Here is a 71,785-nt window from a genome sequence, read left to right as displayed (position 1 = left end):
ACCGGTGCAAGGAGATAGCATGGGCTGCAGAATTGTCAGTGCAATAAGCAGCCTTAACTGCCTTTTGTGTTCCCATTGATACAGCGCTGAGCTGGCACCTGGGACACCAGGACCGTGTTTCAATTTTTTGTTTAGGCAAGAGAGTCCTCTGTGTTTTCTTTTTTCCACCTTTAAAATGACATCTCTTCTTTGTCACATCTTTGATGAGACGCTTGTGTAATAGAAATATGGTTTGGTTTGGTTTGTTTCCGAGCAAACTACAGCTATTCCAGGTAACTTTAGCTAGGGAGAAGTCTGTCAGTGTGAACTTTGCTGATTCTGGAATATGTGCTAAATGCCAGCACAATAAATGACCCTCTGGAAAAACCCCAAGTGCTGGTTTTGACTGCCAGAGAGAGAATGAAGTGTCTTCTGATAGCATGTCACAGGTTGGTCTCTGGGGAAGCACCACAAGCTAGTGCCTTGGGACAGTTCAGAGAAATCACGTGTGCCAAATAAGTTTCTTCCTAGCCCCTCTCCTTGGAAAGCCCCTTCAATTCAGCATTACGTGAACTTTATTTTTCAGAGCAATGCTTGCTTGTGGGTCTCATCTGTGCTTAATTTCAACATAGCCATTGCAAATATAATGCCTTTTGACTGATAAGTCACCCTAGTAATCATCTTACTCTAATGAGAAGTCCATACCACTCGGTGAAAGCCTCAATCACTTCTAATATGCTGTGTTACTGTCACTTATGCAAGACCAAGTGATGGAAAAAAAGAGTATTTTGTACTTGCATTAATGGAATTCGCTTGAAGCCAGACTTGGTACTCCTTAACATGCAGGGGAAAATCAATTCTGGAGAGAATTTTTGTATCACATAAAATGCCCCTCGTGTTATTCCAGTATTAAAAGTATAACCTAAACTCTTTTAGGATGGAACATTCTAAGCTGGAAGGAAAATACAAAAATAGACTAGGAGGAACCTGACGTGTTTAGCTGGGGAAAAGGTTGCAAACGCAAAAAGCTTTGGCTTCTCCTTTTCCATAGTTTTCAATCATTTTCAAACTTGTCAGCATGAATAATATAGTTGATTCTTGCTATGATTACGAAGCAGCTGCAGAATACATAACAAAGTTGAAAAACAGCGGAAAAACCATTTATCTATTTTGTTTTCAGTTGAGACACTCCTCCTAACTGCAGAAAAGTAACCAAGCTGACTATAATTCCATAAGCCACATCTGCTCAGCATATAGTCTAGGTTTTGAAAGGAATTTTAAAGAAATCTTACGAAACAAAAAAACCCCATAATGCTACTTACATGTTATAGTCAGATAAAACATCTTTTTATGTAGTCAAACGAAATATCCTTTTTGCAGCCCAGAACAGAAGTCCTAACTCTGAGGTTTTTTGTTCTGCATGTACCCATTTAGTCTCTCTTGCTGAGGACTTTAGTGATTAGTGGACTAAGTTTGCAGATAGAAGCTTCTCAGGAAATTACGAAGGTACATTTGGATGGGAGTCATCTAAGTTAGTCTAGATCCCCTTTACACACTATAACAGGTATTTCCAGGTGAAAGACTCATCGTCTTTTAATGTAGACATCTAAAGGTCAGATGGATCACACACGAAAGGTGCCTATTTCTCTTTTATCCATAAAAAGGGCATTAGGTGTCTAGTTTAAAGGAAGCCTTGTAGAAGGGCTGATAGGTGAGGTAATACATTATTCTATGAATTGGCAAAGGAGGAGGAAAGGTGTATTCCATTCTGACTGGCCCAGTTTTATTTTACTTTGAAGCAATTGCGATAGATGACTTCACTGGTGCTACAGGTTTTCACCTGATTTAGCAAGGAAATTAATCTTCTCTGGTCATTCCTTCTGTTTGCTTCTCTGTCTTGCTCTCTGTCCTGGGAAATTGTCTCTGGCCCACGCTAACTCCTAAACTGCGCCTGGAAATTGCTTAGGAGAGTTATAGTTTGCCTGGATCCAAGCCAGGCCAGTGCCTTGTTGACAATATAGATTAATTGAGTTCTACTGCCTTGTGCAGGTGTCTGTCACTGTTTAATTTGTTGCTGTAGCCTGGCAGAGACAGAGAGATGGATGGATAATTTCCAAACAGCAGCTGGGATCTAGCCACCCAGTTTTGGAGGGGAAGAGAAATTCACAATAGGACATGACCAGATCACACCAAAAGGCCTCCAGTCAGCAAAAAAGCCCTGCCACATGCAAAAACCACGTCAAGAACCAGCTAAACAATCCAATAATATCCAGTCAAAAGCAAGCAGAACATTCTCCATTTTGAGTGAGGCACCTTAGCCATCAAGTTCTGTTTATCGTGTTTGCAGGTTGGTCTTCAATCCTTGTGCCTGTAAAGAAATTTTTCCATAAATAAATCATGTGTAGTTTATTTTATCTGGTGTGGATGTTTTATTTTAAGTTATTTTAAGTCCATTAGGGATACATCAAAACTAAATAAAGGAACTTTTTATTGTTATTCATGTTCAGCCAACTGAATTGAGCCTGCAGCCAATAATATCAATGGAGTCGAGAGAGAAATTAGCTGACCAAATGTAGCAGGCAGACTGCATTGCCTAAATAAAAGTGTCGAGACATTTGAGATGCCCTGATTTATCTTCCCTGGTCTACAGATGCTCTTACAGAAGGGCTCATTTTCCTGTCGCACCTGTCATATCTGCCACCCCCCCCAGACGTCTCACATGCACTATGGCACCTCAGATGTTTAGGCAACTGAACCATGTCTGTAGTGGCTGATGAGCTTAATTACTCCCTAGGGCCTACCATCTATAACGAGAGCTTAGACATCTGCTGCACCTGTAGACACATGTGGTGCAGGTCTCTTAATCCGTAGCTCAATCTCAATTTAAGGACTTGAGTCAGTTCATAGATGGACTTCTAGCGCTATTTTAAATGCTCTGTGATATGGGGGACATCCTCACAGGGCTGGCCAATGTGACACAGTTAGAATACCTGCTCCTGCAGCAGCAGAACCAGTAGCATACCCTAGGGTTCCTCAAACAGCCCAAGGCACCCACCTGTGGGCAGGTAACTGGACTGAGCCTCATGTCTTCATCATAACCTGAACTCCACCAACAAAGCTGATTGCTTCCTGTCTGTACAACACGTATTTCAGTCTTACACACTCCACTGAAGGAAACTTCACAGAGATGGTAAATCATTAAAATCCTTCCATTAAGAAAATATACTTTCCTTCAGCTGTGGGTTACCCAGCAACTGACAATTTGGCACCGATACACTTATTTTTATGATTAACCTTGTTAAACCACAGGCATTTGCTTTCCCAAACAGCTGACCTTTTCCTACAACATTATTTTTGACAAGTGATGGCTCATTACTCTCTGTTAAACTGTCAGTATTTTAACGTTCAGTTTTCAAATTATTATTGAAGGTGGAGGCACCAATATCCTATATTAAGATTTCCTCACGCTTTCCGCAATAAAGTCTTGCTATGCTGGAACTTTCAAGCTGAAATTACCTTTGCCACATTTGTTTCACACTGATAATTTCTCAGAAAGGTTCAATAAAAAAATTCAGTCATTTCCAAGACGAATGTTAAGAAATATTTTGTGCATGTAAAATAACAACAAAAAAATACAATCAGTCATACACTACTGCTAAAAAGCTCTAGCATTTCTGTGCTTTGAAGCAGGAACTTGAAATCAAGCCACACATGTAACCCTGGGGACAACGTTGTGTCTTTGGCTGTTTTCATTATGTTCTCCCAAACGCGACACGGCTCTGAGCTCCTGGAAAAATCGGTTTACACATGCTCAGGAGAGACTTAGTTTGACAGCTATATTGTCCAGTGTGCTGGCACTGAGGTCCTCCCAGCACAGCTCCTTTTCCCACCATCCCTTGGATCATTAGGCACATCCACCCTGGGGTCACTGGGGCTGAGCAAGGCCTTCCCTGTAAAGATTTCTCTCGGAAGCTGCAGGTCACCAAAGTGCTGGTCAGTGATACAGAGATCAGAAGGAACTGCCGGAACCCCTACCATGCAAAGAAAGGTGCGAACTGAGCCAAATGAAGATTTCTGAAAAATGAGGATAAGACAGGGAGTGAAAAGGTTTAGGAGAGAAAGAACAGGGAAAGAGAACAGAAGGAAAGATGGGAATCTGGGGAATGCAAAAAGAAAACTGGCAGGTAGGAAAAAGGGACAGAAAACTGTAAAAGAATAGAAATAAGAATAGAGGGAAGAGCAGATTCTGCAATGTTTCTTGCAGAACATGGGCAAGAGGTGAAGGGAAGTGGATGGCTTGTGCATTTCAGCATGTATTTAAGACACAGGACCTCCAGGACTCCCTCCCTTCTAAGGAAACAACTGCGACGAGGACTGCATGACAGAAATATTTGGTATCATCTCTTGTTCCTCTCTCAAACTGCAACAAACCCCACAACCCACAATTTTTGGCTAATTGTTCAGATCACGCCAGGAAAAAAGATTTAGTCTTTAGTACGTTACTAGTTCTTTCTGCATACCTTCAAGAATGGCAACTTGAGTATCTAAGTGTGGCTTTATAAAAAGTGTGGCTACTTTTATAAAAGTGGCTTTGATTCAGAAGTTCTCAGATTGGTGTCCGTGCTGGCAGAGATTCTCTGTCTTTCACATCAGAAAGGCACAAGAGAACTGCTGGGAGAGAGAAAGAGCAAATTCAGTAGAATGGATCATGCTCAATTTGCCAGAGAAAGGGCCGTGTATTTCCAGGTTTTCCTGAGTTCTACCTTGGATATATTTGTCTCTTGACTTAGGGAAATGCTATGTATGGCAATAAATCAAACTCTGTTTCCCATTACCAAGACCTGCAAACACTTACATAATAGCACTGCACTATTCTTTTAAAGCAATGTGAAGAACGTGAAACACTTTGCAAAAAATAATGATCTACACAAACCTGCACAAAAACCAGGACTAGAAATCAAAATTCCTGGCTCCTATGCCCTAACTGTAAGACTGAATTTCTTCCCCAGTCTTACAGTTTCAACAAGTTCAAGGTGAACTTAATGACAAGGAGATTAGCTTGGGGCAGAAAGTATTGAAAAGAAGAGTGCACTGGGGACTTCGTGTGATTTTTTCAATCCCCAACTGCATCTCTCCGTGGGCGTTTGGTGTTAGAAGGCTCTGTCCCTAAGTGTTGCTCAGCTCTTTGTCAATGACTAGCTCCTCACTGATGTGTTTTCTTCTCTTCCCTCTGGAACAGACTTCAGTGAAGCTGTTTGCAAAAATAAAAAAAAAAAAAAGAAGAGTCAGTGGCAGTGTGAAAAAGAGAAAAACAACAACCCAGCAGGTTTTACAATAAAAGAAGACATTTAGTTAATAAGTCTTAGTTTGTTATTGCACCATCCTGGCTCTTAAAAAGCTCTCAGTTGTTGTAGCTCACAGTACTAATATAGCTGATATTTTGCTGACCAACCCTTCTAGAGATATTTTCCCTCTTTACACTAGCTGATAGATTAATGACTTCATTTCCAAATCATCCAGCCTGTTTCTATGCTTTTCCAGCTGGATTTGTATTCAGCTACCACTTTTCCTGGTCTAATTTACAGACCATAACTGCTCTTACATTATTTTCCTAGGAACAATTCTCTGACTCTCCCTGGTCTAAAAGTGATATTATCTTTTATCCCTGGGTTTTCAGGCTTTTTGCTCAACTAAGATATTTCCAGCTTGATTTTTTTTGTTACGTGCCAAACCCCCAAAGGTTTAGCTGAAATTACTAGCAGCAGTGGATGTCTATGGTCAGATGACAATCTGAAAGCATCTACAGATGAACATATTTGTCTTCAGGTTTTAAACAGTACATTGTAAAGCCTAGGAAAGGACTCGTATTACCATCTACCAGCACTTACAAATGACAGGTTCTGCCGGTATCTGAGTGACAATGACACACAGCCACTAACAGAAACGGAATCAGGAGCATGAAATACAAAGTGGCATGTGCAACTGCTGCAATAACAGCATTTATACAGCAGCAGCACTTAGAGGCTGTAATCAGACTGTGCTCCACTAAGCAAGGTACTATGCAAACAGATACAGAAGTAGAGGGCCACGTGTACTCTGCCTCATTTTAGTCTTGTAGCCAAAGCTTGCGTATTAGGAGTGTAATTTCATAGAAACATAGAACATAGAATCATAGAATTGTTTAGGTTGGAAAAGACCTTTAAGATCATCAACTCCAACTGTTAACCTAACCCTGCCAAGTCCACCACTAAACCATGTCCCGAAGCGCCTCATCCACACGTCTTTTAAATACCTCCAGGGATGGTGACTCAACCACCTCCCTGGGCAGCCTGTTCCAGTGTCTGACAACCCTTTCGGTGAAGAAATTTTTCCTAATATCCAATCTAAACCTCCCCTGGCACAACTTGAGGCCATTTCCTCTTGTCCTGTCGCTAGTCACTTGGGAGAAGAGACCAACACCCACCTCTCTGCAACCCCCTTTCAGGCAGTTGAAGAGAGTGGTAAGGTCTCCCCTGAGCCTCCTTTTCTCCAGCCTTAACAACCCCAGGTCCCTCAGCTGTGCCTCATACGACTTACAAGACACACCATACTATATGATACGTACAGAATAGAATACAAAATAAAATACATACAATATAAAAAATACATACAGTACAGACTACAATACAAAATATAAAATACAATGCAAACCGTAGGCTCTTCCATATTCAAAGACGCACTCTAAAAAGTGATTCAGTCTAGCAGATCTCTAGTATACCTCACCTCTGCTCTCACTGTAAAGCAATGGTTTTCAACGTTCTTCAGCTTGCAGAAACCTTAATGCGCCCTCTTGGATGTAGAGAGCCCTGGCTGGCAAACTGAAGCATACCAATATAAGACCTTAGGAAATTACTGTCACAGGCCCTTCCAACACACAGCACTAGATGCATGAGGAATAAAAACACTGCTCTAGGAGCAGCCTAGGGTGACTGCTCTCTCAAGTTATGCATTTCAGGTCAATACCTTATGTTAGTTGAGATAAATCTGGGCCACCATTCTAGCCCCAGAGATGTCAAAAATCCACACTTCAAATAATTACATTTTATTGGGGATACTTCAAGTTCTCATAGTGCCCGATATTTTCCATATTGTTTTTCAAAATTTATTATCTTCCATAAATACAAGATACATATTTGACTGTTAAACAGCGCAGACCAAGTTTCAGTACAAATCAACATCTGATTTTTATCTTGCAGACAGAAAGCTGGGTTGTTTTTTGTCAAAGTACATTTTTCAAAAATATAATATGTCTTGTACGTATTTTCCTGTTTCTGTCACTGCTGTCTAGGAAATCAAAGGAACATTCATTGGCCGACACACACACACACGCACTGATAATGGTAACTGAAGCTCATAAATAAAGACCTTTGGCTATTAATAATTAGTGGCAACTCCTCCAGTTAACAGCGGATCTGAATATGTCCTCTTTCTCTCAGATTTGTCACAGAGTTAGAAGGCAGAGGTGCAGGAATCACAGAGATTCCTTACAAGGTACTTTCCACAACTCCTTTTTTTCATGCTGAGGTGTGGGCACGAGCATCATCGCAGGCAGATTTCTATCACTCCACTGCAAGGTGAATTTGCAGAACATAGTTTTGTGCGATGGGCTTAGGAAGGCAGCTCCACCATTCCCCAGACTCACTTTCCATAGGCCAAATTTGTTCTTCAGCCATTGCACAATAACTTTATTTGCTGGATGACAGCATCAAGGAGGATTAGGCTGAGAGTTATAGCTTGTTGCTTTAAGAAAAAGAATGGAAATACTCACATTCAAGGAAAATACTTTTGTAAAGTTTGCACAGAGTTCTGTAGGATTTTTTTGTGGGGGAGACATTTTTCAAATAAGATTTTTTAGAAGTTTATGCTCTAAAAAGAAAGAATGGAAACAGAAATTAATCTCCTTCCAGTGAGACTATATGAGCAACTAAAACATTCCCAATTAAGTCCTTTTTTTTCCTCATTTTCTGCATTTCCTCAGACGCAGACCCAGGTTAGAAGAAACTCCAGCTGTCTGTGTTAACCCCTGTGCTTTTAAAATGTAAATTCAGAACTAGCTCAGGAAAAAAGATTCAGCAAATGGCTGAGACACAAATCATTACAGGAAATCAGTGTACACATTGCTAGGAATTGAGACGTGACTCACAGCCAAAAAAGAAATCCTATTCACAATGGATTTCTTGCAGTTTAGTCTCTTTAAAACAGCTGGGTTTTGTGCATTTTGAAAGTCACCTATGGAAATGGAATAACAAATGTGTGGAATATTACCTTTCCATTAGCTTTGATAATTAAAACTGAGATGATGTATTTTTCCTCCTTAATTTCTACTAGAAATCCAGATCTTTCCTGCCACCCCTTTCCATAAGAGTTGTTCTGGACCAGCCGAACAGGGACAAGATTGTTTTTGATCTCCCGTGCATTTTCAGGTTCTTTCATTGCAGAGACTTTCTCAGCACAGCCACGGAGCAAACCCGTGGCCGCAGAGCCCTCTCGTGGAGGGCTCTCGTGAATCACAGAATCACTAAGGTTGGAAAAGACCTGTAAGATCATCAAGTCCAACCACCAACCCAACACCACCATGCCCATTAAACCATGTCCCACAATGCCACGTCTACACGTTCCTTGAACACCTCCAGGGATGGTGACTCCACCACCTCCCTGGGCAGCCTCTTCCAATGTTTCACCACTCTCTCTGTAAAGAAATTTTTCCTAATATCCAGTCTAAACCTCCCCTGGTGCAACTTGAGGCCATTTCCTCTTGTCCTGTCACTTGTCACTTGGGAGAAGAGACCAACACCCACCTCTCTGCAACCTCCTTTCAGGTAATTGTAGAGAGCGATGAGGTCTCCCCTCAGCCTCCTCTTCTCCAGACGGAACAACCCCAGCTCCCTCAGCTGCTCCTCATCAGACTTTTGCTCCAGACCCCTCACCAGCTCCGTCGCCCTTCTCTGGACACGCTCCAGCACCTCAATGTCCTTCTTGTAGTGAGGGGCCCAAAACTCAACACAGGATTCGAGGTGCGGCCTCACCAGCGCCGAGTACAGGGGCACGATCCCCTCCCTGCTCTTGCTGGCCATACTATTTCTGATCCAGGCCAGGATGCCATTGGCCTTCTTGGCCACCTGGGCACACTGCTGGCTCATCTTCAGCCGGCTGTCGACCAACACCCCCAGGTCCTTTTCTGCGGGGCAGCTTTCCAGCCACTCGTCCCCAAGCCTGTAGCATTGCATGGGGTTGTTGTGACTAAAGTGTAGAACCCGGCACTTGGCCTTGTTGAACCTCATACAATTGGCCTGGGCCCATCGATCCAGCCTGTCCAGATCCCTCTGCAGAGCCCTCCTACCCTCCAGCAGATCAACACTCCCTCCCAACTTGGTGTCATCTGCAAACTTACTGAGGGAGAACTCAATCCCCTCATCCAGATCATCGATAAAGATATTAAACAAGACCGGCCCCAAAACTGAGCCCTGGGGGACTCCGCTTGTGACCGGTCGCCAACTGGATTTCACTCCATTCACCACAACTCTCTGGGCTCGGCCATCCAGCCAGTTTTTTACCCAGCGAAGAGTGTACCTGTCTAAACCACGGGCCGCCAGCTTCTCTAGGAGAATACTGTGGGGAACAGTGTCAAAGGCTTTACTAAAGTCCAGGCAAACAACATCCACAGCCTTTCCCTCCTCCACTAGGCGGATCACCTGGTCATAGAAGGAGATCAGGTTGGTCAAGCAGGACCTGCCTTTCATGAACCCATACCGGCTGGGCCTGATCCCTTGGTTATCCTGCACATGCCCTCTGAGCGCCCTCAAGATGAACCTCTCCATAATCTTCCCTGGCACCGAGGTCAGGCTGACAGGCCTGTAGTTCCCTGGATCCTCCTTCCGGCCCTTCTTGTAGATGGGCATCACGTTGGCAAGCCTCCAGTTGTCCGGGACCTCCCCCGTTAACCAGGACTGTTGATAAATGATGGAGAGTGGCTTGGCAAGCTCCTCTGCCAGCTCCCTCAGCACCCTTGGGTGGATGCCATCAGGCCCCATAGACTTATGAGTGTCCAGGTGGCATAGCAGGTCATTAACTGCTTCCTCCTGGATTGCAGGGAGTTTATTTTGCTCTCCATCCTTGTCTTCCAGCTCAGGGAGCTGAATACCCTGAGGATACCTGTTTTGGATATTGAAGACTGAGGCAAAGAAGTCATTAAGTACCTCAGCCTTCTCCTCATCCTTGGTCACAATGTTCCCTCCCGCATCCAGTAAAGGATGGAGATTCTCCTTGGCTCCCTTTTTGTTGTTAATGTATTTGATAAAACAGTTTTTGTTATCTCTTATGACCGTGGCCAGATTGAGCTCTAGCTGGGCTTTTGCCTTTCTAATTCCCTCTCTGCATCAGGCGGTTCTGGCTAGGAGGAGAATTTTTTGTTACTTCTTTTTGGATAGGAGGAACAAGAAGAAGGATATCCTATGGAGTGCTGTGGCAGGAAAAATCCAGGCAAGACACATCCTGCTCACCCCAGCATATGCTTCAGCCAGCTTGGAGTATCAACAAGTCTTCTTACCCCAAGAGCTGAAACACAGAAACCAATATTCCCCTCATCTTTACCTAATTTAATACTCCCAGTTAGGAGGGTTTTGACAAGCCAAGCTCCAGCCAAGAGGTTTTGCCACTTCTATTTGAAAATATAGCTATGCCATCTGCATTTCACAAACTGAACCAATGTCTCTACCTATAAAGGCAGGAGAAAGATGAGCATTTCAGTTATTCATTCTAACTGTCCTGGAATTTCATGTTATCTTCTGCTGAAAGGGGGCTGCAACCCTGGATTTAGGAAAAGACACCTTATTTTAAAAATAAAGGCTTCTAGAATAAAGGCTACCAGCATACTCGCATGTACAGGAAAATACTCTGCCTAGTATGCACCTGGCTAGCATTCACAGAAGGCAGAAAAGTATAGTAGACAAACTTAGAAATAGGCACATATTTAGCTTTGGATGGTACTGCCTTTCTCTATCCTCTTTTAAGCTTTCCAGCTGTTAACATTTCTGTGCATATAAAAGAAATTTTTGCAAACGATGACTGGCTCCGTGCCAAAGCTAGCAGGGATTTGGTTGAACTTTAACTGGATACAGAAGGTTACACCTTGTCCTTCCCGTTATCTAATATCCATGCATGTTTTGATCAGACCTAATCAAACATTGCTGTACGTTAAACGTGTAACACTTTTACTTTAATTCAACCCAAAGCAGTACTAAAGCGACCTACATACACAATGCTTGCCTGTTGATAAAAAAATAAATGGGTGCTGCTGCATGTATGCCAGGAAGCAAGGCACTGAAGTTAAGGCCTGTAATTAGGTCCTTACATGCTTTTTATGGTGGGAAGGAAGAAAATAGGAAATAGAGGAAACTCCTCTCATCGGAATGGCTAAACGTGCCATCCTCTTCTAGAGGCACCATTAACGACCGCAGAGCCTGTAAAATGAGAACTGGAAATGCTCTAGCAGCGTAGGGCCTGGGATCACAACCTGGGGGTGTGACAAAATATTGTGGAAGAGCAGCGCAGGCCAGCTGCTCCCTCCGGAGCAGGGCCCGGCAGTCAGCCCACAGGTCGGGGTCAGGGTCCATATCGGTGGGTCCATGGCCGGGCACAGTCAGCGCCGTGACACTGCAGGGCTCTAGCTCAGGCAGGAGCCAAACACAAAACTTACTGTTTGCGTAATTCAAATCTTAAGAGTCTAATCATTATTATCTGAGACCTAATTTTTCCCAAAAAGAAATAATAATTAATTAAAATTGTTTTACACACACTTAGTTTCCCCCATTTTCCTGGTGCTGTGCTCGCCCTTCCCCTGCTCCTCCTAAGGCAGGTAATTTCATTCTGGGGTTATGGGGGTTTGTTACAGCAAACTGTCCTTTGCCCAGAGGAAAGCTCCCTGCACATACAAATTTGCATGAGTTAAGTTTGGGAATATTTAACTTTTCTAGACATTTTATACCCATGTTTGCAGAAATTGTAATCCTTTAACCGAGCTGGTAAAGAAAAAACAGGACTAGGAATCTGAACCAGATCAAGATTAAGCCCTGTGAGCTTTGAAAATCAAGTTAGCATAGGCACCTGCATGATAATTTTCTGATCCAGCAAAACCATTTCATTTGCAATGTGCAACCACTATAGATGTAGGGAGCCATGTTATCACAAAAACCAGGAAAGAAGCAATGAGCTATGGCATATCCCCTCACTATGCCCTCACTAACATTGAAAATGGTTCACTTGGTGGGGAAAAGTGTGTGGTACTGATATGGACCTTAGAAGACTGGTCTTGTATCATAGGAGAGAGTCCAATTACAGTTCAGACAAAGCATAGACCCTGGAAGTACAATGTGCCACGAAAAGTATCAAATAGGCATGTTTCCAGTCTGTGGACCACAAGGTGGATACTTGCTTTAATGAACTGGGAATTACCTACCACGAATTAAAGACAGATTCTGTCACTCACAGCTTATGGACTGTTAAGTGTGGGGGGTGAACATGAATGTCCACTACTGCAGGAAGAAACCAGCAACATCAACATTGTATTCTTCCCAATGACGGACTCGAGGATTACAATTCAGGTGTTATCCTCCTCACAGTCAAAAACTTCTGACTTTAATACCCAGAGAAACAATGAAAGGGTGCGCATAACACCAAGAAAAAGTGATAGAAACTAACTGCATGCTTTACAGTTTTAATTGCATTACTGTTATTGAGATTTCTTCTCTGCAGAAGTAGGCTAAGCGCAATGATAGAATCATATAATCGTTTAGGTTGGAAAAGACCCTTAAGATCATCAAGTCCAACCGCAAACCTAACCCTGCCAAGTCCACCACTAAACCATGTCCCTAAGCGCCTTATCCATACCTCTTTTAAATACCTCCAGGGATGGTGACTCAACCACCTCCCTGGGCAGCCCATTCCAATGCCTGACAACCCTTTCAGTGAAAGAATCTTATTCTTTCCTTTTTTATTAATAATTAGATCTAAACTGATTTTTGAATTAGACTATTAAGATATCAGTTGTGCTAACAATAAATTCTTGCCTTGATATATACATATAAGGTGTATTGCTTCTTTGGCCATAAACAAGACTTTGAGCACACCACCAGCTATTGCAATGATCCATACTATGTGTACATATATACTATATATATAGTATGCGCATATATATATGTATATACACCCATTCCATTAGCAGAATCCCACCGTGATCAGGCAGCGAGCAGGAACAGGATCAGGCCATCTGTACCATTCATATTTGTGTGAGTACTTCGTGTTTTCTGTCCAAGTTTGTTTGTGTGGTTGACCATGTGTGTATATGTATATTCAGATTTGTATATATATGTGTACTGGATGTATGAACGCATGAGTGCCTTGCTACTGGCTGGATCAGGGAGCGTGGAGCTAACACTTTTCTCTCAGGCCTTGCATGAGGCATTTGCTGCGTACTTACCTTGTTATAAGGGACTGTAAGTTTTTGGCAGCATCTGAGAGCTCATTGGAGCAGCTGAGAACAATCTCTTCAAGGCAAATATGACCAATGTTACTCTCATTACTGGTTTACTTTTTATTTCAGTTTACCTTCCTTTGCTGTCTTTTCTCTCAACAGCTTCAGAGCACGGATAGTCGAGCAGTAAACAAAAAAGGAAAAACATCTATCACTCTGTAAGGTGGCCATCAGCACCTGGCTGGGATGAAGTTAACTTTCCTCATAGCAGCTGGCATGGTGCTGTGTTTTAGATTTGGAACTGAACAGTGTTAATAACAGACAAGGTGGTCATATGGTATAGAATGACCGTGTCGGTGATTTGGATCAAACTCCTCTGGGGAGCTGGGGGTCAGCTGTCCCGGCTGTGTTCCCTCCCAACCTCCTGCCCGCCCTCCATGGGGGGGCAAAGCGAGAAACAGTGAAGGCCTTGATGTTCAGCCAAAATACTGGTGCATTATCAATGCTGTTCTGGTCAGCAATACAAAATACAGCACCATACTGGCTGCTATGAAGAAAATTAACTCTATTGCAGCCAGATGCAGTACAATAATTTACTTCACTTTCCGTGAAAGCCTTTGGGCCTAATGACACAACGATTTTGGGTTCTCCTCAGTTTATAAGCTGAGTTGGCAAGAACCTGGCACAGAGGAGCAAGTAAGAGTGGTGCAAAGCAGTCTTTAAGCCCTGAGAAACCATTCCCTGATCAGGAACCCCATCCTTCTCTATGTCCTTCAGGAAAGCGGTACACTAATTTCTGAGCCCAGACTCCCACCAACACACTCTGAAGTCCACTCCTGAAGCCATCTCTGAGGGTTTGTCCATAACATCCATGGAAACAGCGGGCTGGGTAAGCTGCTCTGGAGATGCTTGCAGTTCGCCATCCTCACCCCACAAACATGTCCTCAGACCTGCTCTTTAACAGCCTCTCCCCTCCCCTGCATGCTCCCAGACCTCCACCTCCCCTCCTGAGAAGCAGGCCCGAAGGAAACACGGGTCTCCATGGCCAGACCACCACAAGCATCTCTCGTACTTCCGCGTGAGGAAGGACCGCCGGCGGGCACTGAGGGATCCCAGCCCTCCCCGCCTGCTGACGGGTTACCTCATGTTTTTATTTTGCTTAAAATGGGAATAGATTTTGCAGAGCTTTCGAAAACCCCTCCCTGCCCACGGCAGGCGTGTTCTGGTCCAGGAAATGGGTGAGTAAACTGATTTTTAAACCACTTAAAAGCGACCGCGCTGACACTCAAAGCACCACGCACAACCCACCAAGCCCGCGCAGCTTCCTCAGCGAGGCGGATTCTCCACCCCTCCTCAGGCCACGCCCCCTGCCGCTCCTTCCAATCAGGAGGCGGCAGCCGTGCACACACCCCCACCCATCTCCTCCCCGCTGCCCACTGGGAAACCGCGCGACGGGCAGCACCGTCCCACACCTCCGTGCGCACGCGCGCCAGGCCGGCGCATGCGCGACGCCGCTGCGGCCGCAAGTCTGGGGGTGTTTGATTGCAGTGCGGAGCCAGGCGGGTGCGGGCCGGAAGATGTCGGTGGAGCAGGGGAGGTTGGAGCCGGCGGACGAGAGCGGTGAGTGCCTGTTTTTCTGATACGGCCCCAACGGGGCTCCGACCGGCGGGGGCTGAGGGGCGCGAGGCTCGGGGGGGGGGGGGGGGGGGGGGGGGGGGGGGGGGGGGCTACCCCAGGTCCCGCGAGCGGGTCGGCGGGGCCGCTCTGGTGGCGGCCTGGGCGTGCGCATGCGCACTGGCCGGCGTGCGGGCACAGGCGCGGGGGGCCGGTGGCCGCGATTGCTTCAGGTATTTTGGAAATAGTAGTAATGGTCTCTTTTTCTGTCCTCAGAGTCGGATGTCTTTGAAGTTGTTCTCCCAATCACTGTCTTTGTGCTGAGCGATGATGATTTTCTCCAAGATGACGCTGAGGAGCAAGCAGCATCGATTCCGGAGTTGAAGAAGGAGGATGATCAGGAGGTGAACTTAAACAATAGCGTTTTCCTAAAAAGTAATGTGATAGCTTCAAATAACAGTAACAATTTAAGCATTTGGAAAGAAAACAAGACTGGTTCAAATAAGGATAATAGTGTGAAATACTCTGAAGAAAAATGTGTTGCTGAGAGAGTGTGTAACAGATCAAAATCATCTTTAAGTGATTGCTGTGATGCAGACAAGGATAAATATAGTCAAAATTATGTGTTGCCTACGTTGTCTTGCAAAACAGAGCTTACAGAGATAAATGAAACCAGTGACAGGAAAGAATGTGATGGTGATGATGCGTTTCAGATGATTCCTCCTGTCCTTTCCTCTGCTGGCAATGAGGGTAGAGATGAGACCATCAAGACAAGCAGACAGTTGACACTGGCAGCGGTATCCACACATGACGAGAAACTTGTCAGTGTTGCAAGTATTCTTTCAGATGGCAGTCAAGAGAAACAACCAGAAATCCACAAGGAGTTGGAGACAATCGTTGAAATGGAAGGTAAATTGTTAATAAGACTAGTGCAAGAGTTTGACAACTCTGGTAAATCTCAAGTTTTTGAAATAGGTAGGAAAGTGTATAGGAAAAATGCCAAACCCATTTATTTTAGAGTAAGCATTTCAGCATAGATTAATATCATATGCAGGAGAAGGAGAGTATTGGCTGGAGTATGCTTAGTTCTTTTACAGACTCCTGTGAGAAATAGTGAAAGTACAATGTATTGGTACTGTCTCGTTCTGCTGCAGTTTGCAAAAGGGCGGCCTTTCATTAGGGAAAAGTATCTGAAAATAAAAAAAAACAGAAGGAGCATCATACTTGTGAGAATGGAGCCCTAGCAAAGTTCAGGGACAGTACTTTCATAGGAATTCTGGCATAAAGCTTTTTTTAATTAAACTGGAGGGGATGCAGTGTTGTCCTGTGAAATTCAGAGCTTTGAGTGAAAAGAGGAAGTGGAAAGAAGGAGGCTTCTAACTAGAATTTCTTCTCTTAAAACATTATCTAAATGTTGGGGGGAGAAAGCATGAAGAGAGACATTAGGAAAGAAGTAGAGATAGGAAAATACTAAGGAAGCAAAAGAAGTGAAGAGCAAGCAAGTCGTTAGATAATTTGGGATTATTACTACCAACTACTCATGAGCATTGGTGATTATATGAAATGTCATGCATGTGACTTTTTATCCCCCTGTAGATCCTGATTCTTCAAAGCATGGAGACAATGAAACTAATAACAGAAAAAGAAAGAGAAGCAAATTTGAAGATGAAACTCTGAGTTCTCTCTTGGAACATGGCTTGAAAGAAGGACCGACATTTACTTATAATTGTTCTGCTCTGTTTCTTAATGGATGTTCTCCTACTTCAGAAGAATTGCTAAAAGATGTAGGGAAACCAGAAAGGAACGCTTCTATTTCTGATGAATCAAATACTACTGGAGAGCATATTTATAAGACATTAACGCCATTTCCTAAAAAAAGATATCGGCAACAAAAAGTTGTTTCTCCTCATGCAAACCCAAAAGAATTGCAAAGCCAGCAAGAAGGTTTAGCATGGCTCAGTAATAGTGTGACCATCAAACCTCTTTCTAAAGCATCTTGTTCTGTAAACAAGCATGAAAGATTGAATTTGAAGTGCAGGTTTTGTAGTTCTGTATATAAATGCAGTGCACATCTAAAAAAACATGTTTGTTCAGCTCATAAAGATAAGAAAATACATAAATGCTGCTTTTGTAAAAGAACCTTTTTCTTTTCTGTCAACCTTAAGAATCATCTTAAATTTCATAAGAAAATGACTAGGTTGCAAAAGACAAGAAAAAATAGAATAAATGCGAGAAAAGTTAGGCAGAGAAAATCTGAAGAAAGGAAGTCTGAGATCAAGAAAAAAGAAAGTAAATATGAGAAATTTTTCATCAAAATTGAAAGGGACTTTACACCTCTGGGTGCGCCAGTTAGTTTTTCCTGCAAAATTTGTTTCTTTGCTTCATCAAATCCTAGGATTTTTATTCATCACATCAAGGGACATAAAGAGAGACCACCTTACCAGTGTCCCCAGTGTGATTACTCCTGTATTAGCTTATCCCATCTGTTAAATCACATGTACTGGCATGCTGGCTATAAGCTGTACCAGTGCAGGTTTTGCACCTTTTTTTCATTATATTTTGCAAGCATGGTAAGGCATAGCTACGTACACACAGGGGCTAAACCATATTCCTGTGAGTTCTGCCAGTCAGCATTCACAAGCGCCACTGGGTTAAAGAGACACAGAAGATTGCATGCAGGCAAAGAAACATGCCAGGGGCAGCAGCTCGACTTCGTAAGTGGAAGAAAGAGAACTCGAAGACCTGTAAAGAATTATACATGTGATGAGTGTAACGTAGTGTTTTACAGTAGAGGACATCTCGGCTTTCATAAGAAATTTCATGAACAGTTTAAGGCTACTGCTAATGGTTATACAAATCAGAGCAATGAATATCATAAAAGCAAAATATGCAAAGCTGACAGTGATTACCAGGATCACGTTTCTCTGTCTCTTTCTGGTAAACAAAGTGATTGTCTCAGTGGGGGAATGCTGGCTTCAGAAGTAGACTTTGAGCAGGCAGGTGATGTGCAGGACAATAAGAAAATGTGCTCTGGAAAGAAATTCCCTGAAAACAGCCGTGGAAGCAGCAGCTTACCTATTATTAGGAATAGATCAGAAGTTCGTCTGAATTCGTACAAAACGAACACTGTCATTTGCAAAGAGGAACTTCTCTTCAAGTCAAAGACCTCTCATTCACAAGTTCAAGATGATGATGCATATCATAAATTTGTGGAAAACTTAAAGGATACATGGCCTTCCAATTTATCTGCATTCAAAACATACAGATGCCAACACTGCAGTTATGCTACCACTGTTCATAGCGACTTTAAGCTGCACTTAAAAATACATATAGATGAAAGACCATTTGTGTGTAAAGAATGCAATAAGACATTTAAAACATCAAACCATTTGCAGAAACACAGCCTTATTCACATAAGGAATGGATATGAGTTTGGCCATTGCCTCTATGTAGATAGCTGTTTAGAGAATCTTGAATTGCATCGTGAAATGCATGTAGGCATGTGTCCAGAAAGAGATGTTCCTTCCTCGGAAGGTTCAAACAGTGTCCATTCCTTCCTTGGTTCGGAAGTCTGTGGAGTACAGCGAGATGTCCAGAGGGGCAAAGCACGTGATTTGCTAGCACAAAGTCAGCCACGATTCTATCAGTGTGCAGAGTGCGAGTACGCTACTTACATTTTAAGCAACCTTGAATTACATGTAAGAACTCACACAGGTGAGAAACCTTACAGCTGCAGCGTTTGTCAGAAGAAGTTTCGTACTTCCAGCCACCTGAAAAGACACAGAGTCACGCATTTTAATACGGAGCATCTCAAGTGCAGGAACTGTGACTATTCAACAAACAAATGGTTGTCCTTGAAACAGCATCTGGCTTCACACTCTTGTGAGGAAAGCTCATCTACTGGCTGTCTCTACGAACAAAAGCAGCTACCTGTCAAAACGTACACATGTGAAGAGTGTGGCTATTCCACAGCCCACAATGGAAACTTGAAGCCACATTTGAGAATTCATACAGGGGAGAAGCCGTTCAAGTGCGGTCAGTGCGCTGTTGCTTTCCGCACATCTAGCCACCTGAAGCGCCACTTACTGACTCATTTGAAGTTGCACTGCAAAAGGTGTAGATTTTCTACAGTAGATAAATGTGCTTTCCAAAAGCATGTAAAAACACACAAAAAAATGTACAAGTGTGGAACGTGTAATGTGACGCTGCCTACCAAAAAACTTCTGGAAAAGCATAAGCAGCAACATAAGCTTGGAGTATAAGCTTGGGAATTGCAAGTTGGCACTTGGTTCTGGAGAGGTTTGCCTGTCCTGAATTTGTTCATTGCTTTACATTCCCTTGCTGTTCCCAGAATGATGGCTGGTAATGGGTGCATGCAGCGTTTTGGTCCAGAGAGTGAAACTCGGGGTACTGGTTTGCTCTGGGTTATTCTGAGAGCTTCACTTCTAGCACAGGCTGTGTTAAAGAAGATCTTGGAGACACTTTTTCATGCCCGAGTAACTTCTTAATACCATGAGGTCAGTTATGATTTGGCCAATGTTCATCAGTTTGAACAGTTATTCTGTGCCACTTATTTTCTTGTAAAAAATTAATAAAAAAAAATCTGTCTAACTGAAAGAATGTTTAAAGGGAGGGAAGGAAGTGGACATTGTATTGTATAGTAATAACTTTTCATTTAAAAATTGTCAATGTGTTTGGAGGCTTAATGCTACCTCCCCTCTGCTGAAAGTTGCATTTCCTACTCCCAGGTTTTCTTGCAATACTTGCAAGAGAAAAAAAAAATGGTATCTCACAAAATTACAGAAACAAAACATTGGTGCCATCACTGGATAATTGGGATATGAAAATGTTTTCTGTATGTGTGTATATATAAAAGGTTTATTAGGCAGTTATCTTGTCTGTACTTTTGATAGATAATTCTTTGAGTAGTCTGACAGAAATGGTAATGTTGTCCTTAATCGGATATTTTATGATACTGAGAATCCTTAAATTAATCTTCAAGTTTATGTAAGTGCCTAATGTTAATCTTGTATGAAATGCCTTCTCTTTTCTCAGGCTGGTAGTTACTGTGCTCTTCGTTTCTTAAAATAGGAAATATCATACTTTTCAAAGAACTTCTGTTAATTTAACCACTTGCTGATATATTGCAAATACTACTTAGTTACACTGAAAACCGTAGCAATATCTTGAACTGTAAAATTTGTTTTGTTGAAGAGCTTTACTGTGCATATAAAATACCCTATATAAGGACCACTTGTGCCAAACAGCAGTTGTTACCTGTTATGGTGAAGACAGACGGATGCTTCTTCCACTTTATATTAAAATCTAGGCAAATCTGTGCTTGTTTTATGGAGTTATGCCGTGCTCGAAACTCTGTGTGGACATCACTGACTGTAATATGCTCAGTGATAACAGCAGCGTTACCCTCTTGTATAAGGAAAAACAATGGCAAAGGGCTGGTGCAAATTGTCCCCTAACATTACAGTTCAGTCCATGAAACAGCAGAGTAAACCTATAGCTTAATTTAGATAATGGAAACATGAAACTACCAGTGCTTTTTTACTGCTCTCAAATGTATGCTTTTCTTTATAAATATAGATGATATCTTGCAGAGGCTTTCTGGTAACATCGGGCAGAGGTTGGAAAAGGTTGCCTAAGAGAGGTGGTGGAGTCTACCACTTTGGAGATACTCAGAAGTCATCTGGACATGGTCCTGGGCATCCAGCTGTGGGTGGCCCTGCTTGAGCAGGGGTTTGGATCAGATGACCTCCAGAAGCCCCGCAGCCATTCTGTGACTTGGAATGCAATTTTCGAAGAGTGAATTGAAACTCATGAATAGATGCATGTATTTAAGGCTAGATCAGCAAAGGTATTTAGGTGATCTAGTTCTTTGTAGTTGCAGTAAAATCAGACAAGTAAAATATATGTGACTGAACCCTGGTGGTTACAGATGTTTTTACTATAAGCTGGGAAGTCCTCATTTGGGAATGAGTGATTCAGATTGTAGAATGTTTGAGCTAACTTCCGAATACAGTTGTGAGAAAGAAGAATGTTATCCTGATGTGTATAATGTGTATAATGAAAAGCATTTCTGTGAAATATTAACACTTACACATGTGTGGAGGAATTTTTACCTGCATTACTGTACAATTCTGATTTATTTGAAGGAAAATTCAAAAGAACAGGTGCAAAGAGGAAACAAAAATGGTGAACAGAATTGTAAGCCTATGTATCAGATGAGACTAGGAAAGCTAAATCTGATAGAGAATAATTGTTTAAAAGTATGGTGAAGAAGGGAGTGCAATTTAAGGGGGATAAATTCATTGAAGGGGAATTTGTAAAATGAGTTTGTAAACAGCGTAAGTTTCTTTTAATTGTAAGAACGAACAACGGAAGAAATTTTCAGATGGTGCTTGATGAGTTTGTAAAAATATTCCAGGTCATTGCCTCCAATACAAATAAATAAAGTGTTTCATGACTCATGAGGTTCCGCTCTGTTCCTTATGCAATGCACTGCACTTTTGGGTATTGAAGTGATTCTCAGTCTGCCAAGTCAGAGAAATTTAAATGTAAAGGCATACTCATTTTAAAATAAGGACACGGGCTGTTCTTGATAATTTTTTTTGCTAGCTAAAAGTGTAATATTTTTTTATTCCTGCAGAGTTTTAACAATAATCAAAGCCTTGCCCGACTCATACTATGAAGTTTTCTATTTCAACCAAAAAAATTTGCTTAATTTTCTGTATGAACACATCTTGAATTTGGACAAAAGAGTAAAATGTGATAGGAAATCACACTAATGACAAACAACTTGAGGAAAAAGGTGTCATTTTATCTGCTATGCATCCAGTAAATAAGTAAATAAAAGTTAAACACAGGGTGAAGTAAATTGATGTAGGTGAATAAGGCCATGCTGCAATATAGTTAACCACCAACCAGATTTATCTACAATACAAGGAAGGAAATATGATGATTTTTCTTTTACTTAGAAAAAATAAGTGTGGAAAGCCCAGCAGTCGTTCTGAAATAGCAGAAACAGAGAAATTAAGAAAAGAAATTAAGTTAGGGTGACAAATGCAATGGCAGCTCAGTGCATTGGTACCCGGTTGGGAAGTTCAGAGCGGCAGGTAGCATTTGCGTTTCGGTAATGATGGTGGAAGAGGCATTGTAATAGCCTCTTCTTTCGCCTTCTTTTGCAAACATTGGTGACTATAATCCAGTAAAGAAACGACGCTCCTCCATGGCCTTCTTGATAAAGGCCAGTTTTGCTGCTGGACAATGTGGCACACGGGCAAGGCTTCAGCTGTGAGAAAAATTATTAATTCAGTCTCGTAGGTGCGAACATAAGTAGAAACGGTTGATTATCTGGCCTCTTTTAACTACTTACAGTTTAATCCAAAAATCGTGTCAGGTGATGACTCCTTAAACTCCATGGACCCAGTGCCAGGAAGGAGGAGGAGATGGCTGTCTCTGCCGGCGCTCTCCTTGGAGGGCGAAGCCATGTCTGAGCTAAACCCTTCTGGAGGGTTTGAAATCCTTCCCAACCCTCCTGTGGCAGGCAGCGTGATGCGGAGATCTCTGCGTGCAAAAGGTAAGATTTGATAGGTGTTAAAATCTGTATGTTACTATATGCTACTACTTCAATTCTCGTTTGGGCTCCGGCACGTTTTTTCTCCTGTGAATGTAACATTCACAGAATCACAGCAGTCACAGAATCACAGAATCACTGAGGTTGGAAAAGACCTGTAAGATCATCAAGTCCAACCATCAACCCAACACCACCATGCCCACTAAACCATGTCCCACAGTGCCTCGTCCACACGTTCCTTGGACACCTCCAGGGATGGTGACTCCACCACCTCCCTGGGCAGCTTATTCCAATGCTTCACCACTCTCTCAGGAAAGAAATTTTTCCTAATATCCAGCCTGAACCTCCCCTGGCACAACTTGAGGCCGTTTCCTCTTGTCCTGTCACTCGTCACTTGGGAGAAGAGACCAACACCCACCTCTCTGCAACCCCCTTTCAGGTAACTGTAGAGAGCGAACACTGGTGAAATCTGATTTTCTTCTGCTGTCCCCTTCCTTTCCCATATGTGTCCGTTGGGGAATTTGACACAACTTAATGAATAGTCAGTTAAACATTTACGAGCAGGCCCGGGCCCCTCCGCCGTGCGCACCTCCAGCCCATAGGTGGCACTAGCGCAAAGCACCTCCCCAAAACGCCCCGTCCAAGAAGGCGTAGCGCCACGGGGCGTAGCGCTGTGCAGCCTGCGCCTGCGCAGAGCAGCCAGCCTCCCCCCCCCCCCCGTTTCCCTCGTCCCTGTGCGTTTGCGCCGGGGGTGTCGCCCCTCCCCCGCGCGGCCGTGACAGTATCCCCCTGCGCCTGCGCAGAGAGTGCGCGCTTATACCGCGGAGAGCGCCTGCGCGGGGTCTGGGTCGGCCCCGCTGAGGCGAGCGGCGTTTCCTTCCTTTCACCGCTTTTTTTTCCTGCAGGAGTTCGAGCCCCTTCGCCGCCAAGATGCCGCGGATTATGATTAAAGGCGGTGTGTGGCGGAACACCGAGGTAAGAGTCTGCTTGCTTTAATCCCCCACCCCCAAGGGCTGGGGCCTCAGCAGCTGGGGGTGGGGGGGTGTCTTGCGCTAGTGCGCAGGCGCTGGTGGAGGGATTGCGGTGCGCATGCGCGGGGGTTCATGTAGAGGCGTGCCTTGTAACAGTGCGGAGGGGGGGTAGATCAGGATCTTTCTGGTCTCTCTGTAGCAGGGGTTGTAGAGGGTTAGGCGGCTGCAGGCGCTGTGGCGGGCTTGGTTCCTCAGCAGCCTGCACCTTTCTCCTCGTCCCCTGCCCTAGTGGGCGGAAGTCAAATCGGTGTTGTTTCTCCTGAAGGCTGTGTGTTGGGGAGGACAGGAAGCTCCGTCATGCGTGTGCCCTGTCCCTGCCCCCTAGAGAAGCCGTCCCCAAAGCAGCTGGAGGGGATGCTGTGGGCCGTGTTGTCCTCAGAGATGTCTCTTTTCTAGGCTGGAGTGTGTCTTATATTGCATAGGCAGGGTTCTTATTCTCTAGGGGTATGAGGCAGCTGGAATTTCTTGCCTTCGAAGACCCTTCCAAATGCAGAAAAGATGAAGATGGATATAGCCTTTTCATCTGCAGCCCAAAGTGTTTTGTATGCAGAAATCTATGTGCTGTTCAAAAAAGAACAAAAAACCCCCACCCTGTCTCCCGTTTTCACCATCATGTGCTTTCAGAACTGCAAGTGATTGTCAAAAGGAAAATAAGAACACAAGAAATCAAGGATGTCAGTTTTATTAGATAGCATGTTTAAAGCAAAATGAGGTACCTGACGCTGTTAAATCTAGAACTCTGCCACTGTATACTGGGGACACTAGGCATGTACATAGTTCCAAAAAGCAGTGAGAAAAATTAATGGAAGATAAAAGTACTGTGTGTTGCATGTGCTTTTAACCGCTTGTGACATACAAGCTATGTGCCAGGAGGCAGCTAAATTGAAGGTCAGCAGAGGACAGGAAGAACCACTGTATGCTTACCCTGTTCTTATGGTCTTCCATAATTGACTAATTTTGGTTACTGTTAAGAGAAACAGCAGTGGGTTAAATAGATCATTGTTTCACCTGTTTTTGTGTACCAGCGATGAAATGGCTCTCCTGCGTGCTATTTTTTTTTTAATTAACATTTTGATTTTACATATATAACATAAAAATTACAGAAAGTGAAACCAGTTGATATCAGGGCATTAGGAAAATGACCAATTACTTGCAAAAAAGCCTGCTAATGTAATCAGTATGGCTACTGCATGCCATATAACACCAAGTAAATCTTAAAAAACGAGAGGGTTTATCATTTATTTTTTAATGGAAGTTACATTAATTGTTTTCTGTAGCAGCTCAAGGCACAGCTCATCACCAGCTTACAGTTAAAGCTGCTGCGTGCTCTGAGAGATGTCTGTGCTAGACAGAGTATCTGTCCTTGATGACTAGCATCTGCATGGTACAGCTGAACAGATTCTTAACACAACTAGAAGTACTTACTGGATACAGAAGAGGAACATCTGTGGTTGTCAAGGCTGTAAGAATAGCTTTGATGCATTTAAAATACCACTTTCTGACCTGTGAGGAAACCAGAAATAATAAACCCATTTATTTGGGGGGCAGGGAGAGAGGGCTTGATGGATAGATTGACATACAATTGATAGGACTTCTAGGTTTTGATCAAATCTCAGCGTGCACTTTGGTATATATGAACAACCTGGCTCCCAAGCAGAGTCTGTTACATTTTTTTTTTCCCCAAAAAGTTTATAAGCTTTGGGATGAGCACTTTCAGATGTTACATTCTGAACATTAAAGTGATTTATTTTAAGAGTGACTTGTGAAAGAGAAACTTAGTATAAAGTTATTTTATTTTTGTGATACTTTTTTTTTAACAGCATATTCCATTGATAGGTAAATATTCCATTTGCATTAAAATATGCAAAAAGAAGATAATTTTATGGTATTATCTAAAACAAACCAGCCAGAGATGTCTACCAATTTTATTATATTTTTCCAAATGTTGTGTCATTACCAGACCTCTTTATTGCTATTCTTCAAGGAAGACATACAGAACATTCAAAAACTGTGCATTAGAGAGCACTGAAAGTAATTGTTTTGGAAGTTCTGTTGGGTCTGTGAAATAGGCCACATTAATTTTCATTTAATCTTTATTGATTTCATTGGCCTTTGAAATACAAATCCTCATTCATCTTGAGTATAAAATACGGAAAAGAAGCAGCAGTGCTGTGCTGTTTCCACTGGGTCAGCCTGTTAGATGAAATCCATCATCTTCTCCTCTGCTTGAGCTCAAACTTTCTGTTTTGTGATCCATAACAGTATTTTTTAAATTTTTTTTAAGGATGAAATTCTGAAAGCAGCTGTGATGAAATATGGCAAAAACCAGTGGTCTCGTATTGCTTCTTTATTGCATAGAAAATCAGCAAAGCAGTGCAAAGCCAGATGGTAAGTGAGAAATGCCGTATCTGGGAATATGAGATTCATAATTACTGGGAATTTAGAAGTTACCGCAGATTAATTTGTGTCCACAGAGAAGCAATAGTTTTAAGAATGTTTGATTTCTGCTATTCTGGATATTTCAAATTCCTATTGCTTGAAAGTAATTGAACAAAAGTAGCTAAATGTTCTCTTTGCCAGTGACTGCAGTGTTGGCAAATGCAAGATCACTTAAAATTGTGTACATTATTTTTTCCCCTATTCACGTATTTTTAATCAAAGTGAGTATTTCCAATGAAGTAAAATTGTAAGATGCTTATCTCTTTTACAGATAAATTTCTAATTTTTCATAATAAGACTTTGGCTTGGGGATAAATGTTTAGAAATTGCACTGTGGAATTTAAGTTTAAATAAAAAAAAAGAAGCATAAAACTAATGCAAATACATGTAGTACGAATCTATTTGAGAATCGGACTTAGTTTCTCAAGTACTGAACTGCACGTATTCGTTAGAATGCTTCTGTATAAAGGTGATAGTACAGGCACAGTTAAAGGTTACTACAATAACTGTTCAAGGATCCAGAACAAAAAAGTCTACTATTTCTGGTAACTTTGGTTGTTGTGATTTTTACTTTTCTTTTCCTGGATTAATTTTGTGACTCCTTACTTTGCCAGAATAGAGAAGGGGAAAGGAAGAAGAGGCAATATCTGTATGAAAAGTGGTGGATAAATAATACTTTTTAAAACTCAAATACATATATCATAAAAATACTCTGGAGTAACATCCTTTTGTACAGAAAAAACTTGTGTGAAATTTGCATGACAAGATTTTGAAATCTCATTGTGATAATTTGGGTGAATACTGCTCTGAATTAAGTCAAGACAAGTCAAGTCAAGATAGCTTGGCCCTGTTGTCCTTAATTTTTTCATTCTTTAACAGGTATGAATGGCTAGACCCGAGCATCAAAAAGACAGAGTGGTCACGGGAAGAAGAGGAGAAACTGTTGCACCTGGCCAAGCTAATGCCAACCCAGTGGAGAACCATTGCCCCAATTATTGGGAGAACTGCTGCACAGTGTTTGGAACACTATGAATTTCTGCTGTGAGTTACTGTTTTGCTAGAGGTGCACATCAGGAAAATCTGCAGAGTTTGTTGTATCGATGTGTCATTCCTTTATCCCGTGGTGCTGAAGTATGATGGTTTCAAATTGACCGAGTCCTTTTGTAAGCATGTTTCTTTTCAGTCAGTGTGTCTAGCTTGAAAGAAACAGCTCCTAAAACCTGGGAGAGTAGGCTTGAGTAGAGATATGTGTATATTTTTTTTGCTTCTGGTCAGTCTGGCTAGAGGAGTGTCAAGATTAATGCATTTTATGGGCTTCCATTTCAGGTTTATTTGGGTATTTTTTTGACTGGCTGATAAGCATGAATGAGTGTGTGAGAGAGAAGAAAAAAGGCAAGCATAAAACACATGTTGTCATGTGTTATCTCTGTATGCTACAGAGGGTTTCTTTAGGCCGTAAGAAGAGAAAGAAAGTGCTGTTTTCCCTTGTGAGCTTTCTTAATTCTGATGTAATTGGTTGAGTATAAAAGCATAATGGGAAACTCTTGATTGTTCATTTTGTCACACTGCTTGAATTCTTGTCCTTACTGTTAAGGATTACCCGAGGAGAGTTCTCTACTATTGGCTTTGTCAATATTGTATTTTGTATAATATTTTATTTTAATATAATGCTATGTTGGCTTCTTTCTCTTGTCTTATTTAAGAATATGGAACTGTACCATGTTTGTGAATCTTTTCTGCAGTCATTGTGTAACAGGTTTATGTATGGTACATAGTACATGGTTACTTTTTTGATCAGTCTTTGGGGACAAAGAGCCAGTTGTGACATACATACAATGTGTTTTTAGGGACAAAGCTGCTCAGAGGGACAATGAGGAAGAAACTGCTGACGATCCTCGGAAGCTTAAACCTGGAGAAATCGATCCAAATCCAGAAACCAAACCAGCCAGGCCGGATCCTATTGACATGGATGAAGGTAAGATAGGAGTTTGTTTACCATTTTTGACAGAAATCTGATCTGTGGTTTTTCTTTTTACAAAGCCTCTGGAACCCTGGGTTTCTTTTGCCTTTTTTTCTTCCCTCTCCAGATCATCTTTTTTCTCACAGGCTTTGTCTTATTTCTGGTTCTGGCCAGTCAGTTATATTTTTCCAGTTTTCTTTTCCTATTCTTGGTGTGTTTCCTGCCTTCTCATCTGTCTTTGTCATCTCTTGCCATGACTGTTCTTTGCTTTGACAACTGCTCTGCTTGTTTGCATTCTTATTTCTGTATCATCTTCATCTTTTTCCATCAGCTCATACCTCCCAGATGAATCCCTGCTGAAGCACAGGAGGACTACATGGCTTTTTTCCTTGCACATAGCAATGTTACGAACTAAAAAGTGAACATTGCTGAAATTCCATGAGTGGACCAATGGTGTTTTTGAACAGTCACAGTTTCACAAATATAGCACTCTTGGATCTGGACGTAAATGAAATTAACAAGTTCTCTAACATAGTACTCTCAGATGAAGATGTAAATGAAGTTAAAATTTCAGTAGTGTGGTCAGTTTGCCTCTTTCTGTAGATATATTGATTTGCTGTAGAAATTAGTTGAATCAACATAAGGCATTTTTTTCGTAAAGTCGTCATTTGGCCAATCAATCAATCATCTGACCAACTGATTATACTGAGTTGAATTATTTTCAACATTAGGCATTTTTTCCTTAAAGTCTTCATTTCATCTGGCCAATGATTTAGCAAATATATTGGAGCAACTGGGAGAAAAGCTAGTTTAGCAGTCGTGCAGAATGCCTGTGAAAACATTGATTCATTCAGCTTTTAAAGATTGCTTTCTGATTTTAATCTCACTTTTTCCCTTACTCCCATCTTTAAGTGCAAATTCGCAGCTGTATTTATCTGTACTGTTGTAGATGAACTTGAAATGCTGTCTGAAGCTAGAGCTCGTCTGGCTAACACACAGGGAAAGAAGGCCAAAAGAAAAGCAAGAGAGAAGCAGCTGGAAGAAGCTAGGTAAGCTTATACTTAGGTTCATGTACTGGGATAGCTTTTGTTGACTCTGGAGCATTTGCAATGTATAAAGTCAGGCACAGCCTCAAGTCATTGCAGAATCAAAGTTTTTGGTAGTCATTTGTGACAGGAGCTTCATTCTTGTTGTTTAAATATGTGCAGCCCTACCTTAGCAGCAACTCGTTAAAGTAGTACCAGATCTTAGGATACCAGAGCCACCTATAGGAATGCACTTTAAATATTACTGTTTTCTTAGACGGCTTGCTGCTCTCCAGAAAAGACGAGAACTTCGGGCTGCTGGAATTGAGATCCAGAAGAAGAGAAAAAAGAAGAGAGGTGTGGATTATAATGCAGAAATTCCATTTGAAAAGAAGCCTGCCCCTGGTTTTTATGATACATCGGAGGAAAACTACCAGTCCCTGGATGCAGATTTCAGGAAGCTACGTCAGCAAGACCTGGATGGAGAATTAAGATCGTGAGTGTGTCTTATACTAAGGAGGGAACAGTATATTTGAAAAAACCCCATGTATGTATGTATATATATGTATGTATATATGTGTGTGTGTGTGTGTTAAGTCCTGGAAACGTCTGAAATATAATGTGGGCAGGAGTTGTATTTTCTGTGGGGCAGATACTAGTGCAAGTTGCTTCTGCCTTTTCAGTCTCCTGTGTTCTTTATCTTTCTAAAAGGCTTAGTTGATCTCTTTTCCATGAGAATAAAGTTCCTCATGCACATTCTTGCTCTTTAAATGGAAATCGTAATTTTTTTGAGGTTCATTTTCTTTTAGCAGTAGATTGCTTGTGTATTTGCAGTCCTTTTTCCAAGTAATAACACTATTAAGATTGTTTACAGGAGTAGATTTTACTTGTTGTGGTATTACTGTTGATGGAATTGTTCTTAAGTAGAATCTCCTTAAATGCTTAATTTCTCCCCCTCCCCCCGAAAAATCCCAAAACATGCAGTTGAGAAATTAAATGCCCATCTTCATCATGAGCAGTATGGTACATAATTAATTGTACAATTGCATTTCCCAGTACTTCTCCCAACTGCTTTTTACTGAGAGAGTAGGTCCAGTACTACATACGATTTGGTTTATTAGCTTGTGACTAGTTGATTCTTTTTATACATCTCTTAGTTCAGAGGGTCTGGCAGAGGCTTCAAACTGAAGCTTATGATTTCACAGGCTGGCTCCATTGCTGTTTTTAGAAAAAAATACCATTTTTATTAAATACTGAAGAGAAACTGGTTCCCATATCCCACAGAAAATGTTCATCTTCTGTTAGCAGCTGCTGGAGAAAAAGGGACTGTTCACATCCTCTGATTCTTGCTATCTAAATTCTTAGACTGACATTTTTTTTCTTGCTCCAGTGAGCCTGTTTATTGTAACTGAAGCAACCACCTATTGCCTAATTCCATAATTTAGAAGCATTACACTGCCTGGTTGTAGGTTCTGCTGCAAGATCTGCAGACCATATCTAATCACTTCTGCACCACAAGGTGATTCACTCTTCCCGCAACGTGTTTTATTTCAGCATATCCAACTTTTGATTAGGGTACAGGCTTTTTGCTCTTTGCTTGTTTGTTTTACTTCGTAGCTGTCCTGTGTGTTCTAACATGATTCTCTTACCCATAATGACAGTGAAAGGGAGGGAAGAGAGCGCAAAAAAGACAAACAACATATGAAGCGGAAAAAAGAGTCAGACTTGCCTTCAGCTATTCTTCAGACCAGTGGAGTGTCAGAATTTACCAAAAAAAGAAGTAAACTAGTGCTTCCAGCTCCTCAGGTAAGCTATTCATTGATCAATAAATGTCTTACAAGGCCAGTGCCAATCAATGATTTCTGTTTTATCGAGTGGATCTCGTGGTTGTATTTTATCTTACTATGCCTTGGAATTTTCTCTTTTAAAGATATCTGATACAGAACTTGAAGAAGTTGTAAAAGTAGGCCAGGCAAGTGAGATTGCACGCCAGACTGCTGAAGAATCTGGAATTACAAACTCAGCTTCCAGCACTCTTCTGTCTGAATATAATGTGACCAACAACAGCATAGCACTAAGGACTCCCAAAACTCCAGCAGCACAAGACAGGATCCTGCAGGTAAAGTATAAATTTACAGAATGGGCTTTTGCAGCAGTGCAGTGGTCAGCTGAATAGAAGGTGTAGGTACCATAGAAACATACCTAGGATTATGTGCAGTACTGGCGTTTGAACTGACACGTGATCTCCAGGACACACTGAAAGGCATAGAAGCAGATCCACTTCTATTTGATCAGCTGTCACCATGCTTCAAAACACTATGGTACTTTTTTTGTATTATATATTGCATGCAACTTTTAGCATTAACCATTCTCCTGGTGTCTTATATAATTTCCCCTTGTCTTGGGTACCTCTCAGCATCGAAGATGTATATGGTGTTCATGTCCTTAAAACAATGTCTTTTATGTTCTTTCCTACTTAGTTTTGCTGTTCAGCTTTTATTTCAGTTAACAAGAAGTAATAAACTGCAACAATGCAAGAATATTTTCCTAGCACTTTATTGGCTTAAAACCACTTAAGACAAAGATTGTCAAAAACCTACCTACCTTTGCAGCCCCTGAATTATATTTGTGTTGCACTGACTGTCCGTATAGGTTCTTTCAAAAACTGGTAGTGTTGGGTAGTGTTTTGTTGAGTGTGAGGAAATGGCTAAATGAAATCAGTGCAGCTAGTGTGTAAAACAGACAAAACTCCGCCCCAAAAACCCCACCCCAAACCAAAAAAACCCCCAGACGCTGTGTTGATAATGAGCTGTATTTCAGCAGTTTCATGAGAGGAGAAAAGAGAAAGTTCCAGACTCTATAGGTCATGACCTAAGTCTCTATGCAGTGTTTGCAGGAATGGTCATGTTCCCCTTCAAATGGAGTACTCTGACATCACATAATGTCGCAGTATTATGCATATACACAGTTCTGTAGATGGATTAGTAGTCTTCTGTGACGATAATTGCTATATGCAGTAGTTTCATTATCTGAGCTCATTTTTGGAGTGCCTTAATTCTTCGTTGTAAAATGGAAAAATAAAAAATAGGGACGTATTCTTAAAAGCCTTGATTGAGTCATGGACCAAAAATCTGGATAGTGACCGTCTTTTTTGGAACATTCTCTTTGAAGTGCAATTTGGATAAACTTCATTGATGTTGCATTTCAGAGTGCAAGTGTGCTGTTCCCTCTGAAAATCAGGATCCTTAGGATGACTTGATTATTCAGTCGCTAATAAATCTTGCAGATTCGTGGAGTCTAGCAAACTGAAGGAAGTTGAAACATTAAGTGATCCACTCATTTTTGCAACTCCAATTTATAATATATTTTACTGGAAATGAAGATGAAAATACCTCTCAGTGGAACAGTAGGGTTTGTAAATACCAGTGTATGGGAGTTAAAGTTAAGAAGTGTTAAACATTTTCCACAAACTGATTGATACTCAAATAACCCTTCAGCTGTTCTTACTGCTACTGAATCTGTTAAACACGTGTGTCTGTGAAAGTCTTAATGATGTACTGCATGTGTTGTCTGTTACACAGGAAGCCCAGAATTTGATGGCTCTCACAAATGTGGATACCCCACTGAAAGGAGGTCTCAACACTCCCTTGCATGAAAGTGACTTTTCAGGGGTAACACCACAGAAACAGGTTGTTCAGACTCCAAATACAGTGCTTTCCACACCCTTCAGGTAAAGCAGACTCTTTTTCTAATGAGTGCTTGGCTGGGCATGTATCTAGAGGAGGTGGGTGGAGGGAGCGGCTTGCAATGTGTGAAATAGTAGGTCATGGTCAGTGCTTCAGAACAAATTTTAACTCGCTTTTATTTCAAGCCCTGTACAACTTCCCCTGTGTCTTTCGCAAGCTCAGCCACATCATCTTCATTTATATTTGTACAGTGTATAGCTCACTGGATTTTTGATCCAAAATGAGGTCTTCTGTGGTCTGGAGCAGTATAAATTATACTGAAGTAATACAGGAGTGTAAATAGTAAGATGGAGTGTCATTCTGTATGTGGATCCTAGCCTTCCCAAAGTATTACCTCTGAGCTGGAGGTATGGGAGGTCCCTTAGCCAAACCCACACTGAATTTTTGAAAAGCTGGAGTAAATATTTTATAAGCCATATATAACCAAAATAAAATATTTCTTATATTGCCAATCTAAATAGTATGGAATTGCTGGTTTAACTCTTACAGTGGGTCCTGAATAAATATATATCCCACAAATGCCAAATACCATGCAGCTAAAAAATATTACGCTTGGTACATTTTGTCTGTCAATTTTTTCAACTTAGGTTCTAATTTTACTTGTATCATGCTAGTAGGAAAAGTGGAGAATGAAATAAAAAGGACCTTTATGGCAACTTTTCAAAAGCAGCTTTATTTTGTTTTTTAAAAGCTGTGTGCAAAAGCTCTGCTCTTTTAACTGGATCTACATACATGAATGCTTTTCTGGAGATCTGTTGGCGTCAGTGCGGTGCAGAATGAATGTGGAGTTTGGCCTGGAGTGATCTGGCTGTTCATTTGGATTATTTTATATTAAAAAATGTAAAGACATTCTAATTTTGTTGTTTGTTTAGGGTTTTGTTTGTTTGTATGTTTGTCGTATTTTTTTAGCTTCTGAAGTTCAGATTTGCACATGTAAGTGTGGTACCTATGTATCAACTTGGCTTGCCGTCAGAAATGCTCTGTCAGTGTGAAAATGCAAAACTTTGAGCAGAGAGAAGAAAAAAATATCCATTAGTTGATTAAAAATAAATAAAGGGAAACCATAACTTTTTAAGGAGGCAGAGTAGTGAAGCAGAGCCATCATCTTATTATTTAGGCCAAAAGAGCAAATATTTAATTTAAGTATACCTTTTTTTGCTATGATGGTATGAAATTTGTAGTATTTTGATGCAAGGTTTTTATGGAAGTTGTTGCCTTGCGTTAATTTTTTGGTTTAGGTTTCCCCCCCCTCCCCCACATCCTAGTTATAAGAATTTTATTAAAAGGTATGAAGTTGAAAATTGTAATAGGGTTTTAAACGCTGCATGGAACTGAGACAACTAGAAGAAAACAACCTGCTTACTTGGAAATTGTTTCTTCTGAAAAGTCAGCGTAAAACTTCTACTAGCATAATAGACAAGGTAAATATATCCTATGAAACATTCATATGAAAACATAAAAATTAATTTTGCTGTTTTTCGTGGGTTTCATCCTGCAAATGTTATTGTTTGTATTTGTTATACTAAATGAGAATTCATAAATCTGTGAACAACCTCAAGCAACTGGAAAGTATCACTTGCCTCTCACAGACATACCCAGTAAATAATGCGCTGTTGTATCCCTTAAAAGAGGACCAGTAATGTGTGTCAGGCCATATATACAATTGTGTTTGTCCACCATTATGGCGTCTTACTGGCGCTACAGAATTACAGTATCTAGTAGCAGATCATCTTGTCCAGTCTGTCTCTGCCAGGGTTATTCTCTACAGCACACATACTTGTCACCGCTGTCAGAAAATATTTATGTAAGTGTAAGTGAGTACCATAATGTAGACTTTTTTTCTACAAGTTTTTCCCCCTCCTGAACTTATTTTCTTTGAGACATTTAACAATGTCTTATCAGGTTTTTTTATTACTATCATCACTATGTAAAACCTCGATATAAGTTGGCAACAGAAAACTTCTGACTCTATCCAAGACAACATCTGCATGCCTTTCATGTAGTAGGTTATTGGGATAGAGAACAATATTTCTTCCCAGTCTAGAGGAGAAGCAACTGAGGCCCACAAAATCTAAGACTTAATCCATCTTACCTAACCTTAGGTGCCTACAAGTAATTATTGTAATGTAATTACTTCTTCAATAATCAGTGAAATCAAAGAGGCATCTTCAGAGTGATTCATTCAGTTGTAAGATGGGACAGCTGTTAAGCCAGATGAATTCAGAGTGAATGACTTACCACAGGTGGTAGGGAAATCAGAGCTTGCAATTAAATCCTGATTACTGTATCCCAGAATAGAGCCTGGTGACTGGATAATCTCTTCTCTCAAAAGTAACAGTGGGAGTTGATGTTGATGTAGTTCCTGAAACTTCTCTTAACATAATGACGTGCCCAGATTTTGGCTTGCAGGTACTTGGTTACACCTCGGCAGGTTTAAACAATTTATTTTTTGGATTCTTCTAATTGCATGTTATGGTTTCACTGCCTCCCAAGAAAAAAAATCTATATGGAATTTATCAACAGTATTTACATAACTTTTTGTAGCATTCAAACTTTTGCAAGTAGAGCTCTTCAGGGGAAAAAATAAATTACTGTATCCATACTTCCTCTAGAACACCTTCTCATGGACCAGAAGGCTTAACTCCTCGTGGAGGACTAACTCCTAAACCTGTGGTTGGTACAACTCCTGGTAGAACTCCACTGCGTGACAAATTGAACATCAACCCAGAAGAGGGAATGGCAGATTACAGTGACCCATCTTATGCAAAACAAATGGTAAGAAGTACTTAAGAAGTGGTTATCAGTGCTTTATTAATTTTCAGGATTTTTAATTCTCATCTCATGAACAGAATTTTATTTTATAGCAAGTGTTATTTCTACCACTTGTCTATGGGTCTGTACACATCACCTGATAAAATCAAATCTTTATTTGAAAGAACAGAAATCTTGCCCCTTAGCATGGCTTTCAGTGTGCTCCGTAAAAGCACTCTAAAGCTATTTGTCAATGAAGAAAAAAAGACGTAGTTAAGTTTCAGTCCTACTTGTATCTTTGAAGCTGAGCAGGAAATGTATCTCAAGGAACGATTCATTTTTCTTTAAATCCTTCGCAGCCCTCAAGTCCCTCATCGTCTTGGCTTCCCGATATACCTACAGGACCTTTTCATCAGTCTGTCCTGTTGACAACATTGAGCTAAAGGAGTTTAATTTTTGCCATTAGGAGCACTTGGGTTTGAGAGGTCCAGTAATCTGAGTCCCATCCAGATTCTTTCATGGCCTTTGGCAACAGATGTTTCCATTCTTGGAGATTCAGCCAGATGTACCCTGCCAATTAGACATGGTATAAAAGGGCATATACCTAATAGGTAGCACCTTGGGAACTCCTTTTATGTGGCTGATTCTGCAGCTTTAACTGTGGCTTTGGGTATCTCCCACCAGAGCTATTGACATTTTCCTTTTGGGCTAGCTAAGGATATCCACTTCTAGTTTTTGGCATGTTCTTCTTACAAAAATAACTCTTCAAGTTCAGAATTTCAGGTTTCCTCTTAGCTTGAAGGACAAGGTTTATTCGATGTCCTTATACTTACTTTGGTTCTGTCTTTAGCCTCTTCATAGTAAAAAGGCTTTTTGCTGCTAGAAGGAAAACTGGGGCTTCAATTTCCTGATGGACTCCACCGCTTGCCGTATCTGGTGCTGTTTGTCTCATTTTCGTACTGTGCCACAATCCCCAGATTGGTGAGCAACTGCAAGGAAAAAAGTTCCAGTTAGGTTTGCAAATACCCCTGTGTCCATCATCAGCGTGGGCACATTTTCTCATATTTTCAGTTTCTCAAAAGGCATTTATATGAATCTCTGCTGCTGTACTGAAGCTACTGGGAGGAGAAGGTGCCATGCTGTTGTTTTACTTGAGTATTTCAGCCTGTTTGAAGATTTCATTACCTATCTTTAAGGAAGCTGTGTGTTGTTTTTCAGCATTAGAGAGTTTCTGTGTGCTTAGTAGTGCATGAACTGTGGGCTGGTGGTCTGTAGGCCAGCCTGGATTAGTAACATGCCCCTTTTGTCAGACTTCAAAGATTTTTGTTTCTGTTCGCTTTGTAGCAGGCTAAGATTTCCAGGTGATACTAGTTGTGTCTTGTTCATGTCTGTTGATGTAGATTGATGGAATTTGATTGCATTGCACCTTAGTGCATGAATTCAGAAGCATTAACTGTTAATTTCAACAGGAAAGAGAGTCTCGTGAACACCTACGCCTTGGACTCATGGCCCTTCCTGCTCCAAAGAACGACTTTGAGATTGTTTTACCTGAAAATGCAGAAAAAGAACTTGAGGAACACGAAGTAGATGAAGCCTTTGTAGAAGATACTGCTGATATAGATGCCCGTAAACAGGTAGGTGTGTGTGATGCGGATAGTGCCTTTTGTTTAAAATATGTTCCTTGTATGGTTCCCATAGTATCATACATGTTTAGTGGAAGTGGTACAGCTTCTACAGGAGGACAAATTAAAACGTACCTGTTTTCTACGCTGCCATCAGAGTATACTCACACAGAGGCTAAATCAGTTTTCTCTCTGAATCCTTTTCTTAATTTGTTAATGTATGTATCACACATCATTTTCTACAATGAAGTCTGTGAGAGTGTGTACCTCCTGTGTTTGTCACACAAAAGATAAAAGTACAATTAAAAGCATTTTTCTAGAGGCACATGCTTGATTTTAAGCACGTGAGAATTGTGCTTTTTTCTTTTTTTTTTTTCTTTTCAGTTTCAGGTTATTCTCTCAAGGTTAAAAGTTACTGTTTGTGAAATGTGAGACAGGTATATACAAATTTAGGCAGGCTGGTAGCACACAGATAGAAATCTGCCATGCAGTGAACTGGTCCCTTTTGTATGACTTGCACCACAGGATTACCCAGACAGTCAAGTTGTTAATGGGTCCCTGGTTTTTTGTTTTGTTTCAGAATCAAGGAAGGCTGGATAAAGTGCTAGCTTAAATTCTGCTGGATAAATAGCTGTATTAGCCAGTAATTAGAGACACTTTAAATTTTTTCTGTTTATAAGAACAGCCTCTTTTCAATTTATTGCTTACACTAATTTGTGTGATGCAAATTGTTTTTGTTATATACCTTCAAATAAAGGTTTTTTTGAGTTCAGAGGGGGTTTTGCCAATGTCTGTGCTTTGACAAGTGAACAAAATATTTTAAAAAAAAAAATCCTATGCTCTGATATCTTCTAATATGATAAGCATTTCCCAGAATTTGATTCCTAGCATGTCCTTTTTTGGGAGGAACATATTATATGCATTTATATGCATGTCTTGTGCATATATACATACACACACACACAAAAAGTTTGCATAAATATGGATAACTTATATGTGTAGAACAGAGAAAAGAATTTCAGTTGTAATATCATACAAAAGAATAGCATCCTGTCTTTCAAATGAAGGCACGATGTGGCTGGGATTAGGACACGGAAGATCTTGGTCATCGTTCCTGAAGTTTTAGACAGCGCTGCCTTTTCATGTTATTTATTACCTGGAAGTGGTATGTAAGGAGAAATCTCATGTTTTTACACTTTCACAAGTATTGTTTCAGTGAAGTGGTTACTTTAGGTCATAGAAGAGCTCAAATGGAATCCTGGCTGCAAATTTAAAGAGTCTCTTTCTTTTTTTTCCTGGTGGATTTCCTGTCTTGGAGAGTTAGAGCAGATGTCAAACTTGATGTGGAGAAATTTGTAAAGAACGAAGTCTGCTGGGGTTGAGGCTGAAGGATAAGTTGGCTGGAAATTACTTTTTAGGATATCTCTCCTCTTAAAGTTAGTCTGCTGTGCTCTTCCTGTTTACTTCAGAGGCAGTAAATTACAATGTCATCATGTAAAGAGTGACCTGTTATTTGGCTTTTGCTTCATAACATGAAGTCTTTATACTTTAAGGAATCTTTGCGGCAGTAATCAATTAGTTTTTATATCACATACATTTGTAGAAAGCATCTGATTGTATTACAGTAGCTGGACTAACACTTAGCTTGTTTGTCTAGGCTCTCCGAGATGCAGAGCGTGCAAAGGAACTGAAGAGAATGCATAAAGCTGTTCAAAAGAATCTTCCACGGCCCTCAGAAGTAAGTGGAAACAAAATTCACTTTTAAGGGAAAAAAATAGAAATAAAGATGTTAACCATTCTAGGAGAAAGTACGGTCTAGGTAGATCATGAGAGAAAGAAATCTTTATTTGAGTGTGCTGATTTCAGCATTACGGGAAACTCGCAGTGAAATTGTCATGAGGTATTTCATACACACAAATGAAAGCACAATTGGGTATTCAGATTGCTGCATGCATCACACTGCAAGGGATTTTGGCACCTGTTCTGCATGTTTTAGCTGAAACATGAAATTCATGCTCAGGTGGAGGTGTGTGAATTTAATGTGGTCTTTGGTGTGTATGTTGTTTATGAACTTTTTTTATTCCTGGGCAGGTTAATGAAACAATACTGAGACCCTTAAATGTGGAACCACCTCTAACAGACTTGCAGAAAAGTGAAGAGCTAATAAAGAAAGAGATGATTACTATGCTTCATTTTGATCTTTTACACCACCCATTTGGAGAACAACCTACTGGTAAGAAGGGGAAAGGCCCAGGATTTGGAAGCAACAATGCAGAACATATGACTTACTTGGAACAAAATCCTTATGAGAAGTTCTCCAAAGAGGATCTCAAGAAGGTGAGAACTGTATGGCCTAATTACCAGTGACCTAATGTCTCCTTATGTCATAGTCCTGTAATCTTGCAAAAAAAGGTGGATTCAAGCCTGCACAGCATTTAGTTGGGAGTTCTCCAGGGAGTGGTATGAAGAGCTGTAAGGGTAATTTAAGTGCACATTCTCTTTTCTGTGAGCTAATGTTGATCTAGGCACTCAGCAGAATGATGAGGATGCTGTATTTGTCCAGAGACATTGTCTTTTAGATACAATTTTGAATGTGTTGTGATAGCTTATCATTTTAAGTAAGAGTAGGAGCTATAATACCCCAACAGTTACCAAATTCTACTTTTCTGTTTCTGGAAATTGATGTTGAATCATTGAGACTTTAAACTAGCTGTGATATCCACCTTCTGCTGCCTGTGTAGGTTGTTAATCCATAATTACTAGGCAGTTTTTTTTCATAGCAGTGCAGACTAAATATGACAGTGGTAGCCAGCTTATAACTTGGAGCAACAAATAGAGTTGTTTAATTATGCTTGTCAAGCTTGATCCAGCAGAGCTGTGCCAGTGCAGACCCTGCTGAGCTATGGCAACTGATCTTAAAGCATACCTGGTTAAAAAGCGCTGAAGAGGCAGAATAGGTTGTTGCTGGATGAAATAAGTAGGCTGTCTGGGCAGTCAGTCCTGTTTTGCATTGTAATCCCAAGTTAAATAGCAGTCCTGTACCAAGGGTTCCGGTTCGGGTTGTTCATTTATTTAAGCAGCTACAGATGTTGCATTTTGCTGCCAAGTGACAGATAGGCAGTTCAGACACACAGTGCTGTGGTTAGCTCTTTCAAAGAGTTTCACCTGTGAAGTTGTGCCAGTAACCTTTGACCAAATGCTTACAGGAATAAAAATGAGTGAAAAGGACAAAATCACGTGCCACCAAGTCATCTGTTTTACGCAGACTCCTGCTATTCGAGACTTGCGTTCTGACAATAGCTGTGGTATCTCTACGCCTAAATCCCGTATTACTTTAAAGTGACTCTAAAGATATACAAGCAGATTTTAAATCCATCTCCTTGACCGTATCAGACCAATGAATCAAGAGCCTAAAAAGAGAAACACTGAACAGTATGTACTTCCAATTTGCTGTTAAATGAAAAAGTATACTTGGAGATTCTGAGCAGGGGAAGTTAAAGACGGAAAATATAGTTAGATCATGAATTTCACTGCCCTGCCAGTGTCAGATTGTTCCCTTAAGAACACTCTCTGAGTGCTTTCTCAGTTTGTTTCGAAATGCAATGAGAATTAGTTTTTCTATCACTTCCCTTAGAGACTGTTACACAGTCCAGTAGTTTTTGTCTGGAAACTTTCTTCAGAGTCCCTGGAAATTTTGTCTCCTACCTGATGGGCAGAAGTTTTTTGCATCCTTGCTCCTGCTTGCTCTCTCACATTCAGCGTAATATTCCCTCCTTGTCTAAAAAGAAATTCAAACCAGGAAGTTTTCCTATCTCTGCGCTCTCATTTGGGGCTTGTTTATTTTGCTTTATTTCTTCATTTGTTTTTAGAACATCTTCCTACTAAAATCCCTTCATAAAATACTCCTTTCTTTTCCTGATGTGTAGTGCTCTTTTGGGAAGGATTAGCAGTGGTGCTAAGCACAGTGTGCTGAGCTCTTAAAGCTGTGGAACTGTTTTGATGCCACAACTAAATAGCCTTAAGTAGTTCCTCACAGTGTACAAATAGAGGCTCATTGGAAGTGAACCTTTGTAAGATTTAGCTTTGTCAGGTGTGGTTAGAGTACTCCTATTTTATCTGTCTTGACCATTGAGGACAAGTAATTAATTTTCCTTTCCCCGTTATCCCTAGAATCATCTAACCTGGTGATACCTGAATTACTTCCTGGGCGATATGCTATTATAAAACATATGTCTGCTTGCAGTGAGATACCAACTGCTGATACGGAAATTTCTGTTGCATGTATTAATCTTGTTGAAAGAGAGGACGTGCACTTACAACCAGTGAAGTCCAGATTGGCAAAGATATTTTAGTTTTTTAGTTACAAATAAAATTGGAAGGACCTGAGTGCCCGTGCAGTTCTGCGGGCCAGGCTCTTTGTCGGAAATACTAAGAGTTGTGAGAACAACATGAATCTTTTCAGTTCACTGTGAGTTATTTTGTAAACTAAACTGGAAACAGCAGAATGCTCCTATCTCTCTAGTAGTTCCCTTGCAACAGAACGTGTGTTAGTTCAGGTCAGAGTAGCATTTCCTGCAATGGAGCTTATACAGCTCACCGGTTAATGTTTGAAGTTGACTTTCCAGGTTGTGTGGAGAAGGGCAAGCAAAAGGAAATGAAAAGTGATTTTTTTTTTTTTTTTTTTTGTTTCATAGAACAGCTGCTTCTGTCTGTACACTTCTCCCTCCCCTCAAGGTCCTTGCTTTTATCTCTCTTCTTCTGCAGCAAGATGAAGTATCTAGCTGTGCCACAGCTTTCATTAGCTATAGCAGAGTGATGTCAGGTTTGGCCAAATTATATAAAATGAGGGATAGTTGTGCTGTGAGTAGCCTTCTATCCTGTGTTTCCTTTATAATCCACAGCATCTGTGTTAGATTTCATAGTTAGCTTAACCTGATGGTGAGATTTTAGTATGAAAAGAGAAACTGCCCCCATGAATCGCACACTGAAGGATTGAAAAGAAGAGGAATTTTCTTGTATCCTGTGTATTGTAACTGCAATTTATTTCTCATCGCTTCCAACAGGCACAGGATCTGCTGGCACAAGAGATGGAAGTGGTAAAGCAAGGAATGGGGCATGGAGAGCTCTCAAGTGAAGCTTATAACCAGGTGTGGGAAGAATGTTACAGCCAAGTGTTATACCTGCCTGGACAGAGCCGCTACACAAGAGCTAACTTGGCCAGCAAAAAAGACAGGATAGAGTCACTTGAAAAGAGGCTTGAGGTCAGTGTCACTTTTTTCTGCTTTTTGCGTCTGCTTTTTTTTTTTTAAGTTTCTCCCTGTGTGTTTTGTTTCTTTTTTCTATGTAAGAGTTAACAGGTTACTTTATAAATCATTCAGGTCTTCTGGTGGGATTCCTTTGAAAAGGTTGTCGAGGAATTCTAGGGAGTTCATAGATGATCTTGAGGTATTTAAATCGCCTTCTGTAATTCTCCTCCTTTTCTTAAAATATCCCTAGAGTATTCCCACACACTCTTTGCAATATTAGCTGTAACACTGCTCATCTCGCCCACTTTATTCTCAACTGGAAATAAAGTCAGGTTCTGCTTTCTCTTAATTCCATGTGGATTTTTTGCTGTTTTCTTAATCTCCGCAATTAGCAGATCAGATACTGATCTTTCTGAGTTTGCACTTTGTCCCTGATAGTGGCCAGTATGAGATGCTTCAGAGAAAGATGCTTAAAAACACCGTCTCTGTCCCAAAACTCCTCTCAAGTTCTCTTTCCAACTTAAGATTTGGTTTCTGCTTGACTATTACATACACGAAGGTCCAGATAGTCCTGAATTCTTGCCAGACTGGCATCCTCTGCCAATTCCAGTGGTTCCCTCCAAAAAAAAGAGAACAATGGATGTTTGTGATCCCGTTCCACTTTATCAGGAAATAGTAGGCTTCCTTATGAGTGCATTTTAAACTCAAATTCCGAGTTTGCTGTTGTGCATTTGCATAACTAATATTTTCTGCAAGTACAAGATGCCTGAGTTCAGATAGCAATGTCTCACCAATGTGTCTGCATGCAGTTTGAGTACTGTGGCAGGGCACTGGTACTAAAGGACCAAGAACTGAAACTACATCTTTTTCTGCTGAGTTGTAGAGTACAGCGTTGTCCAGTGGCAACATGCTTGCATCGGTTTATTCAAAATGCGACAGTCGCAGGCCTTAACTTAAGGAGGCATTAAGATTTGGTAAGGTGTTGTGGGATTGAGGGAGTTGCGTGTGGAGAGAAAATCATCTGAGGTATGGTGTACTAAGTAGAAGAAAGCAATTCAAACCCTTTGACGCTGATTTCCCTTGCCCTGTCCCCTCTCTAGAGTTTCACCCAAACAGTCCACACAAAACACAAAAATATACAGCTTTTATGATAAAAAGTAAGCTGGTTTTAAGTTGTTCTTCCCACAGAACATGTGTTTGTTCAGACTTGCCGTAAGTCATTAACAGTTTTCCAAAATACCATTTTAGCCTAAAAGTCTCTCTAAATTATGCAGGCATGAGATTATTTTTTTCCGTGGTAAAAGGAAACTTTAAAAAAAGTTCCTCTGTATTTAACATAAACATAGCTACCGTTGCTAGAAGTAAACCTCCTCAAACAGCTACTACCGCAGAAATATGTTATTTCTGAGAGAGAGGCCAGAACGGCTGAATTTTCGCTTGAGTCATACGCGACATACAGCGTGAATGTGTGTTTTGTGAAGTCTGTCAGTCAAGAATAGCGTCCAGGTATAGACTCCGCAGTTGTTAGTCAACTGCTTGGGCCAGGAGCGGTTCACCTGCAGGTAGCCCAGTAGCCCAGCGGTTTGGCATTAATGCCAGAGCGCTTGCCGTGCCGCTGCTCACCCAGCAGAGAGCACCGTTGCCCTGCCCAGCGCTGCCCGCCGGCTGATGCGCTCTCACATAAGCTCTGCTCTGCTCTTTCTTTTCACAAAAACAGTTGTCTGAGCACAGCGGCAGCCGGCTTGCATGGCAGCAGGGGCTGTGCTGGCGTGACGCCAGCAATCTGAGGGCTGTACCTAATTTGTGTACAAATGCTTTTGAAATTTAAATATCTGACGCCCAAAACTACGTTAGAAGCGCGTTATTAAAGTTGCAAAGTCAAACAGTCGAAGTTGGGGAATGTACAAACAACCTTACTCTGGCAGCCTTAATTTGCCTATGCATATGCATTATGAGACAGTCTTTAATTTCATGATTACAGACTAGTTTTTCCACAGACTCATTTACTGCACAGGGTGGATGGTACTTGCCTAATGAGTAGCTATTGAATATTTTGTTTTCTCTTTATTGTTCACTGTGTGGCCCTGTGCCTTTATGCTGCGCACTGTTTCTGAAGTCTGAACTGGTTACTTCTGTGTGGGCTTTCTTGTGCCCTTGATTTCTGTTCGTCTTCTCCCACTATTTGAACGAGTAGTTGATGGTGGTATGCTTATTAAGGTTATTGAAGGAAAGAAAGCGAGGTCAAATCATCCATTTGTCAAACTCCTGTTGCGTTTGTTCGTTCTGCAAGTGCTCATTGCTCTGTAGTCACAAGATGGTCACCCAGGAAGCAAAATACAAATCGGAGGTCTTGCCAAGAAAAAAAGTTGGCTTTCATTTGCTACCAACATTGCATGGGACTCCATGGAAAACAGTTAACAAAATCCAGCTAGCTGTGTCTATGATCAGTTGTTGCGATCATGAGACTCCATGTCTTGCTAATGTAGCTGCATCTCTTCAGATTAGCTGGGAGCTTGGAGCACTGCTAGACAAGGCTTATTGCTTGGTGCGCTTATAGTAAGGTGAGAGAGCAAGCTTGTGCATGTGTTCAAAATACCACACTCCCCAACTCAGTCAGGCACCCAGGGCCAGCAGAGCTTGCTGTGCCCCGCAGGTGCAGTGAAAGTATTGTGCTGCCTTTCACAACTCACTGTGTGCTGAGTGCAGGTGGACTCTTTGCAAAGTTAAATTTGAGCTGAAAATCTCTCCCAAGTGTGTGCAAAATGCAGTTTAGTGCAGCTCTGTTGCCTGACCAATTTAAAAAGCCCTTCCTAAAAGCAACGTATAAATAAACAGTTTTCCAAGTATAGGTCACCAGCTGAAAAATTTTTAATAAATAAAAGGCATAGCAGTTTAACAAACAAACAAATATACAATGAAAAAAGCAGAGCAATTATCCCACCTTCATTTTAATGTTTTTCCAAGGAAAATTGTGTGAAAGCAGTATCAGTTGAAATAGATATTTTAATGGGAAGTATCAGACAACCTTAATGAAAAGCAGGGATATTAGCTCAGCTTCCAATACCCCAAGATACTTGCTTGTACTCTTAACTTCCCTTGAGAGAAGAGTAGAAACTGTAAAATAGAGTTTGCCAGCAGCAGAAACTGAGGTTTGTCAGCTTTTGGGGCTGCTTCTTCCCCTTCACATTGCACTAAGATCATTAGGAAAGAAACCGTGAGAGTTTAGTGATATTTGCTGGAGGCAGCTGCACATCGGGTAGTCACTGTCTAATACTTCCATATGGGACCGCTAACACCCTGCAGATCCTGTGCAAAAGCGCCGGCTATTTCTGGTGCTGTCTTCATTGCTCGGAGATTACTGGGTGGATTGATGGTGTGGACAAACAGTCGTCTTTCTCTAATTGGCCTGTTTTCATTGCCTGAGTGATTTAGTGGGGGCATCCTTGTATATGTTGACATAACATTTATCTTTCTGAAATTGATGGTGATATCACAAACAGATTTGTGCTGTTATTGATGGACTTGAGGAGGCAAAGTGGAGCAGTTGTGGAGAGCTTCTGTTTGGTTAGATATGCTGTCCAGGCATCATCAGCAGTAATGCACGACTCAGCAATAGTTTTAATATTGGAATGTACTGCTATGTATTAGTAATACTTTTCACTTCTCCTTTATTTTGAGGGTTTTGGACTCTTTGAATATGTTACTTAATGGGGACTAAGAGCGTTACAAGATTAGTATGTGAACTTTTTTGCATTACGGATGGGGAGTTTCAGGTCCATGCAAGTGAATCCCTGTGACCTCACTATGTGTCTGTGGTACAGCTTAGATTTGCCTGAATCCTGGTGGAATTTTCTGGTCTTTCCAGTAGCTTCTAGAAGTCTAGCATATTTGTTCAAGGCTAGGCTACACTGCAGAGCTAGTCATTTCAGAAATGGGAGCTTTCTGGTGCTCACAGTTGCATTTAGTAACTGCTTCAGTTCCCTGCAATACCTGGTACTCCCTTCTCTTCCAAGCATTATATTGATAAAAGAAAAGCATTCCTACCTAAGGTGTATGTTAAACTAGGAACATTATCAGATGAAATGAGGTCACCAGGGGAGGTTTAGATTGGCTATCAGGAAAAATGTCTTCACTGAAAGGGTTTTCAGACACTGGAACAGGCTGCCCAGGGAGGTGGTTGAGTCACCATCCCTGGAGGTATTTGAAAGACATGTGGATGAGGCGCTTAGGGACATGGTTTAGTGGTGGACTTGGCAGAGTTAGGTTTACGGTTGGACTCGATGATCTTAAAGGTCTTTTTCAACCTAAATGATTCTATGAGATAGTAGAGGCATCTTTTTAACAAGCTAGTTGCTTCCCTTCATAGTTCATAGCATAGAAACTTCCTACCAGCATTACTTTTCCTCTGAAGATAGTTTATAATGTTGACTTGCAGCATACAAATATTTTTATTAAAACTGTGGTGGTTAACATCATCATTTCAGTTGATTGCTAAACTGTAACTACTACTGAAAGTCTACAGGGGAGGAAGCTCTAGTTACACTGTATGTGCAAAGCATAGTAAATTAGCTATTCTTTGCAATATCCAAGATACACCAAGATGGTAGTTTACCAGACCAAAGTGTCCATTTTTGCTTTTGGTTGCACCCTGCGTCCTCTGAATTAATTTATACTGAAAACCAGTTGTTTAGCTGGAGTTTTATGGGTTGCATGTTACACTCTGTTGCAAGGTGTATCACTTACTAATTTATTGGAGATTGTATTTTAATTTCTCTCTCGTTTACATGCTTCTAAACCTTGCAGTTTCTTTTGGATTTTCAGGTGTGCTGTTACTGAGAAAACACCTGGAGAGAATTTATAAGACTAGGAATAGAGAAATTAGTCATTAAACTAAAATATGGTGGAATCCCTGAGTAGTCTGCTTTTATGGACACATGTATTCATTTGTAGTATTGTGTTGCCTTTGTGAAATATGTATTTGTTTGTGGGTTTTTTGGTATTTTTTTTTTAATAAGGTCTATTGGGAATGTAGTTGGCACCAGAGGATCACATCTGAGGGTTATCAGTGGTCTTCACTGTCAGGCTGTTCAGAATCTGATAGAGCTGACTGTTTATGCAAGACCACTTGCAATACCTGATCTCTGCTTAATGCACAGTTGATCATCACAGTACATGTATATAGCCTCCAAAACTGCTAGATGAAATACTTCTCCTGGGTAACACAGATACATGGCTGATCCCTTAGGAATTGTCTTTACCTGTGTGTGAAAACACATTTACTGTTTACCAGAATGGTTACCATGCAGTTTGTGCTATAGCTAGGATGCTCTAACATTTTAGCCTGTGCCAAAAAGGGTCAGTGCGACTTGCTTTCCTCCAGCTGCCCCCTGCCATTACCTCTGACCTTGTACGACTGCTCTTGTAACTCTGTGGTGATCTGGATCAGTTCATTGAATTGGCAGAAAATTAATTATTTTTAGATTAAGCAGCAGACCCCTTTCCACAGTAGCTAGATATTAGATCAGTCTAGCTATAACACATGCTGTCTTTGCTTGCAGAATTTTGGAGTATTTTTGAGATCCACGATGAAGGTAACCCATAAGCTATAATGAGGAAAGCAATAAATAAAAGTTTTTGTATTGCCAAGGATAACTTATGTCTACAGTAAGAAAAAATGTGCCAGGGAAGATGAACAGATTTAGCCAGAAGTCTTGTGGTTTCTTTCTAGTGCAGGTGGGTATTCTTTGCCTGTTTTTGAGCAAGTCCCATGAGTTCAGGTTTGATACATCTTAGTTTAGCCTCCTAACTAAAAGACAGCTGCAATTGCCTTAAGCTCCCTTTGGTTTTGGTAGAGACGAGACACCTCCTGAGAACAGCTTGGCCCATTTAAGAGTTGAATTTCCCTCTTGAGTTTCCTGTTTTTCTCTTTTTATTACAGAGGCACCTAGAGCACCTCAGATCAGTGAAACAAAACTAGGTCTTAATGTCTCCCTTGGTTCCTCTGTCACTGGAAGAGGAGTAATGTCTACCTTATGGGGCTCTGTAGTTTTGTTTGCGAAGCACTTGTAGACCTGTGACTGAAAATCACTATCTAAAACTGCTGAATCTTTAAGTGTACTTGTACTACCTGTAAAGTAGTTGTCTTTACAGCTTGTTCAGTCGAGCTGGAGCTTTGTATCTTTGCGTGTTAGAAGTCTGGAAAAAAAAAACCATTGTTCACTGTCCTTTAGGTGAATTAACTTATTACGTCCTTGGTTTTCCCTACAAATTACATTTGCAGGTAGCAGCTACTCCCCCCAAAACCTTCATCACCATGAGCAGGAAGGAGGAAAGCAGATCTAGTTTTATTCAAATGTAACCAGTCAACTCTTAAAGCAGTGACATTCCCCAGACTGATGATTGAACAGCTTTGGGAAAGAGAACTATGCTTTTCCTGTTAAACAGTTACTTTCAGAGGAAAATGCTACTAGTTGATTTTATACCAGTTCTCTTACTATTGACTTACTTTTGGACCTTTGGAAGGAAGCAGATGAACCCCAGTAAGAGGGTTCTTTGCATTCTTATTTCTATGATCTTGCCTATGAGTCTGAAATTTGTCTGCAAATTGGACCGTTGTGCTAGCCCTTCTTCTAGGGTCATAATTTTTGGGGGGCTGGATAACTCTTTTTGTATAGAAAAAAGTCTCTTTCTGTGTGGCCTCGGTCCAGGATGTGCCAAAACATTGGAAATGAGCAATGAAAAAGTTCTTTAAAAATAAGCTTAGACTACATAGCAGTTACTTTTTGTTTGGCCAGTTGCTCATAGAATGGTGGGAGGTTTTTTCCCTCCATGTCTAAAGCCATTGATTTCCTCTGTGGTGGTTGGTGAAATCAGGTTTCACATTTGGAAATGTAGTTCATAATGGCAACTTATGTGCTTAGAAATAAATTTCAGCATTGTCAAAGCTCTTCATTGCAAAAGGCCTTTGCACACCATCACTGTTGAAAATTGTGTTTGGGCAGAGGAAAGCGTAAATTGATACGGTCTGTTGCTGGAAGCCACCTCATCTGCAGACCTGTCGCTTTTAAAGCCTGTCCTAATGTGAAGAAGTGTCACAGTCTGTGAATGTTGGGCCAGTGTGAGTTGCTGCTCACACAATAACTTGCTTCATTTATACTTGTATAATAGGAGCTGCTGGAATAGAGTAGTAGTGATTGCTGCTGCAAGCTCATCATGGGGCTTCTGCTATGTATTGGGAGGGAACCAGGCTGTTTGCTAACTTGTTTATTGCATGAGCTTCCACAAGATTGTTAGCTTCTTCGCTGGAAGAGACCAGTCCAAGAACTCTGGGTTTGCAGTGATAGTTTTTGAAGGTAATTGCGCTGTGCTCACTGCTGTATAATCTCGTCAGAGACAGCAGTAACCCATGTTTGCTTACAGTTAATCAAAGCTGTTAGCCTGAGGTGGTGGTTGCTGTCTATGATCTTACTGTAATTTATTTTTTTTTCCAGGGAGAGGTAGAGAGTTTTCTGAAAAGCTTATTAAAAAGAAATTGTTTTTCTTCTTAAACTGTGTTCTTCTAGATGTGTTTCTACTGTGATTATGATATGTGGGTATCACTGATAGTACTGCTAGCCTTAGAAGCAATTCCCAAATAAAAATATTCAAAGTGGGCTTTAATGTCATCATTGTAGATCAGCAGTGACTGCTGACTTATCCAGTAACTTTCTGGATTATTCTAGATCTAGATAGTTGGATGCTATGAACTTCTGTGGGAACACTTGCTCTTGAGGTACCCTGTACTGTTTTTACTCAACAGTCCTACCAACTTGTGTTATGACGTTTGAAGGCCAGTCATCATAATTTCTGAAACATAGTTCACATGGAGATTGCTCTTGGGTTATTAGTTTTGACTGTGAGTAGAGAGAATAGCCTTCTGCAGATATCAGTAAGTTGTAATGATATATGATCTACATAAAAAAGTACAATATAAGAGTTTATGTTGAGGCTTCCCTGTTAAATTGGGGAAAGGTAGCTTTATATTCCTATGCAAGCTTTGAACATTTGGTCTAGTTTCAGTTGTGAAGTTGCAGTTGCATACCAGCAGTGCCTTTATTTGAGGATCACCTCTGACTCAATTTTTCCGTGTAAAGCTTTGTGTGATCCCAGACCATTAGAATTAAATCCTACTTTGTCATCTCTTGAAGGTTACACACACTGTCCCGTTTTGACTGCTCTGATACTGATCAGTACCTTTTCTTCATGAACCCCATACCCCCTTGTATGTTAAGTAAGCATCATCTTCAGTTGCAGCAGAGTGCTGAAATTGGGTCAAGCTGTGGAGCGGTTACAGTTAGCCAAGCTAAGGCTAATGTTGATGTCAGTTTGACAGATTGAGCCCATATTGTTCTACACTGGCAATGCAATTTTTTGTTTGATAGTAACCCCAAGCCTCAGTTTTCAGCAGAGTTGACTGTTACCTTTTTCTAACTCCGAGGTAAGAGGCAGGCTCTACAGAGAGTTTTTCCTGGTCAAACTGTAGACAGATGAAACAGTGTTTCAAGACAAAAAAAAAAGGATAATTCTGTCCAAGAGCATGCAAGTGGAAAATATTTTTAAATAGAGCAATTACTGAATTTTTGTTTAAAAACATGCGATTGTGGAGTGCACCATTGAGCTTGTAAAGGCAGATCACCTAAACATGCACAGAGGATGCACTGGTGTTGCAGTCATCGTTGTCCCTGGGATGGTTTGAAATGCTGGTGAAACCTGTTCAGAGTAACCTGGTGTTGAGCAGAAGGCTGTCATCTTGGTGTGAGTTGTCTCATGCCAGCTACTCTGGCTGACTGAGCCAAAATGAGGCAAGTTCACAAACCCTGCTATTTAAGTTAAGTTAATCCTGCTCCTGCCAGCAGAATTGAGTATGGGAGGGCCACTTGTGGGTCTGAGGTGATGAAGGAAGTTATAGTAACGTTTGGAGTAGTCCTATATAGGTTCCAAGAGTAACCTATTCAGCCAGCGTAGCTGAAGCTGGCAGAGGATTTCTCTGCACAAGCTAAGCTGCTTTATGATGGTATGTTGATTCTCCAAGGTCATGGAACAGATTGGTTTACTTTTGACTATGGCTCTGGGAAGAGCATGCAGCAGTTTTTCTTCCATGTTTTTTATCCATCAGGCATGATTAAGAGGATCAATTAGAAGACAAGAGTGCTTAATGCTGTTTAGGGATTACCAGAAGCTCCACTTTTAATGGAAGGAAAACAAAACAGTCAGTACGGGGAAAACCAGCCCTTTTAACTGAGGAGGGGTGTCCTCAGTAGACTTAGTGAGATGAGGAATTGTGAAAATGCAGTTTTAAAGGCACTTGAGCCCTTCCTTCCTCAGGGTGAGTTTTTCTTAAATCTTTCCCAGTGGATGCTTGTTCTCATAAGCAGTCTTTCCCTGTTCTTTGTTGTCCTTAGTTAAACCTTACAACTAACCTTCTATCTAAAATTTCTGTGCCAAATTTAAATCACTTTTTCATTCTCAGTGGACATAAGAACAGATTAATTTTTCACAATGTTCTTTGGAATATTTAAAGTACATTATTGTGTCTTTACTCATTTTCTCTATTTTTGTTAGATAGAGAAAAACAAACAAAAACGACCTTGTTTTTTCAGTCAGTCTCCCTTTTCTAGATCATGGTTTTATAAATCTCTGAATATGTCTGTTGCTCTGTTTTGGTTTCTCTTCTTTGGATCTCTAGTGTAGTCTTGAGAACTGAACACAACTCTACTAGGCATGAGGGAAGGCTTTCACATAGAGATTTGGGATGGGATGAGGCTCTCGCGCTTGCCTAAGATCACGTTATTTTACCCCATATCTGTACATGCTGTTCCCGTTTTGCTGTAGCGGGTACAAAAGTCAGCCGAACAAAAGCCAGCCAAGAAGCAGTACAAAATAAATAACTAAGTGGAGAAATCTTTCAAATATCTTTACATTTTATGCTAGGTTCAGGGGGGAAATGGTTGTCAGATTTTACTGAAATCTATTTCTTAGCTTGAAGCAAATAATGTAGACTACTGTTTAAACACACCTCTTCATAACTGCTTGGAATTTTTAGCTTGGTATCTGAGCCTTAAAATTTTATGAAGCTTGAACTGAAATTATATGCAGTTGTTGGCATTAATGCAGCAGTCAGCATTTTTTAATAAATAGTATTTGTTACAAAAGCTGAGACCTCCTTTTGACCTTTTCATAGTAGGTCCTAAAATCTTGTAGTTAGGAGGGAGGAGGAAAGGTGGTGAGTGTTCACATTTCTCTCTCTAAGCAGAGAAGGAAGAAAGGGCTGTTATTTCTGGGTTTAGATACTTGGAAGGCTTTTTTCTCCCCCCCCCCCCCCCTTCTTTTTCTCTTTTTTTTTTTTTTTTTTCTTTTTACAGCAGTGAGGCCTATGATAATCCAAGATAGAAAAGGAACTGAGTAGAAAAGCAAGGGCTGAATAGCAGTATACAAACTAAGGAGCTCTAGTAGTTACAAGTAAGAATCTATATCCAGAACAACTTGGAAATACCAAGTCCAGTTCTCATTGTCTGAAAATTTCAAGAGTGCTTAAATAATCAGGGTCTGATATTATGGTAAGCATTAGATTTGAATTGGCTTTGATTTTTCTTGGAGGAAAAAAAATGCTTTATTGTATCTCATACATTAAAAGAGTATACTCCTAGGGTGGGATTGATCCACCTGACCTTAGGTAATGGTGTCTGAGCTCCCATCTTAGTAGTGAACAGCACTTCAGTGGCATGCTTAGTCTCCTTCTGAAGCCCTGGATCAGATGAGCCATGCCCTAGAGGTGCCAGTTTCTCTCCTGATTATGGAAGGACCTCATGTGACAAGCTCAGATGTTGATGTCTAAAGCCAAGCAAAGTGAATCCCAACTGAAGTGTGTAAAAGTGTGAGACCAACCCAGTACTGCTACTGCTGGTACTTAGAGCATGCAGATCATTCAGGACTTCTGACCGCAATGCCCTGCTCCAGTCTCTTTTTCTGTACGGTGGAGATAGTACCTATAACTGCATTTCGTGTCCTCAGGTACTCAATGTATTTTATTAGAAAATTAGGTTGTTGACAGATCTTCACTCAGGACGACAGAATAGTGGAACTTTTCTAAATGGTCTTTTTTAACCTGGTCTAGAAAAGTAGTGTTCTGATTGGAGTTACATTTCACACCAAGCGTGCTCTACGTTGTCTATAATGCTGTGAAACAATATGGGACAAGTGATCTTTGTTACATTAGACCTCTGTTGCAAACAAAATTCTGTCTGCCTGTGCATCCATCTGTTCCATGATCTCTAAATGTCAGTGGCTCTCAACACACGTTTTTCATCCAAGAAACAGTAATTGGAAAATAGTTCATTTACCGCACAGCTGTATTTGTTGTTGCAGTAATAGCATATTATTTACCAGTGAAGACATTTAAAGCTTTCATACTTTTCCATCAGAGAGTATCCTCACAAATCCCTAATCTATTTATTTAATTTTCTCTAGATTTATATAAATATTGAAAAAGAGGCGCCTTTCTGTATGCTTAAAGCACCTTGGGCATAGCTTAAGTCTACATTGCAAACAGAATCTGAAAAGCATAGCAGTCTGCATCTGTCTCCCCAGGAGCAAACTAGACAGCTCAGTCAAATTTCTCTTTCATTCCCCCATTAACAGTTTTCTCCCTTGACCATTCACTTTGTTTATCTCTGCACCACCTAAAACTGTTTTAAATGAGTGAATAAATTGTTAAGGAGTAGGACGTTTTACAGAAACATGCAGCTGTATAATAGAATGTGCCTTATTAATGTTGGACGGTTGAAGGGTTGATGAAACGCACTTTGCAATAGCTTGATACCTACGAGTGTGATGGCTGCACTGGTCCTAGTGGCTGGGGTTTTCTGGCTGGCTGTACTTACCACTGTTCAGGACAGATCAGAAAGTAGTTCCTTCCTAATGGGGTTTAGTTTCATTGGTAAAAGATGGTATCTTGCCTTCAAAGCACTGAAAAGCTTCTGCTTTCTGGTTGATCCGTGGTAATTCCTTTGAATGCAAGAACGTTCACCAGCAAAGCTTTGACTTTTAAAGAAAGAAGGCAAGATAGGTGATTTAGCCACTGTGGTTCTGAGTTAGGCTTTTATATTTTAACGCTTGAGAAACTTAAACGTTTTTCTTTATCTCCTGCACTAATATATCTTTTAACTGTGGCAAAAATCAAAATCTGAGAAGCCTGGTTCTTTCTTTGTCAAGTTTGGCCTCTTTCACACCATGCTTTCTGAAAAGAGGGTGTTCTTTTATTTTTTTTTTTTAAAGGAAGTAGCATTAAAAAACCCAGCCAGGAGCCCTTATGATGTCCATATTTAAAGATGTGAAATGCTACACCTCTCCACAACTTTGCTCAGTGGTATATTCCTATGTTATTTGTTGTTTTGTGATTCAGTGTTAAAGATTTCTTTGATGCTGTCTGTCATACTTTAAAAATGCTGATGGCTGTTTCGTGCTTTTGCTGCCCGTTTAATTTTGCTCCACTGAATACATGTATAAAAATATGCAAAGGCTTCTGTGACCTTTGCTATTTATAAGCATTATATAGAACATTTAGAGTATGTTAACATGCATTTGCGTTGTGTCCCGGTTGGCAGAATTTTGTAATTTGTATCACTTGTCCATTTATGGATTATGTCTGGATTATGGTTTTGGAGGACTGACCTGGACAACTTTGGGGTAACTACAACTTCTAAATCCAGGGCGCACCAGGTAGCACTTACTGGAATGATACAGAAAGGAGAGCTTCACTTCTAACATGCCAATTGCTTTGTGGTTTTGATACCACATTTTAGTTTCATCACTTTGTAACATCTGTTGTGTACACTATTGGATTGTAAATTGTGGGGTTTTGCTTCTGGCTTTTGCCACTGACCTTAGGCAGCTGATTCATGGTGCTATCTCAATATTTGTCTGCTAGCTAAAGATAATCTTACCTTCTTGCCTCAAGATCCATAAGGGAAAAGCCCTGCGCAAAAGCAGCATTACCTGAGAGGCCACTCGGGAGCTCCAGCTTTTTGGTATGGCGTAGGAGGGAATAATGTTGCAACATTATAGAAATGTAGTAAAGCTGAGTGGGAGATCTTACAGATAGGTGAGGTTACCTTTATTTTAAGACAAAATCAATTTCACTTATTTGCAGTCTCATACTCACATGCTTGCAAACACTAAGACACACAATCATGGAGAGGTTTGGGTCAGAAGGGACCTTTAAGGATCATCTAGTCCAACCCCCATGTCATGGGCAGGGGTATCTTTCACTAGATCAGTTTGTTTAAAGCCCCATCCAATCTGACTTTGAACACTTAATCAAGTAATCTGTCCAGCATTCAGCTACTGAGACATTTGAATCCAAGCAGTCTTTCTGGGATGCTTTCTGATGACACCAGGAATGGTCGGTCACCACCTGTTGAGTTCTCATCATGACACCTGGGTTCTTCTCGGGATGGTGACCATGTTTTGGGTTTGTTTTTTGGATTTGCCTTTCATACCTTTTAGAAGCAGACAGTAGTTGTTGTCTCCAGTTGTTGTCCCACCTGTGTGAGTTACCAGGATTTAGTCTTAGTCCTTTGTCTCCTGATATGGCTATCCTTAGAAAGTGCATGCAGATAGGTGGTAGGATTTAGTTGGCTGTTCCTTGCAATGCTTCCATGCCCTTACATTGCCATTCATTTGCCAGTCAGACCAGTCTAAATGTTTTCATTATGGGTCTCTGCAATAGAGACATAGATTCAGAGCTGCCTTAACATTCCCGATTGCTTTTTTATTTTACAGAATATGATTTAGATTAATCCTGTTGGGGTAGGCAGAAGGATTGCAAGATGTGGCTGGTTTTGCAGAATAAGAATGTAATTTTAAAAAGGAGGAACATAATCTCTTTATTTAGTTTTCCTTTATTAGGCAAAGAATATCTCCTGTGTAAGTGGGAGGTGGCGTAGCAAGCTATCATGTGACTTGGCTGCTTACTTAGCCTAGCAACTGCAGTAATTCCTGTCTATAAAACCGTACTCATATAGTGTGTCATCACTTCGGTTTTGATTAGTGGACTTCACCCCTGGAATAATGTATTTCATTGTAAAGGTTTTAATCCAGAAATCTAGGTTGTTGTAAAATATGCATCGTGATTTGTTAATAGAAACCAAAGAACTTGATCAACTCTATACAGTTCCACAGATATCTCTTTACTACTTTTTCTTTTTCTCTTGACTTTTGAGTTCTGGGTAAATAAAACAATTATTGGGTTCCTTCTGACAGATAAACAGAGGTCACATGACAACTGAAGCAAAGAGGGCTGCCAAGATGGAGAAGAAGCTGAAGATCTTGCTCGGTGGTTATCAGTCTCGAGCAATGGGCCTCATCAAACAATTGAATGATTTGTGGGACCAAATTGAACAGGCACATCTGGAGCTACGTACTTTTGAGGAACTGAAGAAACATGAAGATGCTGCAATCCCACGGAGACTGGAGGTGAGATTCCTAAACGTAATACCTTAGGTCACATTACAGGCACTTTGTGGAAGAGATGTTTTTACAATGCGTGGGCTCTGAGGTTCACAGCCTGAGTTTGTATCAAGTTTTTTAATGGTCTTTTTAAATTATACTTTTGGCTATTACCGGACTCTTCTGCTGTTCACTTCAATGTCAAAGATTCTGCGACGTATTACAAGCTGGGACTAATCTGCTAGTGTGTTCTTTAACTTTGTTTTTATTTTACTTCCTCATGTGGTTTATTTTATTGATCTTCTGCAATGCATAGCGGCAGAAGTTCCATATCTGTCTTAATTTGGCTCGTTTTGGTTTTAATTACTGTTAGAACGTAGGGTGGATCAGAAACTTGTGTAAAGCCTCCTGCTTCCTTCGAAGTCAGTGGACCAAATGCCAGTATATATTAGAGGAGATTCTCCTTTCTTTTTATATATTGATTGTATTCCTTCCTGGAGCTATGTTGTTGTTGTTAGACTTGCAGATGGCTGGACTTCTATAAATCAGTACAATAACCAATTTCAGTACTGGCTTTCAACATGGCTCTCGGTTTCAGAAGCTGAGCAGTTGTTCTGTAATTATAGTTTTGAACCATCTTCAGAGTTCAGGCCCTTTGCCTGCAGTCCTTTTGCTGGCTAACAGCATGTGCACATGTGATCTGGACCATTGCTCCTGAATAACACCACCTGCCTTACTGGCCTCCGACTGGTTGGCATGGCTTTGAGGAGGAAGGTATCTCTTTCTCTTAAGCAGCCTTAACTTCAGCCCGGAACTAGCAGAAACCAGGTACACTGAGGTACCTGAAAACAGAGCCTCAGAGCCACTGTTCTTAATTAAGTATCTCCAGGATATTCTTCTCTGCTTTATTCAGCTAACAAGGCAACCCTCAACCAAGACTCAGTCCTTGAGCCTGTGCCAGGCTTGCTTTCCAAAAAATAAGTACTCATCTGAGCACAATTTTTCTTTATTTTTTTTTTTTTCTTCCAGGAGAGAGGGTTCCATTCAGTCTCAAATCTTCTCAAGCACTTGCTATAAAAAAGATTAAATGTATCAGTTCTTAATACTGATTTTGTGAAGACTGTTTAGAAATGCTGATAGATGTGTTTACAAACTCAGAAGTGATTAATTGATTTAGTGAAAGTTAACGGTAAAAATGTATTGAATGGCTTGATAGCTACTAATAGCACCTGTTTTTAGTAAACAGCACTTTACTTGGGGCTAATCCTCAGAATACATTTACTGTCTCTTCTGAGACAAGAGTGAAGAGAGATCAAATGAACGAGCAGCTGGCACTTTTAGAACAAGCAGTAGTTCTTCATGCACTGTGTAGCTAGTTGAACAAGGCCTGTAGAAGGCTTTGCTGGAGGATGCTGAGTTAATGAGGAAGGTTACCCAAAAAAGGTTTTGAACAAACTCATGGAATAATAATCCATCAATAACTGTTAAATACAATGCACTGCTTGTGGCAAGTTTCCAACTAGAAATCTCTCCTTTTGAAGCATTTGATATTAACTGCTGTCAAAAACAGGGTAAGATACCTGACATTTGAAGTAAGATAACTGATTCTTGATAAGCTACATCAGCTGCTGTGTTTTACATTTATATTTAAAATAAGTAATTCTAGCAATGTCCTGTCTTCAGTTCTGACCCCTTCCTCTGAAGGAAGTAAAATACAACCTTTGCTAAAGATCTTCATGAGTGTGACTATTGAAAAAACTGACTGGTGGCTTAATTATGTTTTCCTTTCAGTGCCTGAAAGAAGATGTGCAGCGACAGCAGGAGAGAGAAAAGGAGCTCCAGCAGAGATTTGCTGACTTCATGTTGGATAAAGAGACTTTTCAAGCAAAGTATTAAAGCTCGAAATTCTGTTCGTCACTGATGTAACATTTTTAAAGTGTACAGATACTTCTCCAGCAGCTTTTGCCATCAGTTGCAGAAATCAAGTGTAGTCTGCTGTTTGCCTCTTGTCAAGTTTTGTTGCTTTAATGGACTGTTCCAAATGCTCTAGGTATGAATGGCTTTGGCCAGTATTAAAAATTGGACTGAAATGTCCAAAATTTTATTAAAGAAAAAAAAAAATCACTCTGGTATGATCTTAGCCATGTCTTCATTTGCTAGGATTATCATATTATTCCTAGTGTTTTATTAGTCTTAAGACCTGTAAGATACATGCCTGCAGAATAGTGTCTTTTGAATAAATCTGGAATGTTAAAAAATAATTAAGAAATAAAATGCCTGTCTTTTTAACTAAAATGGAATCCTCCCCTATCCCAGGCCTCTTCTGTGTTTGTGGTGAATTGTCTTTCTTCCTTTCCCCTTCTGCTGCTTTTCTTTTCCAAGACTGTAATTTGTAATAGGAAGGACCTGTGTGGGATAACTGTGATCCATGTAATACCATGTTCCTGATTCTTCTCTGTGCATGTGACTAAACACTCATTTATATCAAGATGTTCAAATGGTCATACTGACAGTAAGCATAACTTCACCATCCTGAAACATGGTAGGTTTAATTTTTATAAAAGCACCCCGCAAAGCCTAACTGTTCCCATAGATTTCAGCAGAAAATGTACCCTTAAATTTTCTCAGTAGTAATGCTTTTAAAATAATCTGTGCATAACGCATGTTGCCTCCATCTGGTTGATAAATCTTTTCCTGCAGTTTGACTTTTATACAGTGGGCTGAAGGACTTGAGTAACATCATAGTTCTACCTTGGCCCGGACCTTGTGGAAGATGGTTGCAGAGGCTATGTCCATATGTCTTGCACATCACAAGCACCGGAACTCAGTTGCTTGTTCTCTTGTTTAGAATTGTCTTTTGCTCCGTCCTGGATCTGATCAACTGGCATCTTCAAAGCACTTGCAGGTCATGGTTTGTGAATTAGTGTAGGCCAAGGACACTGGGAATGTTCAGTAGGCAGTGGGAATGCGGCCAGCCCTGGTAGCTTAATTGCATGTGTCCATGCTGTGCCAGTTTGCCTGAGTGCTTGGGAGCATGCCCTGAACCTTGTTTGGTTTACTACTGCAGGCAATGGCTACATCATCTTGCCAGGTTGCCTCCCATCACGTAGGGGTTTATGGAGCTCATTCTGGTCACATAGTACTTTGGAGATCCTTGGCAATATTTCCTGTTGCTCCTTGAGAGTTGGTTACTCAGCGTGCTTTGTTGCCCAGAGCAGCTGTGGAGCGGAGTGGAGAAAAGCTCCCTATTTACTACTCCTCTCACCACATCTCAACAAGTTTTCATTTTCTCGCTACTTTGACTGTCCTTCTGAAGGGTAAGGATGGGATTATCGAAAGGGGCGAATGCGTTTTTTTTTCTATTCATTGAGATGCTTTTTCAAATCTCATCCAAAATCTTTCCCTGAGTACTGTTCAGTCAGACCACACTTGAGTTAAATGTTAACCGTTTAAAATGTTGTCGGCTGTTTCCAATGCTTTTAATACATGCATATGCCAGAGTCAGGCATCTTGTTAGAGGATTACTTTCATGTTTTTATTTTTGTGTTCATCACTTCTTCAGGGATCCATCTTATTTTCAACTCTTACACTTTGGGTCTTTTGAGCAATTGTTTGTGGAAATGCACGGAGAAAAAGGCAAAAATGGGTATTGTGAACAGCACAGAATTCAGCAGTTAAAATACATCCAGGTGCATGCATCGTGCAATTTTGCTTTTACATATTTGAATTTAAATGAGGCCTTTGCTGTTTGCAATTTTACTGCGTTAGAGAATGTCACTTTGTTCAGGTCTTGGGAAGATGCCATGGGGACACCAACTTGGGGGGTTGTGGTTGTGTAGGTGTTTAAGTGCCATCCACGGTGATCAATGGTAATCAAAGCAGTTTTTCAAAGGCAACCTGTCTGATTTCTGCTGGTCGCTGGCGCGAGCAGATTACACAGCTAGCCTTGGAATATCTTTCCCTTTACTCACCAGGACATCATTCTTCTGAAGTATTAATGCAATTATAGACTACATACTTCTAAAAATGTGTTAAATATTTAACTAAACCAGAGCACATCTGGAAAGAAGTATTAAGCATCAATCTTTTAGCATATGGGGTATTTTAGCTTGGATGGTTATACCCAAAAGGAAAAATCATATAAATGCATATCATGACAGTTCTTGTGGTTGTGTGGTAGCTAGAGATATTAACAGAAAACCCTGGTAGGTTTACCAATACCACAACTACAATTATTTCCTTTCTTTTCAGGGCTGCAGCAGTGCCTCTTTGATGTTTCCTGTATTTTTTGACAGCTTCAGAGCTAGACAGGTATTCAAACACTCTGCCTTAGCAAATATTTTTAATGGCAGATTCAGAAGGACTGATAAATCACAAAAGACTCTTTTCTTTCTTGAAATGCATACAATTAACTAATTGTTAATTGTAGCGGATATGTATTTGTAGCATGTAATGCAGCAGATACGAGGTTATTATATTTGAAAGGTGCCCACAGGGTGTTTGTTGAGTGTTTTTTCCAGTTCAGTTTGTTTAGACAACGCTTAAGCAAGTTTGCTGTTTTCCCTGTCTCTAGTCAGAGTTTTTGTCCTGAAGTTTCTGCCTATCTCAGTAATGAAACAAAACTAATGAAACTGAGTTTCTTGCCTTACTTCAAGCTCAGTTGTACCCTGCTTTGGCTCTTTACCTGCCCTGAGCTGCCAGGAAATCCTGCTGTGAGCCAGGGAGAGACCCTCTGGGTTCAGAAGGTACTCAAGGCCCTGTGGCGCTTCTTGAGCTCAAAAAGAGTGCTGGAGAAGGCTTCATGTCAGGTACTGCTGAGGGTCCCAAATGAGCCCTGCTGTAATCGGGACTCTAGCCACCAGAGGACAGAAAGTGCAAAGGTGATCTTATGCTAAAGAGACTCCCTCTTCCCCATCTTGTCTTTATCCTAGGGAACTACTACAAGAGCTCTGGGCCTTTATTTTGTGGACTCAAAATATTGACAGAGGTGTGAGTATGGTACCACTCCTGCCTCGTTTTCCAGAAGTATTTCAATGCCATGGGACAGTAACTTATCACTGGCAAATGCTTAAGATGTTGTCTGAGGTTGTAGTCCTGGGTATCATTCACAGCCTCAGTGCCCACGCTAAGGCAGCCAGTCTTAGATCTGCTGAAATCACCCCTAAAACTTCACACTGGATGCTCCGTGCATGTGTCTGTTGGATCCAGAGGGATGTGAATGGAGCAGCAGAGCCTGGCTAGGACATGCCGAGATCAAGGAATTCAGGTGTGGTAGCTTAAACTGGAGTGCTTAGGAAATTTGTTCAACCAAGTTTGGATGCTGGTAGATGTCAATGCTTCCAACAGCAGGTGGTGATGGAGCTTGGGCTTTCTAGTTCTCTTTCTTGGGCTTAGGTCAAGTTTATGTCCCAAACAACGCTCCCTGAATCTCTTTCCAAAATGCTTTGTAATTGAATACAGATGTTTGGTGGACACAAGAGTGACCAGCACACCTTGAGACCAAATTTTTATTTTAAACTTCTGAAGCTAGCCACTAATTTGGTCTTTGTTTCCAAGAACAATAGTAAGTATAACCGCAAACAGTTCAAACTAGTTAACAGTTTACTGCAGTGGGTAAACCATAACCTGACTGAGTGACAGAGGTGGGATGGGGGTTGTGTTGTGTGTGTTAACAATTATTTTGAGAATTATTTAACATTCTCCCTGAGAAATTCCTTCATTTCCACTTAGCATGCCAAGATATATCTGCAAGTCTTTAAAGAATTTCAGCTGATGATTTTCCTCCCTTCCTGGAATCAGACTTGGCATTTACATGCTGGATCAATCCCATAGCTGGAGCCTGCTTCAAAGTCCGTGGAGTTGATAAGACTGTCATTTACTTCAATTGAGTTGGATTCAGGTACCTGGGAAAGCTAACAGGACAGCAGAGTTAAGTTATAACAGCTGACTGTCTCATCCATACCCAACAGATAACAAAAATCAAGCATGAGCTGGAGTTAAGGGGGAGACTTTTCCAAGGCACAGGAGGTTCCCTGTGAGAAATCCAACAGAGCTGGAGCCAGCTCTTCAAAACATGGCAAATCTCCAGAGAAATAAGCACTGTTTTAACATTGTAATTAGTCACTCCAGCCAGCAATGGCCAAGATACACTGTAGTTCTCTGGCTTCCTTAAGCACAGACTTACAGTGCCAACACAAGGCGCATCTTGTCTTTGCCCATTGCTGCTTGTTGTGCTTTTGCACCCTTGTTTGCTGGTGCAAGCATTGGGGCAGCCACATTAGGTTTAAATTGTGTTAATCCGACTTAGTTGTCCAATCCCCTGTACAGACATGAGTTGGGCCAACTTTCAAGGTAGGAAGAGCAAGTGAAGGTGGAAGTGGGGCAGAATTGCCTCTGTCAGAGGCTGTCCCACTTCATTCTCTGCTTAAAGTGACTGTGAAACATGGTCTGCAGTGCTCTGAGGCAAGTAGCTAACATAAGGCAACTACCCACGATTAGGCACTCTGACTCAACTGGATCTGAGCCCCTGCTGAAAAATGGTGGAGATTCATTGCTTTTTGCAAACATGGCCTGAACATAGATTTCTAAATAAAATGCATCAGAAACTATGTCTGAACTTTTTGTTTTGGCTGCAAACTAGCTAGCAGTATCTTAAACTAGTGTGTGAACTTTGGCTTGCCTTTGATATCCCAGGACAATGATGTTGCTGGAGAAGATGACATTATAGTGGTCTGGACTTAATCTGCCTCACATTCATCTCAGGAATCCAACTTGCAGTTATCTTCCATACTGTGGGTTCAAAGCAACACCTGTCTTCCAAGCAGGATTTAAAAATGAAGTATCAAATAGCATTTCCCCCATTTTCTTAGTTGAGTGAAATGCATGTTGAAAAATAGCCAGATACTCATCTAAAAGCAAAGTGTCCTTATAACTGATTCCAGACTTGTACTTTCTGCCTTTCTAGGACTCCAGCTTGTACCTTTGCTTATGAACAACAGAATACCCGGTTCTGCTGGCCTTGAAGACTTGCACTCACGTTAACTCACACGGGAGCAAGATCAGACCCTGATTCAGAAGAGGACTTAAAAGACATGCTTAACATATATGTAAGCCCATCCATCCCTGTATCTCCACTAAGTACATACAATTGTCCCACTGCTTTAAAAGTTCAACATGGTCTCTAAGACCCTGATTTGTTGAATCAGGGCCTTGATGACTTTGAAGTAAAGGGGGGTAGCAGTGGATAAAAAGAGGAGTTTCACTTTTTGGTTGCACGCAGGCACTGACGTTAGGTAAGTCTCTCCTCTCCCCTCCAGCTAGACTATGGCTCATTAATTTTTTTGATGTATTTAAATGAGGTGGCTTTAACCTATTCCTGCTGCCTCAGGCATAACTGTGATCCACGCAGTAGGTGAAAAGGTAAAGAAGTGGGTACAAGCAGTGTTTTACAGCATCACTTCTGCTGCCAGTGTGATTACTCATAGTGGGTTTGATTGTTTGCCAGTTGTTGGGGGATGTTTTCTGGGTTTTCTTTATAATTTATTAAGAGAAGCCTTAGTGTCAGGGTTAGAAAAATCTTACTTTCAAGTCAAAGTCAAAGGTTTTTCACATACCAGATCAGACAGGGTCTGCCTCATTAGATCACTTTCAGGTTTCCAAGTTACAACCATGGTTCTGATATATTTGGATTCCTTAAAGATTCCTCAAAGGAAATGCAAGTACCTCTTTTAAGATCATTTATGTACATCGAAAGCATTTATGAATTGTGACGCAAGGAAACACAGACTATTATTTATTCAGTTCATACATCAGATCTTTTGCCAAGTACATGCTACAGGTAAATGCCTCATAGGATCAGACAAACGTATGTGTTAGGTTCCCCTCTTCTCCTCCCACTCCCTCCTCTCTCCCAAAAAAGAAATGTGGGGTCTATTTTGTATAATTATCGTGCCAGTAGCATTTTAAAGCACGTTATGCAGCTTAGGTGAGATTGTGGCCCCGGTGAAACCAATGGGAGATTTGGCTTCAACTTCAATGAAGCTGAGTTTTCCTTTCCTCTCCCCTCCTGTCTGTATTTGATGAGCCTTTCTGTCAAAAGAAGAAAGCGATCCTCTTTTGAAAAATAGTCATAGATGCTTAATAGAGCTGAATGAGCCAGCCAGGATTACGTTTTTAGCTTCATGGCCAGCAAAATCTATTCCAGAACTAATTCTGATTAAAAGGACTGAATCCACTGGTTGAACCTCAGACACAAGGCACCCCTGAAGTAATTCAACTGTATGATTATTTTTTTAAAAAACTAATTATTACACTGATCTTTATAATATCTGGCCCTTGTGTCAAGCATTGATTTCAAAGCTGTCTCTCTCTTATCTATTAAAGTTCATGAATTATCTTGGGGCTTGGGCAGGACCATCACTGTAGCTGGATCTTAAACAAAGGGTGAGTTTACTGGCCTCATTAATTAATCTGCATGGCAGACCATAAAATGACTATAAATAGAAGTTAAATTATTCCATAGATTGTGTCCCCCTACTTTTCTTTCTTAATTTGAACTCGACCAAATCAGTCTCTAGCACAGAACAGGCTTGCCCCTCCTTGGTCAGTGCTCCTACCAAAGCACTTTCAAGGGTTTGGGAAGAGGTAGGGTCTTTCATTAGACCATATAGGTGGGGAACACAGATATTCATAAAATCTTGAACTCTGAAACTAGAATCTCACCTCCCTTTTCCAGCTGGTTTATGCAAAGATATTCTCCCTTCAGACCATGCTGCTTCTATGTTCTTAGCTCATTCTGGCTGCAACAGTGACCTCAGAGATTTTCATTCCCTTTTTTCCTGGTGCTTAAGTTGAAAAGAGACAATGCTGGTCTTCTTGCTTTAAGTTTAGAGGAAAATAAGACAAAACCTAAGAATAGTAAGTCCTTTGGTGAAAGAGGAGAGAGTTCCTTAAATACTAATGTCCCCCAGCTCTCAGACATCAGTGGATCCCAGGTGCTTCAGAACCTGCCCGGCCATGATCAACCTGCTTATTTTTCATCACTGTTGATGAGCTGAACATGGGTCAAATACCCTGACTGCACCATCAACTGGTGACTTGGGAAATGGGAGAGGTGGGTTTGACAGGTCTCAGCTCTGTGGGCTAAATCCTAAAAGTATTGCTTTGTGGTGCATCTTCACACATCTAAACTCAGCCTTGGGCTTTCTGGTGTTACAGAAACCCGCCTCATTACCATGTAATAGCTCCATGGTTCTTCTTTTGGCCATGTGCACCTCTGACCAGCATCTTAACAGGACTCACATGTGCACCACTTGCAGCCTTGGCCAAGCTGAGTCCTGCAGGGTCACCAACCTGCATAGCGGTTAATGGAGCAGGGACCCAGGTTACTTGGAGAGCAGAAGGAAAGCCTCACCATCCCTGGCTGTGTCAGGGCTGAAGCAGTGCCTTAGGGAGCCAGAGCAAAAATGTTGAAGATGTAAACTGGAGCAGAGCAAAAACCCTGCTTTTCTCCACGTCAGGGAAGCCCCAACCCTGCACCTCTCAGAGCCTCTCTCCCTCACCCCCATGGGGTGTTTTCACCCCGTGTATTAAATGGTCGTTGCTTTAGAGGGCCGCGGCCAGTTTCTGTCCCTGTGCTAGCAAATGTTTAGTCACACAAGTGTGTCATTTCTGTATGACAAAGTGCCTTTCCGAAGGAGATGCCAAACCTTCAGCACTGTCAGGAATTTGAAGGTCCGGACCTTCGGTGACACTTTCGCCAGTCCCAGAGATCAGTCATCCGGCATCGCTATGTGGCCTGGAAAGCGTCCAAATTCCAGTGAAGGCAGAATTTTTTGGCTCTCGCCTCCTGCCTGGTCTCTAGATGGGAAGGTAGGAGTAGCTGGCCATCCTCTACCTCACAAAAGGATTGTACAGAAAGGAAGGGAGGCTCAAGAATTGTATTTTATGTATTTCATGCTTGCTATAGCACATCCTGTGGATTTTATTCTGTCATTCTTAATAATGGCAAATCTACCAAAGTCCAGGCAAAAAAAAAAAGGCCCTTGAACCTACTGTCAACATAAAATATCCCACCTAATTCTAAATCACATTAAACTGGGGGTGAACTTATTGTGGGGGCAAGGATAGAGTAGTGAATCCCATTTCCTAGCAGGTCCTATAATGTATTGTTAGCAGCAAAACCACCCCTCCAGCACTGTATTTAACTTCCTTTTATTGGAAATGCCTTTTGGTTAACAGCAAGAATCTGTTTTAATTTTACAGTTACCCAGTGACCACAGGACGCAGATTGTGCATCACCAGAGAATGCACAAACGTCTGTCTGCCTTCCCTTGTTCCAGCAGTAACGAGTGATCGCAGGAGCACAGCCAAGCCGATGCGGCCACGCAAGGGTCGGTTGTGACAGTAATTGAAGAAACTGCAGAATCAGCCAGCAGAACAAGGGTTCACAGCGATAGCTTGAGCCAGGCAGACACACGTCTTGGAAACACCAAGCAAAAGATAACCACAAATAATGATGAAGTCTTGGCCAGGAGAGCTCAAGAGATGCCAGTTGGTTGGGAGGCACCTACCTACCTACTAGGAAGTCCTCTTCCCTTTGGTGTTGTAAGGGTCAGATTTTTCTAACAGACTTGCTTGCCTTTGGATGCAGAGATACTGAGTAGTACCTCCAAAAGTCTTGAAGCGCATGAGTGAATGTAGTCATGGCCACCTACGCTGTGCTGAACTCCAAACTGGGGGCTGGGTTATACTGTACCTGGCCCTTCTGGGGACGCTTTGGCTTGTGCAAACCATGGTGGCGGTTAGACTAGAAAGAAGTCTCCAGCCTGGGCCAGTTCTGGGCATGTTTGTGATAAAGAAATGAGGGGGCCTAAGGACTGCGCAGAGAGCTTTTTGGGCCAAACTAGCTAAATGCTCTGCAAGTCCCCCTTGCAAGCACTTAGGTCTTCCTGTTGATCTCACTCAATGTACTTGGGCTATTTCTGGTGTCTTCAGGAACATGAATCCAGCACCTCTGTCCCATGGGTTTCAAAGAAAGCAGACACCCAACCTGTCTGGACGCTGCTGGGAGGAGCCCTTGGCACAAAAGGAAATTGGGCTTAGGAAACTGTCTGAAATGGTTCACAGGAATTTTAACCTTTCAGACAGAGAAATTGATCTGTAGTGGCCTGAGTATCCAAGACTGTATGACCAAAGCCAGAGAGAGTGCTTTAAGGAGGAGGAGGCTGAGGGGAGACCTTATCGCTCTCTACAACTACCTGAAGGGGGGTTGCAGAGAGGTGGGTGCTGGTCTCTTCTCCCAAGTGACTAGTGACAGGACTAGAGGAAATGGCCTCAAGTTGCGCCAGGGGAGGTTCAGGCTGGATATTAGGAAAAAGTTCTTTACCGAGAGAGTAGTGAAACATTGGAATAGGCTGCCCAGGGAGGTGGTAGAGTCACCCTCCCTGGAGGTATTCAAGGAGCGTGTGGATGTGGCATTGTGGGATGCAGCTTGATGGACATGGTGCTGTGGGTGTTGGGTGGGTTGGTGTCTTGTGCCTTGTTGTTGTTGTGTGGTGGTTGGCTTGCGTGGGTTGTTTGTGGGGGGGTTTTTTTTGGGTTTTTTTGGTGGGTGGTTTTTTTTTGGGTTTTTTTTTTTTTTTTTTTTTTCAGGTTGGACTTGATGATCTTACAGGTCTTTTCCAACCGTAGTGATTCTGTGATTCTGTGAAGGAGTTTTGAACAGCTTCCTTCGGAGTTTGATGGTATTTGACATCCAACCAGATCAAGTCAATAACAGGTTGAGAAGGTAACCAAAGGGGGAGAAAGCACATGCCATAGACAGACCTGCCTGGGCACAGCACATACAAGATCCTTTTTTGCCAAATTTGCTTCAAGAAGGGGAGATTCCTCAAACAGCCATTAGACCCTTCTTACATTAATGGTGTGGATGACACCAGATGGCTATGACCCACCTTGCTAAAATCTTCCTTTAGCTCTTGTAGAGCTGCGCATCAATTTAGCTTGTCAGAAGGGTCCTGTGCCTATTCCTGGCAGTGTCCAAAGGCAACCTCCAAAACCAGGCTCAGATAATTCCTTCTGAAGACAGTCAGCAGTAAGCATCAGCCTTTCCCCACCCATCCCTTTGGTTTAGGGAGCAGAAGCCCGAGAACAGCTGCATAGCGGCTGACAGCCTGTCACAGCCCACAGCTGGAAGAATTTTTCTTACACAGGCTGAGTACAGTTTCCAAGCCCCGGGTTGGAAGGAAGATACTGCAGGGAAGTGGGGCAAAGCAGAGGCAGGGAGGGAGACAAGGAGCTGTAATGAAGTGCACACATGCTTATGTGTGAAGGAATGACATGACACACAAGGCATGTGCCAGAGAAATTAAAAAAAAAAAGTGCATCCTGATGCTTTTCTGCTCATGTCACACGTGCAGGGCTGACCTCAAATGCCTTCTGTCTGGCACCACCACACTCCCAGACATGATGGGACTCAGGTGACGTATTTGGTCTTTAGCCATCTCTGGCTCAAGTTCCTCGGCAGAGCACTTGGCCCGATACAAACCAAGAGGAAGGACAGCCTCAGCTGGAAGACACTCATCCCCATAGCTCTCTGCTGGGGAGCAATGCCTGGACCAGGAGCTGCCCAATTTTGCGCTGTAGTAACAAGGCACTCAGCTCCTCTTCCCCCATCCCCAAATCAGGCAGACAGTAGCAGTGCAAGGAAGAAGTTAGGAGAGTCTGGTTGGGTTTGTCTTTGTTTATTATATCCAGTCACTGTTAAATGAAAAATATCTGAGCAGGCCTTGGACCTGGGTGTAGAGTCCAGAGCTGCTTGCTGCCTGCCCCACTGAGGTTACACCGTCCTCCTCCCAGTGCGTGGCCGCATCTATGCCAGGAAACTAAACTATGCCTATCCCTGTCCCTAAGGTGGGGCATGGCCATGCGCTCATTAAATTAATTCTCCCAGAATGATAACTGTGTTAAAAATTGGCCCTGGCCCCTGCTAACACCTGAGGAATGCTTGGGAATTGATGGTGCAAAAGGAGCATTCTACCAGCTGCACAATACGGAACCCCAGGTCCGGTGCGCTGGTGACACGTGTCCCTGTGCTGCTTCTGTAACTGCTTAATGGAAAGTAGGCAAAGAAGAGCTGCTTTCTCACCCCAAAAAGTGACAAGGTGATGGGAGCCTTTTTTTGGCTGAGCATCCTACCCCATGGGCTGCAGAGCCACATTACACATCCCACTGCCATCGCTTCCAGCATGTACAGACCCAAAGCCATCCTCCCTGGGCTGACTCGTGCCTCCTTCGTGAGGGAACAGCCATAAACAGTTCTTGACCATCTCAGCAGATGCTGGCACAGCCACAGCCTAGTGCTGTCAGGTAGGATAGCACGATCAGTTAATGATAGACCCATCTTTCTTAAAAGATGGTCTTTTACCATGGCGAAACAGCTGCAACTGTTGAAGCAAAGCACTGTGAATTATTTTTCTGCCACAGTTTAAGGTTTGAGATGCTTTCAAGCATATCTAGCTCACATTTCAACATGTTCCTTTTTTCTGCCTATATTATCAGCCTATTTGCTTAGCGCTCACTTTACCTGAGAGCTGACTGATTTCTTCCCCCCTGCAGTCAAATCTTCATTTGTAAAATATTCCAAGATTTGGAGCTGATGAAGCAGGTTCCCTCTCTTCTGCAGGAGGGGAGATGAGGCTCACTTGTGCTACCAGTGCTGGTTTTTGGTGAGCCCACCATTTGCCAAGGAGCCCCTTGGGGCTAAGCTGCAGGATCACCGTTGTGTCCTCCCTCCTTGTGTATCAGTATATGGAGCCTGTGGCAGGGGGATGCAGACCCATCAGCTGGTATTTCGGTGGGCAGCATCACTGCTGGATTTGAAGCTCTAAGACTGCGTGAAAGATGGTGACAACACTCCCTGAGAGACTACAGTGACCTCTTGACCATGCAAAGATGTTCAACTATAGCCATGAAAGTGCTTCAGAGGTGAAGTCCATCTCCTTGTCCATGCTAGTAATAATACAAGGTCAGGAAACCTCAGAAACACTAAGGTTATACCAGCAAATGGGTAAGAATACTCTTATTCATGTCCCATACATGGGAGGATGTGTCCCACATGGTGGGATGAAACCCAACCCTCTAAAGCTCACTCCAAGACTGGAGGTCCTCGCCGCATAGCGCCTAAGCACGTGGCCAAGGTCCAATGACAACATGCTAATAACTGCCAAGCACACGCTGAAGGACTCTGCTTGAGCAAAACTATGGGTTTTCCCCCGATTTCCGAGTCCTGACGTGTTTTAAGGTTGTGTCTCTGCCCTGCAGCCATATCTACTGATGTACACAAACCCTTCCCAGCCCCATCCAGCAACACTCCATTTCCACAGCCTGCAGCAGGACACCCTCCTCCTGAACCACGTCTGCATGTCGTTAAAGGCAATGCCAGACACCGACTTCCCTAGCTGTGTAAACACTGCAGAGGTACTAAAGATAGCATCAAATCATTTCTCAAAATCACATCTTTTCTTCTACGCTGAGGCTAGAAAATGGCAAACAGGATGCAGGATTTGGCTCCACAGTATTCGCTGTTGTCATGACTCATGAGTTATTTATATCTTTTTTGTAACAGAACAAATGGCCACGGTAATTAATCTCCTATCTGTTTTGACAATGGCCTGGCCAAAACACATTATGTTCTTGCATACAGTCAAAGCAAGGAGAGAAGCACAACATCATGGGTGCAAGTCAGTATTTTGAATCTTTTCTTTATGTTTGCTTTTTTACATGTATTTAAAA

At 41.4% G+C, this 71,785-nt stretch overlaps 2 protein-coding genes across 2 annotated transcripts; both read left to right on the top strand.

The window, feature by feature from the left end:
- Positions 1–17,980: 17,980 nt before the first annotated feature.
- LOC104257325 (zinc finger protein 676-like) lies at positions 17,981–21,166 on the top strand. The gene has a single exon (XM_059834616.1). The coding sequence runs from the start codon at positions 18,067–18,069 to the stop codon at positions 19,360–19,362; it is 1,296 nt and encodes a 431-aa protein (XP_059690599.1). The 5' UTR covers positions 17,981–18,066; the 3' UTR covers positions 19,363–21,166.
- Positions 21,167–23,565: 2,399 nt separating this feature from the next.
- CDC5L (cell division cycle 5 like) lies at positions 23,566–59,282 on the top strand. Its single transcript, XM_059832529.1, has 16 exons — positions 23,566–23,663; positions 26,004–26,107; positions 27,038–27,199; positions 28,006–28,133; positions 29,068–29,167; positions 29,421–29,639; positions 30,805–30,949; positions 31,074–31,262; positions 32,725–32,873; positions 35,502–35,664; positions 37,110–37,274; positions 38,920–39,000; positions 39,354–39,599; positions 42,326–42,523; positions 56,807–57,019; positions 58,784–59,282. The coding sequence occupies exons 1-16, from the start codon at positions 23,619–23,621 to the stop codon at positions 58,886–58,888; spliced, it is 2,412 nt and encodes an 803-aa protein (XP_059688512.1). The 5' UTR covers positions 23,566–23,618; the 3' UTR covers positions 58,889–59,282.
- Positions 59,283–71,785: the final 12,503 nt, after the last annotated feature.

This window comes from Gavia stellata, chromosome 2 (genome assembly GCF_030936135.1).
Source record: "Gavia stellata isolate bGavSte3 chromosome 2, bGavSte3.hap2, whole genome shotgun sequence".
NCBI lineage: Eukaryota > Metazoa > Chordata > Aves > Gaviiformes > Gaviidae > Gavia > Gavia stellata.
This window is presented reverse-complemented; position numbering and strand designations above follow the sequence as displayed.

Excerpts from the sequence above, each read along its gene's own strand:
- CDC5L (XM_059832529.1), top strand. The coding sequence starts at position 23,619 with ATGCCGCGGATTATGATTAAAGGCGGTGTGTGGCGGAACACCGAG. Across the intron at positions 32,874-35,501 it reads GTGCTTTCCACACCCTTCAG|AACACCTTCTCATGGACCAG; the intron begins GTAAAGCAGACT and ends TACTTCCTCTAG. Across the intron at positions 37,275-38,919 it reads ATATAGATGCCCGTAAACAG|GCTCTCCGAGATGCAGAGCG; the intron begins GTAGGTGTGTGT and ends TTGTTTGTCTAG.
- LOC104257325 (XM_059834616.1), top strand. The coding sequence starts at position 18,067 with ATGCTGGCTTCAGAAGTAGACTTTGAGCAGGCAGGTGATGTGCAGGAC.